Raw genomic sequence first — 70,995 nt, 5'->3', positions numbered from 1 at the left:
TTTATGTTTTTTAGGGGTACTTTATATGATGTTATACAATTGCCTTTTTTCACTCAACATATTGGTTCATAAACACTTAAGTTTCTAGGTTTAATTGCACTACTACTTAACTTAAATCCTTAAAAGTGAAAAAGAAAGTGGAGTTTCGTTTGCAATTGACAAAAGAATCATAATTCTTAACTATCCTTTTTATTTAATATATCTTTCGCTTAAAACAAACGACAAAATCATATATCTATAATCACAATACCTTGACTAATAATACTTAAATAGTTAAAATATTCAAAGTATCTACCATAAATACTTAAAGCGGATTGCTACAATAGACCACCTCATTTTATGAAGGTCTATTTTAGCAACCAACACCTTTTCCTTTGGACATAAATATCCCTATTTTTGTTTTTTGAAAAAGTTAAAACTAAAGGACATAAACATAATTGACAAAGTTTGTTTTTCATTTTGGTTTTTTTTTTTCTTCCTACAATTCCTTGTCCTCTCTCTCTCTCTCTCTCTCTCTCTCTCTCTCTCTCTCTGTTATCCTGGTTCAATTCATACAGGCTCAATTCCATTCCATCAAACCATGATTCACCCACTTGGATAATGGTAAATTATAGTTGAATCCCAAACAATCAATATTCAATAACCAGCCACTAGCAATTTTCTTTGATATCATACCACATCTGGCAAATAAAACACCTCCACCACTACCGGTTTAAATATTATCTCCACAAGCCTTGAATACACAAATCTGCACAGTTCCACTCTCTCCAGATCAAATCGAGTAAAACTCTTCTCAATTTAAAACTAGCTGCATCCAAAAAAAATTGACAGTACAAAACACTGATTGAAGAAAGTCACGTTTTTTAGGAAAAGAAGAAGGCCGCGATTCTGAGCAAAGGTGGAGTAAGGCAACGACAGCACCGACTGAAACAATGATCCAGTTTTGCAAGGTTTCAACGTGAAAGTGGTGAAAGAAGAGAGAGATCGAAGAGACAATAAAAGAAATTAAAAAAGAAAAATAAAAACTCTACTTTATGCGTAAATTACTTATATGTCCTTTAGTTTTAACTTTTTCAAAAAGAAAAAATAGGGATATTTATGTCCAAAGGAAAAGGTGCTAGTTGCTAAAATAGACCTTCATAAAATGAGGTGGGTCTATTGTAGCAAACTCCATACTTAAATAGTTCTGATACAAAATTTAAATTATTTAATTCCCAAATTTTGTTCGATTACGAAATTTTTAAGTTAAATATAAAACTAAGATGAACATTTGGTTTATAGTTAATCTCCGTCTATACATATTTTTATCTTTGAAAAGATGACTAAGGAAAGCTTTAACATAAAGTTAATTAATCCAATCAACGAATCTTGTTGTATGTTTGAACTTTAAGAAGAATGGGATAAGACTGTTTCTTTTTCCACCCTATGAGGTTCTCCCGCGTCTTATGCAGTTTAGATTTTAAAATCTGAACCGCATAAAAGCCTCATAAAACCTCCAAAAACACATTGAAATATTTTGGATTTGAAAATCCGAATAAAACGCACGAGAAACTCATGGGATGGGAAAAATAATGACCATGGATAATGCCTAAATTTGAAGTTCAAAAAATGATCCAACAATTTATGAGGTAAGGGCCTAACGGGTTGGTAGAGTTGGGTCACTCTGAAAATCAAATCTGATATAATGCCCATGTCAAGATCATTTCTTTCTCTTTATCTTCCTTTATACAGTCTCTTTTTTGACCAAAAGATGAGGATATCACACCTAACCTAAGTCCTCATGATGGAAATGAAATCTTCCATACTTGACGATGCAATAAGAGTTAGGGTGTGTTTGATATGTTAAAAGATAAATACTACACATCATAGGATTGAACAACATGTACACCATAAGGTAGAAAGTCATATGCAGGGCCGTCTTAACAAATCCGTAGGCCCGGTTTTAGTTTTTAAAGGATGTAAAAAAAAAATTAAATTTTAGGCCCCAAAAAAAAAACATTAAAGAAAATTATTACAAAAAAAATACTCAAAGCAAGACTTGAACCCATGACCGGGTGTGGTTATGGTGCATAAGGAGATCCTTATGCACCGTGCATAATTGCTTTCTACACCCAACATAATTCCTTTCTACACCTCAAGTGAAAGCTTAATTCTAATAAGTAGAGGTGTCAATAGAGCCCCAAATTTCAAAGCCCACTTAAAAAAGCTCACACCAAGCCCACTAAATTAAAGCCTCATATTATAATTTTTTTCTTAACAATTTATTTATGCAAAATAGTTTATTCGAAATAGTTTATTTATGCAAAACAACTTATTAGAATGATTTTTTAAGAACCGCTTATTCAAAACAACTTATTTATGCAAAACAGCTTATTCCAATCTCATTTTAAAAAGCAACTTATTCAAAACAGCTTATTTATGCAAAACAGCTTATTCGAAACAACTTATTAGGATCACTTTTTTTAAAACCGCTTATTCAAAACAACTTATTTATGCAAAACAACTTATTTGTGCAAAACAGCTTGTTTATACAAAACAGCTTATTCCGATTTCATTTTAAAAAACAACTTATACAAAACAACTTATTTATGCAAAACAACATATTTATGCAAAACAACTTATTCAAAACAGCTTATTTATGCAAAACAGCTTATTCGAAACAACTTATTTATACAAAACAGCTTATTTGTGCAAAACAGCTTATTTATACAAAACAGCTTATTTCGATTTCATTTTAAAAAACAACTTATTCAAAACAACTTATTTATGCAAAACAACATATTTATGCAAAACAACTTATTCAAAACAGCTTATTTATGCAAAACAGCTTTTTCGAAACAACTTATTTACACAAAATAGCTTATTTGTGCAAAACAGCTTATTCAAAACAACTTATTTATACAAAACAACTAATTTGTGCGAAACAGCTTATTCAAAACAGCTTATTTATACAAAACAACTTATTCTGATTTCATTTTAAAAAACAACTTATTCAAAACAACTTATTTATGCAAAACAACATATTTATGCAAAACAACTTATTCAAAACAGCTTATTCGAAACAACTTATTTATACAAAATAGCTTATTTGTGCAAAACAGCTTATTCAAAACAACTTATTTATACAAAACAGCTTATTCCGATTTCATTTTAAAAAACAACTTATTCAAAACAACTTATATATGCAAAACAACATATTTATGCAAAACAACTTATTCAAAACAGCTTATTTATGCAAAACAGCTTATTCGAAACAACTTATTTATACAAAATAGCTTATTTGTGCAAAACAGCTTATTCAAAACAACCTATTTATACAAAACAACTTATTTGTGCAAAACAGCTTATTCAAAACAGCTTATTTATACAAAACAACTTATTCCGATTTCATTTTAAAAAACAACTTATTTATGCAAAACAACATATTTATGCAAAAACAACTTATTCAAAACAGCTTATTTATGCAAAACAGCTTATTCGAAACAACTTATTTATACAAAATAGCTTATTTGTGCAAAACAGCTTATTCAAAACAACTTATTTATACAAAACAGCTTATTTGTGCAAAACAGCTTATTCAAAACAGCTTATTTATACAAAACAGCTTATTCGAAACAACTTATTTATATAAAATAGCTTATTTGTGCAAAATAGCTTATTCAAAACAACTTATTTATACAAAACAGCTTGTTTGTGCAAAACAGCTATTTTGCACAAAATAAGTTGTTTTGAATAAGCTTTTTATGAGTTAGAGAGAGAAATGAGTATGGATTATGAGTTTCTTTACTGGAACGTTGTTTAACATGTTATACACTGAAATTATTACTACAACCATAATTATGGTTTAATGGTTTTGATAATCATGTATGTGAAACCAAGATAAATGTGTAATGATTTTTAACGAAATTATTATTGTTAGATGGTTTTGAATAATGATTAAGATGTTATACACTGAAATTATTACTGAAACCATAATTATGGTTTAATGGTTTTGATAGTCTTCTATGAGAAACCAAAATAATTGTCTAATGGTTTTGCTATGGCTATGGTTTCTGTGAGTTGGTTTCAAAACCATTTTGCTGTGGAAATGGTTTCCGTGAGTTGTACTCCAAAACCATTTTGCAGTGAAAATGGTTTCCTTGAGTTGTACTCCAAAACCATTTTGCAGTGAAAATGGTTTCCGTGAGTTAGACTCCAAAACCATTTTGCAGTGAAAATGGTTTCCGTGAGTAATGCTAACACCAGATCCGAACCGGATTGATCATAAACAACACAATTCATCACAACATTCTCAATAATTCATCAAATCCGAATTTCAGCTTATACCAACAGATTTCACATCGAATCATTTCCCAATTCCAGTGAAAATGGTTTTGTAATAAAAAAATTGTGATAAACATTTAAATCATTATTAAGTAACCACTTAATAGTACACACTTATAACCTAATGTGAATTAATCAATAAGTAACCACTTTTTTGTAAAGCCTCGTCATCTCTCTTTTATTTCTTACGTTGTAAAACGAATTTCTGACTTTGTCTAAATATAATCGCGCTTTAATGGTTTTAATAGACTTGTATGTGAAAGAAAAATAATTGTCAAATGCTAAATAAAATAAAAGAATAGTGAAAATTATCATTGACAAATGATTTTAAATAAAAACTATTACTGAAACCATAAGTGTGGTTTAATGGTTTTGATAGTGTTCTACACGAAACCAAACTAATTGTTTAATGGTTTTGCTATGGGTATGGTTTCTGTGAGTTGTACTCCAAAACCATTTTGCTGTGGAAATGGTTTATGTGAGTTGTACTCCAAAACCATTAGATGTACTTAATGGTTTTCTTTGATCCAACATGGTGCATATCACAATCAAAAATAAAAAACATATGGAATTTTCTAACCATAACAGAACATTTTCAAAACCATCAGATTCAGGCACCAACTTTGAATTCTTAGCAACAGAATCACAATTCTCAGAAAAATTCCCAATTTGATTTCGACAATTTCTCAAACCAAGTCCATCATCAATTTTCCCAAATTCAAATCAATCCCTAATCCCTCCAACTCATTACTCCCAATTCTTCTCCTCTTCAACGTCGTCCTTTCACAATCAACGTCGTCCTTTTTCTTCCAAAAATCAAGAATGCAAAGGAACTTGAAAATCTCCAGCAAACTTCATCACCAAACCAATCAAACCCATCATCTATATGTAACCAAAATTGAAAATCATAGCAAGATTCGAATTCAAACACAAAATCATCGGTAGTAACAGTTGACAAATTCCTGAAAGGATGCGAACTGAGAATTGAACCAAAACAAGTGAATGAAATAAAAGTGAAGAAAATATGAATTTCAATCAAAACAGAACACAGTAACATACCTTTGATTTTCTCAATGCGTCTCTTGATTTCTTGTGAACAAGCTTCACAATACATGTGAACTTTCAGAATCACTATCATAACCTTAGGCTGCACCATATAATAAAATAAAAATGATAAAAATGATCCATCACAGATTCAGATAAATTTAAAAAGAAAAAAATAATTAATTAACCTCTTCAGCTTTCTTTTCTTCCTCTAGCATAGGTTTCTCTTTCTCTTCATTTTTTTTCTCTTGTTCTGAAGGTGGTTTTGGGATCGGAGAAAGAAGCTCAACTTGTCTATGACTCTTCCTTTGAACTCTTTCAAGAACCTTCAATGGATCCGCTTTTTCTCCTTTAACAACAACCTTTTGAGATTTCCAATCAGTAACCACATCTTCATAATTATAAATCTACACGATTTCACGCATAGCGTTCCGCAATTCAAAATTGAAATCTCTACAAATTCACAATCACGCAAACTTGTCACGAATTACAATACACACATACCTCAGAAGAATAGGGATGATCTGCAATTCCGTTTGGGATCGGCGACCTAGGAATCGAATAAGCTGTTTGTGCAAAATAGCTTATTTTGTGCAAAATAGCTTATTTTGTGCAAAATAGCTTATTTTGTGCAAAATAGCTTATTTTGTGCAAAATAGCTTATTTTGTGCAAAATAGCTGTTTTGCACAAATAAGCTGTTTTGTATAAATAAGTTGTTTTGAATAAGCTGTTTTGCACAAATAAGCTATTTTGTATAAATAAGTTGTTTCGAATAAGCAGTTTTGTATAAATAAGCTGTTTTGAATAAGCTGTTTTGCACAAATACACTGTTTTGTATAAATAAGTTGTTTCGAATAAGCTGTTTTGCATAAATAAACTATTTTGAATAAGTTGTTTTGCATAAATATGTTGTTTTGTATAAATAAGCTGTTTTGAATAAGCTGTTTTGTATAAATAAGCTGTTTTGAATAAGCTGTTTTGCACAAATAAGCTGTTTTGTATAAATAAGCTGTTTTGAATAAGCTGTTTTGCACAAATAAGCTGTTTTGTATAAATAAGTTGTTTTGAATAAGCTGTTTTGCACAAATAAGCTCTTTTGTATAAATAAGTTGTTTCGAATAAGCTGTTTTGCATAAATAAGCTGTTTTGAATAAGTTGTTTTGCATAAATATGTTGTTTTGCATAAATAAGTTGTTTTGAATAAGTTGTTTTTTAAAATGAAATTGGAATAAGTTGTTTTGTATAAATAAGCTGTTTTGCACAAATAAGCTGATTTGTATAAATAAGTTGTTTTGAATAAGTTGTTTTGCACAAATAAGCTATTTTGTATAAATAAGTTGTTTCGAATAAGCTGTTTTGCATAAATTAGCTGTTTTGAATAAGTTGTTTTGCATAAATAAGTTGTTTTGAATAAGTTGTTTTTTAAAATGAAATCGGAATAAGCTGTTTTGTATAAATAAGCTGTTTTGTATAAATAAGCTGTTTTGAACAAATAAGCTGTTTTGCATAAATAAGCTGTTTTGAATAAGCGATTTTAAAAAAAGTGATCCTAATAAGTTGTTTCGAATAAGCTGTTTTGCATAAATAAGCTATTTTGAATAAGTTGGTTTTTAAAATTAATCGGAATAAGCTGTTTTGTATAAATAAGTTTGTTTGAATAAGCTGTTTTGCACAAATAAGTTGTTTTGTATAAATAAGTTGTTTTGAATAAGCTGTTTAGCACAAATAAGCTTTTTGTATAAATAAGTTGTTTCAAATAAGCTGTTTTGCATAAATAAGCTGTTTTGAATAAGTTGTTTTGCATAAATATGTTGTTTTGCATAAATAAGTTGTTTTGAATAAGTTGTTTTTTAAAATGAAATCGGAATAAATTGTTTTGTATAAATAAGCTGTTTTGCACAAATAAGCTATTTTGTATAAATAAGCTGTTTTGAATAAGCTGTTTCGCACAAATTAGTTGTTTTGTATAAATAAGTTGTTTTGAATAAGCTGTTTTGCACAAATAAGCTATTTTGTGTAAATAAGTTGTTTCGAAAAAGCTGTTTTGCATAAATAAGCTGTTTTGAATAAGTTGTTTTGCATAAATATGTTGTTTTGCATAAATAAGTTGTTTTGAATAAGTTGTTTTTTAAAATGAAATTGGAATAAGTTGTTTTGTATAAATAAGCTGTTTTGAACAAATAAGCTGTTTTGCATAAATAAGTTGTTTTGAATAAGCGGTTTTAAAAAAAGTGATCCTAATAAGTTGTTTCGAATAAGCTGTTTTGCATAAATAAGCTATTTTGAATAAGTTGGTTTTTAAAATTAATCGGAATAAGCTGTTGTATAAATAAGTTGTTTTGAATAAGCTGTTTTGCACAAATAAGCTGTTTTGTATAAATAAGTTGTTTTGAATAAGCTGTTTTGTATAAATAAGTTGTTTCAAATAAGCTGTTTTGAATAAGTTGTTTTGCATAAATATGTTGTTTTGCATAAATAAGTTGTTTTGAATAAGTTGTTTTTTAAAATGAAATCGGAATAAGTTGTTTTGTATAAATAAGCTGTTTTGAATAAGCTGTTTTGCACAAATAAGCTATTTTGTATAAATAAGTTGTTTTGAATAAGTTGTTTTGCACAAATAAGCTATTTTGTATAAATAAGTTGTTTCGAATAAGCTGTTTTGCATAAATAAGCTGTTTTGAATAAGTTGTTTTGCATAAATATGTTGTTTTGCATAAATAAGTTGTTTTGAATAAGTTGTTTTTTAAAATGAAATCGGAATAAGCTGTTTCGTATAAATAAGCTGCTTTGAATAAGCTGTTTTGAACAAATAAGTTGTTTTGCATAAATAAGTTGTTTTGCATAAATAAGCTGTTTTGAATAAGCGGTTTTAAAAAAAGTGATCCTAATAAGTTGTTTCGAATAAGTTGTTTTGCATAAATAAGCTATTTTGAATAAGTTGGTTTTTAAAATTAATCGGAATAAGCTGTTTTGCATAAATAAGTTGTTTTGAATAAGCGGTTTTTAAAAAATCATTCTAATAAGTTGTTTTGCATAAATAAACTATTTCGAATAAGCTATTTTGCATAAATAAATTGTTAAGAAAAAAATTATAATATGAGGCTTTATTAGGCCCACAAATAAATAGATTTTATAGTGGACCCAAATAATTCTTTTCACTTGGGGTGTAGAAAGCAATTATGTTGGGTGTAGAAAGCAATTATGCACGGTGCATAAGGATCTCCTTATGCATAATAACTTTTGCCCCCATGACCACCCCCACTAAATCATGAATCAAAAAGGGGCCATGCCACTGATGCACTGCAATCTATTTGATAATATCACACATTAATTAGTATATAACCAATATTTTCGTGCCTTGGAAACAAAAATAATAATATTTTGGGCCCCAAAAAAATTGAGGCCCGGTGTCATAGCCCAGCCTCGACGGGCTATGGGCCGGCCCTGGTCATATGACAAACGTTTATGATGTTGGACGATTTTTTATCTTATACGATTTTTTGTGGACAAAAGACTATTTTGGTATTTTAATACGAGGATGTCTAAAATACCAAAATAGTCTTTTTTCCACAAAAAATCGTATAAGATAAAAAGTTGTCCAACACAACGTATTTGAGACAGAAAGAAGTGTTGTGGTTTAGTGAGGAATAAAAATTTCAGTTTTGTCATGTCCTTAAACTCGTAGTTTGTCAAGTCCCGAGAACAGTTTTACAATCAAACATAATATATGAGTTGTCGTGTTCAGTCCCTTATTTTTAGCATATCAAACACACCCTTTGGGTATGATTGGTTGGAGGGGAGTGAAGGGAAAGGTAGAAGAAGGGATAAAAAATTCTCCACACTAATTTTGACTTTCCTTTAAATTGAGAGATTTGGACGAGGGGAAATGTTTGTTCAAATTTAGGCTTAAACACCCTAATATTTAATGTGATCTTGAATATTATAAGGGTGAAAAATATAAATTTATATTTTCTCTCAACAAAATCCCCTTGTCCGCTGAAACATACAATATTTTAAAATCTCTCTCATCCACTTCTCTGAGGATGAAAATAGGTTAGACCTAACCAGACTTTGTAAGATTTAAGTTTGATCTAATAAAAACATTCAAAGTTTAAATTTGGCTAATTATCCATCATACTAATTCCTGGACTTGAGTTTTGCTTTTATGAAAGTTTATTTGACATGCAAGTATATTTAATCATGTATTGTCAAATACGAGATAATATATCAATGAGATTAATTTATATTTTGAGATTTATAAAGTATACCTAAATGACAACATATGTCAAAATTAATGCAAGCTAATATAGTTAAATTAACAAAAATGTTTTTTGTAAAAAAATGAGAGCATCCAAACAAAGTTCAAAGTTAATATAATAAAAACAGTTTTAAGAAAATTATTCATATTTATTTAAGTAGACCAACGTGATAGGCCTAAAAAGGTTCTTTTGTGGCCTAAAACCTGGCATTTTCAGTTACATACTTTTAAAAAGCCTTAACCTTATTTATTTGAAGAAAATTAAAATTAGTTTGACCCGAGTCTGAAATAGACAAGGCGGAGTAGAGTCCATCCAAAACATCTAAAGTTGGTTTCGCTCTCTAAAATTATGAAAAATGTAAAACTACATGTTTTTTGTTAACTCCATACAACTTAACCATTTATTTCTAAAGTGCCATGGAACAACACTAGAATTTCTAAAAGCCATAGTCACTCCCGAAGGGTCCAAAGCGTCGATCTCTAACTAAAGCGTACTCCATTTTTTTCTTGTAAGCTATCTCAATAGCATTCATTAGTCCATGAAGCTCCGCCTGATAAACAGTATTGGCATGCAAATTGTTGACAAATCCACCAAAGTTAAATAGCAGTTTTAACCATGAAGGTTCCTCCACAATATATGCAGGGTCAGAAAAACCTCTTATTAATTTTACAGGGCACTTGAAAATGTTTTCTACACAATTTTCATTAGGCTTAATAGCAGTTTTAGTACCCTAACTTTCACAAAGTTGCAATTTTGGCCCCCTAAAAAAAAACTACAAAACTGCCCCCTAAGTTTTGCACCTGTGGCAGCTTTGATCCCAAGGCCAATTTTGACTCGGTCTACGTTGACGTGGCACGCTAAGTGAGGTGCCACGTGTTATTTTTTATTATTTTTTTAGCCTTGGAGGCCAAAACTGCTACAGTTACAAAACATAGGAGGCGGTTTTGTAGTTTTTTTTTCTTCTTAAGGGGCTAAAATCACAACTTCGTAAAAGTTAGGGGGTGAAAATTGCTATTAAGCCTTATCATTAATTTCATCGGGTACTTGAAAGATATACCACTACATGAACCATATAACAAATAGAAAACCTAATAACTTGAAATATATCCCACTACATGAACCATATAAAAAATAGAAAGCCTAATAACTTACGAAAAAAGTGGAAATGAAAAGAAAAAAGAGAGGGTTAATGGACTTGGGGTTTTTGCTAGAATTTTCTTTTAGTAAAGCCAGTTGGAGCACGTATGGTACTAATCATGATTAGCACCAAGCCCCCTTGAAAGCAATGATTCCTTCCATCTTAGTTTCCCCCACATAAACATGTACTCTACTCTACTCTCACACTCATATAAACTTTTTTTAATCTTCCCCTACATAAATTTTTCTCTTTTAATTTTGCTTTTATCAACATTCATGATCAATCAATGTGCATGGGCTCTTTCATAATAAAGAAAAGAAATAGTCCAATGGTGGGCCACCCCGCTCGTGCATTGCAGCTAATGTTGGCCCATCACAGCCAACTATACTGATCATGAGGTTGAACCTTCACATTAGCTATTGGTAAGAGAGAATTATTAAGGAAAAAAGCTGAGTACATGTGAAATAAGCAAAAACCTTTCCACCATTCACACACAAAAAAGGTCATATAAGGAAAGGATCCCTATCAATTTTTTAAAATCGGAGTGGAGATCGAATCGGTGAAATATCTGGATCATAGTTCGAGGTTTAATTGACTTAACCTAAGTTGAACCAAATGATAAATACTTCCTCCGACTCGTATATAAACAATTTTTTTTAGGTTCATTGAATAATTGGTTTATTTAATCAATATTATAAACAATATACATCAATTGTTCAATGAATCTGAAAAATGAATCTTTGCTTATCTTTGGGACTGGAGGAAGTAAACAATTAATATTAAAAGGTGAAAAGAAAAATAACATTTATAAAGTTGTTTGATATGATAAGGTCCGCTTCTCAACACTTAGTGTGAGTTTCGTCACTAAATTTTTTAAAAGAAAAAAAGAGGAATCATTATCGTTGGATCGTTATAAATGTTTGACTTAATCATATAACTACATATGATTAGTTGTAATTTTTCATAGAAATGAAAATCGATTAAACCATCCACGATTGAACCGGTTCAACTCAATTCAATCAGATTCAAACAGACTGCATTATAAGTAGGATCGAATCAACCGACAAACATGCCATTCTCGGGTTCAACCGATTGAACCGATCGGTTCAATCTGGTTTTTAAAACATTGGTAGCTATATATATAATAATTTAATGTGAAAGTGTAATATAGGAGTGTGAAAAGAAGCACTTCTCCTATCTATATATATCTTTGGTCACTTAACTCTATTGTCTTTCCTTTAAAACACTTTAAGGGAGATAACAATAACAATAAAAATGACTTCTGAGAAAGTTGAAACTGTTGTTGCTGGAAATTACTTAGAAATGGAAAGGGAAGAGGAAGGTTCTAAGTCCACTACAGGGAAATTATCTAAGTTCTTCTGGCATGGTGGTTCTGTCTATGATGCTTGGTTTAGTTGTGCTTCAAATCAGGCACTTATTCATAAATCATTTTTTACTTCTTTAATTATGCAATATCTTTTTCTTTTGGAGTGACAAAATTCTCATAATTTATATGTTTGTTGGATTTAATTATGTAGGTTGCACAAGTGCTATTGACATTGCCATATTCCTTTTCACAATTGGGAATGTTATCTGGAATTCTATTTCAGATTTTTTATGGATTAATGGGAAGTTGGACTGCTTACATTATCAGTGTTCTTTATGTTGAATACAGAACTAGAAAAGAAAGAGAGAAAGTTGATTTCAGAAACCATGTTATTCAGGTGATTATATATGTATTGATTATATTTATCATCAGTTTAATTTAGATTATAAATTCTTCTAAATTCTAATTAACCTTTTATTTTTCACTGTTTGTAGTGGTTTGAAGTTCTTGATGGACTTTTAGGAAAACATTGGAGGAACCTTGGTCTATTTTTCAACTGCACTTTCCTTTTATTTGGATCAGTAATTCAGCTAATTGCTTGTGCAAGGTTGTTACTATATATGTTTTGAAATTTGAAAAAAAATAATTTTTGCATGTATATAAATTTTAAGCTAACAATTTTTATTTTTGTATACTATGAATAATTAATGTCACAGTAACATATACTACATAAATGACCATTTGGACAAGAGAACTTGGACATACATCTTTGGAGCTTGTTGTGCCACAACAGTTTTCATCCCTTCTTTCCACAATTACAGAATCTGGTCATTTTTAGGCCTAGTGATGACCACTTACACTGCATGGTATATGACCATAGCTTCCATTCTTCATGGACAGGTAAAAGATTCAAACATATACAATTCATGAGCCTCATCCTCTAAAATCATATAATAAATTCAAGTATTTAATTTATATACACCGACAATGTAAATATTTGTTACACCGTAGATCGATCATAACTGTTAAATCATAAAAATGTTTGACTTTGATTATAATTATTTCAAAAGTCACACATATAAATGGTTGTGATTTGCCGTTAGTGTAAAAAAAAAAAATCATTGACTCACAATGTATCAAAATTAAACTCTAAATTCAATACTTTTGATATATATTAATATTGCTTCATTTGTGTTATTCAATCTCTATGATTCTGAAGGCTGAGGATGTGAAGCACTCTGGCCCAACCAAATTGGTTCTATACTTCACTGGAGCTACCAACATTCTATATACCTTTGGGGGACATGCTGTTACAGTGTAAGGACTAAAAAGCTTTAAGAGATCAATTAATTTTCAATAAATTTATTTAAGCTATGTAACATGGTTTTTGAGAAATGGAAGGAATTTGTCATAACTTTGAATTTTGTATTGTGATTTCAAAATTGACTATATGTGAATGTGACAGTCTTGTAATTAATTTTATTATAATGTAGGGAAATAATGCATGCAATGTGGAAGCCACAGAAGTTTAAGATGATATATCTAATTGCAACTTTGTACGTGATGACCTTAACTTTGCCATCAGCAGCTGCAGTATATTGGGCATTTGGGGACAATCTTCTCACTCATTCCAATGCTCTCTCATTGCTCCCTAGGACAGGGTTTAGAGATACAGCTGTCATTCTCATGCTCATTCATCAGGTTAATTAATTAATTAATTATCTTCAATAAATAATCTATTAATTACTATCTATAAATCATTGACAAAATATGACATTGCTGATACACCGACACCTATACAATTCGATAAAGTAAAATATTTGATGTAACCACATATGTTAGTATGGAAGACTGACCGCACCTTCCATCAAAAGTGTCGTGCTAGATCATATATCTAAAGGGATTATTTGTTGTTTTGGTTGTACATTTTTGCAGTTTATAACATTTGGATTTGCTTGCACTCCTTTATATTTTGTGTGGGAGAAATTTCTTGGAGTGCATGAAACCAAAAGTTTGCTCAAAAGGGCATTGGTTAGACTTCCTGTTGTGATTCCAATATGGTTTCTGGCAATAATATTCCCATTCTTTGGCCCTATTAATTCAACTGTTGGATCACTCTTGGTTAGCTTCACTGTTTACATAATTCCTGCCTTGGCACACATGGTCACATTTGCTTCAGCACCAGCTAGAGAGGTAATTATTCTTATTGCTAAAACACTATCTTGAACTTATTATTTTACAAATTTATGTATATACTCTCTCTAGTCAAATATAAGCAACAAAATAGTTATATTTGATGGTTTAAAATATACATAAATTTTAACTACTTTTATCATATTTAATGTTATTATTCATGAATTACCTTCAATTAAGTTAAATTTTATTTTCATGGAACAATTTGTCAAAATAATAATAATCATGGAACAAGTTTTTGTGAGGGACAATTTCGAAAGTATAATATTTTTTATTAATTCAAAAAATTAAATGAGATTAACTTCTTAAAAGGTATGATGTTAAATTTTTATTTCTATTTTTGCTTATATATAAGATTGAAGTATGCTGCAATATTTATTTAGTATGCTTCAATTGGTGGTGATAATGTACAGCAATATATATATATATATATATATATATATATATATATATATATAGGTTATGATAGAAGACACCTTTTGTGAAAGTGTCTTTTATCAAGTTACTCTATGAGCATTTGCGAAAAGACACCAACTTACTTTTATGAAGGTGTCTTTTAGCAAAGTTATAACTAAAAAGTGAAAATCACACCTTAAGGTGTGACTTGATAAAAGACACCACCAAAGGGTGGCTTGTAACATAACCCTATATATATATTGTTACATATGTTAATTAATTTATTTATTTATTTATTGACAGAATGCTGTGGAGAGACCACCATCATTCTTAGGAGGTTGGGTAGGATTATACTCAGTGAATGTGTTTGTGGCTGTATGGGTTTTGGTGGTAGGATTTGGATTAGGAGGATGGGCAAGTATGCTTAATTTCGTACACCAAATTAAAACATTTGGGCTATTTGCTAAGTGCTATCAGTGTCCTCCTCACAAGGCCTAATTAGCTCTCTAATTTTTTTGTGACACTCTCAATTTCAGATCATACATGTGTGTAAAGAGATTATTGGCTTTTGTACTACTTTATTTTTCCTTTCATATATTCTCCCTTTATTTTATTTTTTTTCTATGTAAGAAGCCAGCCAAGTGATGTTGATTGTATCAGCTAATTAAAGGTGTGATGGCAATCAGGGCCACCCCTTATACCAACTTAATCACAATTAGAGTTTCGTGTGCTGATTAATCATGATATGCACTACCCCTTAATGATTATTTCTTTTTGTGCAATTACATTGCTATATGCTTTTCTTTTTTCATTTTTTTGCCAATAAGGACTTTCTATTTTTTGTTTGTATATTTCATCATTTTGCTTATACTTTCTTTTAATTAACCACAAAAATTAAAGGAGAATAAAACTTCATTTTCTATTTTGGTAAAGTGTATTATAATGTAAAAAATTGATGAGAAAATGTAAGAGTTGCTTTAGGGAGCTATTTTTTTCTTACCTCCACAAGTAAACTTCGGATGAATAAATAAAAGAAGAAAACATCATTTTTACGGTCTGAAAGTTATCAAAATCTTATGCTTATATACATGACAAACATTTAAAAAATAAACCATAGGGTTATCAAAATCCACCTCCTTTACAACTCGCAAGAATTTACTACCATTCAAAGTACATATATTTTGTAACTAATAAAAAATAAAAAATGGACACACCCCCACTTTGATATTTGTTGAGGATAGGAAGGTCATATAAGAATATAGACAACGACAATGGCCAAAATGGAATTAAAGTTGGTTGTATTGTATGCATGGTGTTGGAAGAGCTATCTAGCTTTAAGCTCAGATTTCATCCTCTAATCTTTGAATCTTATCTGAAACCTTTGCTTGCAAAATTGAAAAAGTCATATATATCTTTCTTGATGGGTTTCTTCAAATAGATATTGTCTAGCTTTAGTGAAGGGTGAAGTGTGATAAATCAACCAGGCAACCAGCTGTAAAATGCAAAATCTAAATATTATGGGCCACAAAGTCATGACAATCACCACACATTCATGAACTATATTAGGGCACTTACCACATAACTTAAATTGGTTGTTACCTAATTTGATGTGCCTTCTTTCTATGATATGCCAGAGGACAAACATATTGAAATTGAACAGATATTTACTTTTTCCCAAAATAATAATAGTATAACTTTCAAATTTCGTCAACTAGTAATTGTCTTTTCCTTTTGGACCCTCTTTATGTACCTAGTGATTGTTTGCATATTGGGGAATATATTTACGCCATATTTCAGATGGATTAATTGCAATTTTTGTAAAGAAAAAGTTGATATAATTTGAGTTAAATCTTTCAAAACTCTCGATATAACTTGAGTCAACTCATAGAAGTGACCAAATAGTAAAATTAAGACTACGAGTTCTTGTTTTAAGAATGTGCTAATAACATATTTTTAAGATAATAATCAAATTCTAAGTACATTTCAAACAGGAGACCTTAATTAGTTTCTTTAAAATAAGCAATGTACCTTAATTTTTTTTGCCACTATTAGAGTTTGATTCCTTAATTTAAGGTACATATCTTATATAATTTAGGGTAAAAAGTGGATTCCTTAACATTTAAAAATAATATTTCTCATGTTTTTATATTACAATATTTCTCATCTCATTCTCAAGAGAAAAATGATATTTCCCATCATATTTATGTAAAATTTTGTGTTTTCATCTTCTTCTTCTTCTTTTTGACAGAATTTTGTATTTTATATATTTTACACATTAATTAAAATTGAACTAGTAACAACGATAAAATAAAACTAATTAAAATGAATATTATTTCAAATACTTATGTTTTGAGTATGAGCTATGCTATTTAACGCGACTAAACGCATCCCGAGGAATTCACGAAGCACTTTGGCCGTTGGATCTTTTGCTGGATTGGAATTCATGGGTAATCAAATATAAAAAGTGGGGGCAAAAAGGAATACAGGTGTCATGAATTATCGGGATCAATTTTGTCGCTATAAATAGTGTTTTCCTTTGAGTATTAATTAAAATAAACGAATTAGTATTTTAATTTGAAACAAAATTGAGTATAAATATTTTTTTTAATCAAAATTGAGTATAAATAAATATTTTAATTTAATGTAAATTTAGCGTGAGCATGTCTAATTTTTCACTGTTGAAGCAAAATATGTATAAATTGCATAAAGATAGTTACTCATGTTCTATTTACTCGAATTGAGTTCCCAAGTATCTCTTTTAAGATAACGTCAAAATAAAGTATCTCTTTTAAGATAATTGATACATATAGGGGATTCTATCATCAAACTGTTCAAATGAGTTTGGGTTGGTGGTGAGTAAAGCTTAAATGAGAGAGTTTGGATCATCTTCTTCCATCCTTCCTTATCCTTCATCTCAAATAAGTGTAAGAAGAGAGAGAAAATCAATAAAAAAAATTACTAATAAAAAGAAGAGAGCGAAAATGTAAGAGAGAGATAGAGATGAATTCATGAAGAAGATATTTGAGAGGCTTATTAAAAGAAGATGATCCAATTTTGAACTCATGTTTAAAATGTTATAAAGATTTTTGCAAAAATTTATAATTTTTTAATATGGAATGAATTAAATATGAATTTTTTAAATTTCAAAAGTCGAAATTAACGAAAACTTCAACCTAAAAATCAAATTTTAAGCTTCTTTTTTTTTTAGAAATATTTTATGATGTTCTAAACATGCATGCAACAAAAATTTATTCAAAAATAGACATTAACTTAACAATAAATACTAAACTGTATGCATGAAAATTTTGTAAGGACGTTAACGTGTCACTTTTTTTTAAATGGAGACGAAAAATGAAATTTGGTATTTTTTTTAGATACAAAAACTTGTTTAATCCTTAATATATTTCTTAAATCTACAAAAATGTTCCGCGTTACTTGATGAAGAGCAGATGGAGCTTCACGGCCTATCAGCCACCTTACACTCATTGGTCAGGGTTGATAATAGCATGAATTGGCAAAAATCGCGAATGAAATGGTTAAAGGAGGGAGATGCGAATTCAAAATTCTTTCATGGTTGTATGAATGGTCGTAGACGTCAAAATGCTATCTCTATGGTGTCTGTCGACGGTGTTAACATTGATGGAGTGCACAATATTCGTGAGGCTATTTTCCAACACTTCTGTAATCATTTCAAGACCGTTGGTGCTCACCGGCCGGGAGTGGGTGCCCTTCAATTCCGAAAATTGTCTTTTGTCGAAGGGGGTCTGTTAACAAAACCTTTTTCTCTAGCGGAAGTTAAACAGGCGGTGTGGGAATGTGACAGTTTTAAAAGTCCGGGCCCGGATGGTATTAGTTTTGGTTTTATTAAGGAATTTTGGGATTTACTTCAACATGACTTTTTGAGATTTATGGTGGAGTTTCATAGAAATGGGAAACTGACAAAAGGCATTAATTCCACATTTATTGCGTTGATTCCTAAGGTAACGAGTCCTCAAAGGCTTAATGATTTTAGGCCTATATCGTTGGTTGGCTGTATATATAAGGTGCTGGCTAAAGTACTTGCAAACAGGCTCCGTGAAGTAGTGGGCAGTGTGGTGTCCGAATCTCAGTCGGCATTTGTAAAGGGGAAGTAGATTTTGGATGGCATATTGATAGCTAATGAAGTGGTAGATGAAGCAAGGCGTATGAATAAGGAGTTAATGTTGTTCAAAGTGGATTTTGAAAAGGCGTATGATTCGGAGGACTTAATGTACCTTGACTCGGTGATGGCTAATATGAACTTTCCAACAATTTGGCGGAAATGGATAATGGAATGTGTTGGATCAATCAGTGTTGGTAAATGGGTGTCCGACGGACGAATTCCCTATACAGCGGGGTCTTCATCAAGGTGACCCATTGTCTCCTTTTTTATTCCTATTGGCTGCTGAAGGTTTAAATGTGCTTATGAACGCGGTGGTGAGGGAGCATCAATTTCACGGGTATGGAGTTGGAACTGGCGGTGAGGTTAAATTGACTCATCTCCAATTTGCGGATGACACTATTATTATTGGTGAAAAGAGTTGGTTAAACGTTCGTACCATGCGGGCGGTTTTATTGTTGTTTGAGGAAGTGTCGGGTTTGAAGGTGAATTTTCACAAAAGCATGCTGACAGGTGTCAACATTCCTGATTCTTGGTTGTCAGAAGCGGCGTCGGTAATGAGTTGTCGAAGGGGTGGTATTCCGTTTATCTATTTGGGTTTGCCTATCGGTGGTGATTCAAGGAAACTTTGTTTTTGGAAACCTGTTGTCGATCGCATTGTCTCTCGCTTGTCGTCGTGGAACAATAAATTCCTTTCTTTCGGTGGCCGTCTGGTTCTTCTGAAGTCAGTTCTGTCCTCACTACCGGTTTACTTTCTTTCCTTTTTCAAAGCCCCTGCAGGTATAATTTCTTCTATTGAATCTTTATTTAAAATTTTTTTTTGGGGGGGTGGTGAGGATACTAGGAAAATAAATTGGATAAATTGGGAGTCGATATGTACTCCTAAGGAGGATGGTGGGTTGGGGGTTAGGAGGTTAGGAGCTTTTAACGTTGCTTTGGTTGGCAAATGGTGTTGGAGGATGTTGACGGAACCGGAGGGTTTGTGGTACCGAGTTTTAAAAGCTCGTTACGGAGAGTCTGGGGGGCGGTTACAGGAGGGAGGTAGGTTTAGTTCGTCTTGGTGGCGGATGTTGTGTAGGGTGCGTGAAGGGGTCGGTGAGGGTGTCGGTAGGTGGTTCGATAATAATATTCGGAGGGAGGTGGGAAATGGGAGGAATACTATGTTTTGGCACGACACTTGGGTTGGGGAAGTTCCTTTGAGTATTAAATTTCCTCGCCTATTCGATCTGGCCTTGAACAAAGAGAGTAGTGTGGAGGAGATGTGGAGGTTAGGGTGGGCGGAGGGGGGTGGGGCTTGGAGATGGCGTCGTAGGTTGTTAGCTTGGGAGGAGGAGAGTGTGAGGGAGTGTTCAAACTTATTATTTAATGTTGTTTTACAGGAAAATACCATTGATACTTGGAGGTGGCTTTTAGACCCTATTAAGGGCTATACGGTGAAGGAAGCTTATCGCTTTCTGACTACTCCAGAGGTCCCACCGGACAGGTCTCTTGTTGACAACGTTTGGCATCACTGTATCCCCTCAAAAGTGTCACTGTTTGTTTGGCGCTTACTACGCAATAGATTGCCTACTAAAGACAATTTGGTTCGAAGGCGTGTGCTTCATTCAGATGACTCGGCTTGCATTTCAGGATGTCAACAGTCGGAAACGGCTAATCATTTATTCTTGGATTGTGCTATTTTTGGCTCGCTTTGGCATCAAGTGTGGAATTGGTTGGGCATTTCTTCGGTTCAGCCAGGCGATCTAAAACTTCATTTTCATCAGTTTACTAACTTGCCAGGCTTACCTCGTGCTACTTCTGTTTTCTTTAAAATTATTTGGTTTACTTCTGTGTGGGTGATTTGGAAGGAAAGGAACAACCGAATATTCCAAAATACGGTAACAAATCCTTCTATTCTTATTGACAAAGTTAAACAACAGTCTTTTCTCTGGTTGAAAGCAAAGCAGGTGAATTTTAGTTATCGTTATTATGATTGGTGGAAACATCCGCTCCTTTGTATGGGTGTCCACATGTAACTGTTTTCTGCTTCTGTTTGTGCCTCTGTATTATGGCACTTTGACTTTGTAAATACTCTTGGTAGGTTCCCCTATTGCACTTCTCGTGCGGGGTGAATCTTGCCCGTTTATAATACATCATTTTAGCTTGTTCAAAAAAAAAAAAAAAATTCTTAAATTTATATAAATTTAAATATGTTAATATGTACTCATGAATATGAGTAACATATAACGTGCTTCTTTTATTTGTATAATATACATAATCTAAATCTCATAAGTAGAACTCAAAATGATAAAAAGTTGCATAAATCTCATAAGTAGAACTCAAAATGATAAAAAGTTGCATAAATCTTTTGAGTTCGGGTATGCTCCATTTAGGCTAAGCTCCATTTACTCCATTTAAGGTTTGGATGCAAGACATGTGACAAAAAAATATCTAACAGTTGAGATTTTAAATTAAAAAACAATAAAAGGTTGTTGTGATATGAGATAAGAAGGGAACATGATTTTGTTTGTTATTATTATGTATTTTTATTAAACAAATATTTGTTTTTTAATTTAAAATCTCAACCGTTAGATTTTTTTTTTGCCACATGTCTTGCATCCAAACCCTAAATGGAGTAAATGGAGCTTAACCTAAATTGAGCATACCTGAACTCAAATCTTTTACACACAGAACATGAGTTCGAAACACACAATTCTCCATTTCTCAACATTTAGTGTGTGTGAGTTTCACCGTCAGATTTAATCTTTAGGAAAAGAAAAAAGCTCTTATTTAGAAGGAAATATTTTGTACATTTTGATGTATATATGAAAACTGGCATTTAAAGAACCCTTACATTCACATGAAGTTAGGCCAAATGCAACTAAGAAAGTGTGGTAAATTAAAAACTACTCTAGCGATTATTGAAACTTAGTATTCATCTAATTTTTTATGTAAAAATTTAATATACTTTTTTTAGGGGGAAAATTTAATGTACTAATTTTTTATGTAAAAATTTAATATACTTTTTTTAGGGGGGAAATTTAATGTACTTATTTTAGAAAATAAGAGTGCACTAAAAATCTCATATCATCTATATAATCACGAGGTCATTCATATTTATTCAAATAATTTTAATTTTTAATAATTGTTTTCTAAAGTGAACTTTTACGAATAGAAAGAATATTTATTTCCATATCTGTCCATCACTTCCCCCTCTTCCCTCCATAATTAGACATGTTACTTTAGGAAAATTAATTTGTAAATATAACAACTCCCCCATGCAAAGTAATGAGAGATCTGATCTCCCATGATATAAAATATATATATATATATATATATATATATATATATATATATATATATATATATATATCAATCATCAAAATATTTATAATACCATCTACAGGAGGAAATGGCCCCAACTTGTGGTATCGTCCTTGGTTTTGTAGCTAAAGCTATATTTTTGAAGATGAAAAGTAAAATGAGGATACAACGTGGGTAAAAGTTTAGACTGAGACAACAACCTCATCCACATGTGATGCCCTAATTTAACATTTCAATTCATGTCTTTGACCTTACACATGGCTATGGAAGCTTAGAAAGCACACTTTTCTCAAGATATGTCTATCTAACACAAGATAAAGTGTCACGAGTATCCATTAATCTTCCAAGCATAGATCCATGGCACGAGAAAGGGAAGTGCAAGATCCAATATTATGTATTGTTTATTTCTTTTAGACTTTTAGGGCTTGTGAGATTGAAATTGCTACATGAAATTTGTGTCCCACAATACAAATGTTGCTAGTGATTGTGTTGTGTGTACTTCTAACCATGTGAGTACCCAATTGAAGGAAAATAATTACAAATTATCAGTGGTGACCACTAATACTTCACAATTTGTCAAGAACTTTCCATGTCAATGATATTGTCACGTAATTTTCATAGAATGTTTCAATTATTTTTCATGTGGCTTCACCAAAATGGATCATTGAATCTGGTGATTCTAGAGAGTTGGTGTGTTTGCTTTTGACTGGTCGTTCAACTTCAATCAACAAATTAACAAATATCAATGTATGATGGGGGGGACTCTATTCTTAAAGTGCCAGCAATGCAATAAAAGTCACTTTTATTTTACTTAAAAAGAAAAAGATGGTTCTATATACGGGATCTAGTTAGGGTCAGAAACAATAAAGCTAAGTAAGGTAAAACTACCTGTAAGTAGGAAAAAGGTTCAGAGCAAAGGTAGCATTAAAGAACTTCAAAACAAGTCAGAACCAACATTTTAATCCATGGTCACATGAACCCCCTCAACAATATACACTAATAATTGTATTTTTATTTAGTTTGAACCCTTTCATATTTAAAGTTATTTAGTTTGAACCCTTTCATATTTAAAGTTTTGCACATTTTGCACAAACTCGTGAATTATATTGTGTGAGATGTGTATGACAAAATTGATAATGAATTGATTATTTAACGATTTCAGAACATAAAACCGTGTAGATCTAAAAGACAATTTTTTAGGGAGATCTATAAAACAATCGTAGATTATGTATTTAATTTTTTTAGTACAATGTAAATTAAGTACAATCTATTTTTTTATATATATTATTATAACTAGCGAAAAGACGGGCACTCACGTGCCTGTCTTTCTGCTCTTTTTATTGCGCTAAAGTTTGAAAATTATGAACGGTATTTTTTTATTAAACTAGAACTCCGACCCGTGCATCGCACGGGTCTCACGGGCCGGAATAATTTGATACATAATAAGACGAAGAATTAATTAAGTTTTTAGTCCCTTTAAATATATCAAATTTCGTTTTTAGTCCTCATAAATTTTTTTGATAGATTTTGGTTCCTATAAAAAATTTCAGCACGTGGTTTTAGTCCCTATTAAATTAAAATTTGTTTAATTATGCTTAAAATTTTAAATTTTTTAATGATTTTTTACATACTTGTTTAAAACATTATAAAATGTTCCTTCGCTTAAACACATACTAAGCAAAGGCAAGCATACTAACTTGGTTTTGTCAATCTGTACTTTTAATTTAACCTGTGAATGCGCGGGATCTAGTTACTCAAGCCAAATCAGTATTGAGTTTTCTTCATCAATCATACCAACTTGGTTAATGACTATCTAACATTCAGAAAAATATTAACACCTTCCGGAGGTAGATCTAAAAATAAATTTCATACATTTAGAGGTCGAAGCGCTAATAAAAGACAATGATAATAAATTTTTGAAATAATACTTATGCCAATGAATAAATTTATTTAAGTGGACTGGAAAAAGTTTCCTTAGCTAAGTAAATATAGCCGACACAGCAACTTGAAGAAAATTAAAAGCCAAATTGTAAAAAAAACAAAAGGAAAAAACACAGATTATTTAATGTCTGATTTATGCTGATTGAAGGAATTCGATAACAAAGCAAACGACTCCAGCATTCGAGCAAGCTAAACATCTTTGTCGTCCTTGTGCTCAATTTTGACACGAACAACTTTGGTAGGTTTGGTGACCACGTCTGGCCAGCTTCATCATCATCAACAGCCACAGAGTCAATGCTATTAAAGGACCTCTTAGCACCTGTTTTGGTGGTTGGTGTGTCAATCACACATGTATTGCTGCATGAGTCCTCAGCCTCTGGTACATCCTCCAGACATTGGCGACAAACAATTTGATCAATTGTGTTACGGATTAAACCTTTACGGACTCATGAAAGATTAATGTAATAACCATCTGAACATTTGAATTGTTTGGCGCAACACCATCCACACTAAGCTCAACAACAGATCCATCGTCGGGTTTCTATCATGTATACATCAATAAAGGGAAGCAATTAGTAACACGATTCTTCCTTTATGTGCATTATTCAATAACAATTATAAAACCGTAATATCAGTTATGTTCTACCTTCAAATTATACTGAACCATAAACTGCTCAATGACACCAACATCATCAGATGCCTTCTTTACGGCATAATTCAGATACTTCTTTACGACATTTCCTTCACCAACCTCAACCTTGAAAAGAATTTGCTTGTCAATCAGCACATTAAAATCAGCAGGATAATCATTGCCTACTGCTCCCTGCTCAAAAATAATAAAATGTTAGTACAAATTTTCGTCGGTAGATATACCTCATATATAGACCACACATTTATACAATTATATAATACACGACTACCTCATCACGTTCATTGATCAAGTCTTGCACATTACGCCTAATAAACTGGGTCACCTGGCGATCAAAAAGAACAAAAGTAGTGGACCCTGTGTCGTCCATCACGATGACATGCAGCTTGAACATATCAAATAATCAACTATATCAATACAATTCCACGCATGATAAAAACAAAAATTATATTCGGATAAACTTTGTTTACCTTGGGACTGCACCCTTGCAAGTTTTACACTTGCGACAACGGAGCACTCCATTGTCAACGGTGGCCAATGAAGCACACTGGGTGCATGATCGAAAGTACCAATCAACCCCAGTTTCGATCTCACATATAGTGGCAAGCACCGAACCTTGACAGATCTGTAAATATTTCGTAGCGTTTTGCATAAAAATATTGAACAAAAATAACAAAGATGAATCCAAAAATACATCTAAAAATTTCATTAAACAGATAGCCACCTCAGTTGACTCAATCATGCTTTCAATTGTCATTCGGTTGGTGTTGAGCAAGTCATCTGATAAAGACGTGTAGCTGTTCGTTGAAATCTGGCTGACACTTGGTTAACTGTATTGATGCATTTTTCATTCTAATACAAGGGCACCAATGTCAATAGAAGAGTAGCGAGACTCAAGTAGCAAGATAAGGGACGACAACATATAACTCATGTAACCTATTAATAATAATTGGACAATAATATTTGACAGTGTTACTATTAATATTGTGCTGCCCTTTTCTGTGTGCACATCTTCTCAAACTTTCTTACTTATTACAAATTCTAACATGCCATCAGAAAACTATTGTTAGTGGATATCTTTAGGGTTGTATGCCAAATAAGCTACCCATAAACGATGGGAGGACCTCCAGACAACTTAATTATGACCAAAAAAACTTGCCTTTATTCTATAACATATAAAAATGTAAATGGTTACCCTGTCATGTACGCAGCGACTTCAGGCAAATCGCCATTAAGTATCAGCTTAGTTCCATTAAAGGCATTAGCAACTCCCATAGCACCTAATTTTTCAAAAATTCAACAGCAAGTGAACATAATTTCACATTTCATTCTTGATATCAGCAGAAAGCACAAACTTAAAACATGACATACCTATATACATGCGTGTCTTGCAGAACTGCAATATCAATATAGTAGGTGTGTGGTTGTCATGGTTGCCAAAAAAGGTCACAATTTTGTCAGCATGTTCACCCCAAAGTGAGCAATGCAAGTGGTTGTTTCTGTAATAAAATATTACCAAAATATCAATTCAGGAACATAAGGTATATTAAAATTATATTACATGAACCAACTACAAAGAAACAGACAAAGCTTACTCAAGATCCTCTAAAGTGAGATCAATAACCCTGCTTTTCCTTCCATCCTTTTCAGTTTCCCTTATATCACCTCTTTCAATTACATGACCAATAACATCTGAAATTACGTATACAAAAGCAAAAACAAATAACAAATGTATGAAATTCCTAAAGGAATGCTTATAGGTAGTAATAATGTACAACGCACATTCAGAATTGAAGTCTTTGAAGTCTTACCCGTAAACACTTCCTCGACAGTTGAAGAGAGAATTTCATTGAATGGCTTGAACTCAAAAACGTTCATAGGGATAGCAGGCGAGTGTACTTTGGTAAAAGTTGAATTGTGCATCATACTAAGCTTATGTTTGTGTGAAGTTACCTTATAAGGACCTTCATTAAAACCTACAATTGCATTTTCAAGCTGATATGTACCCCCTTCTTCAACCATGGACCTGAACTTTGCCACCAAATCTTTTCTAGCTGTGGCGTGAATACATCCATCCTATTGACGACAACAACATCAGTAAACAGCTGGTTAAATTACATACCTAAAAAATAACGATGACATTAGTTTAATTTTAAAGCTAAGAGTGCAAACATGTAAAAACCTTTTCATCGACCAGTAACATGTTCATGAAAATGATGCTAGTGGGGACCTTCTTCTCTCGAATCAACCAAATGTGAGCAACTCGCACACACATTTTGAGGTTCTTTCTTCCTCCAGAAACAGCTGAGATTGGAGTGTATTTGGCAGACATCATTGGCTGGTTTTTTCCTTTCCAAGAAAGAGAATGCTTGCTTAGATTGAGAAGGTCTGGCTAATAGGTTATGATGTATTTATAGAAAAAGGTGCAATACGTGTGAGTAGGATATGATGGTTGAGCGATAAAGAGTATTACTTATCACGTTAAGCACAAAATAGTGGAACAAAATTAGGAAATGGCCAATATTGTAAGATAAGGATTAATATTGACATACTTTGTTTACTAAGGATTGGCATCTTGATAAGCATGAAAGATTGAAATACTCGCTATTTTTAGGAAATAGCATAATTTGTTATGCACATTGTGTTGACTTCTCTGCATAAAAAATAGGCGATTTTGTTTACTAAAGATTGACATACTGATAAGCATGGAAAAATAGGACATTCTGTTAACTAAAGATTGACACATTGATAAGGATGAAACACATGACACAAATTAATATGAAAGAGTTTTTGCGTAAAACAGAAGAGATAATAGGGCCAATTTGTTTAGGAAGTAGAGATAAATATGAAATAGTTGTTTCGAAAAACATAAGAGATAAATATGAAATAGTTGTTTCGGAAAAATAGGGCTATAGATAAATATGAAATAGTTGTTTCGGAAAACAGAAGAGATAAATATGAAATAGTTGTTTCGGAAAAATAGGGCTATAGATAAATATGAAATAGTTGTAGGACCAATTTGTTTCGGAAGCTAGTAGAGATAAATATGAAATAGTTGTTTCGGAAAATAGAAGAGATAAATATGAAATAGTTGTTTTGGAAAAGAGAAGAGATAAATATGAAATAGTTGTTTCGGAAAATAGAAGAGATAAATATGAAATAGTTGTTTCGAAAAATAGAAGAGATAAATATGAAATATGATCAATGGCTAAAATTGAATGGCGCCTAAATGTGCAAGATCCGATGATTTAGAAAAGTGGAGGGAAAAATGGGGGGAAAATATTAGGGTTAGGGTTAGCTTTAGTTGTTTCGGAAAAATAGGGCTATAGATAAATATGAAATAGTTGTAGGGCCAATTTGTTTCGGAAGTAAAGATAAATATGAAATAGTTGTTTCGGAAAATAGAAGAGATAAATATGAAATAGTTGTTTCGGAAAATAGAAGAGATAAATATGAAATATGATCAATGGCTAAAATTGAATGGCGCCTAAATGCGCAAGATCCAATGGCTTAGAAATGTGGAGGGAAAAATGGGGGGAAAATATTAGGGTTAGGTTAGCTTTAGGGGTTAAGCTTTAGTAAGTAAGATTTTAATTTTGATTAAAAGCAAAAATATAAATGTTTGTTGTTTTCAAATTATAGAAAATCAAACTAATTATGATTATGTATTTAAATGAAACTAACAATATAACAAAAAAAAATCTAAATTCTTATTTTTTTTTAATGACACCAACAACAATCTTTATTATAGAAAAAGTTGTTGTTTAAGGATATAATTGGGATAATGAAAATGTAATTATAGATACATTCATCTAGTTTGTTACACTTTTTAAATGGTAAAGGAAAAAACGGAACATTTTTGTTTGTTACATTTTTATTTTAATATTTAAATTTATTCTTATTTATTTGTTACATGTGATATTTGCATTGAAAATTGAGGGCATTCTTGAAAATAAAAATCCAACTCAAAAATGCTGAAAGGGGTAGTTTTCTTTATATATAGTATAAATTATTAATTAAAGTTAAAAAATTTGAACACTTAACTCAGGTTATTGGCAACGTCATTGATCGCGTCGTGATAGATAATATTGCGAACAATAAAATGAAATGTGATCGATATAATCTTAATCATGGTCATGTTATTGTTGGGAAGACAACATCGATCACAATTCATTTTGATTGTTTACCTTTTTATTAGGTTAATGCGTATAAATTATGAACAATAGTTTTTATGAAATTTTAATTTTGATTTTGGTTAAAATTATAGGTTTAGATACTTTGCACTTTCATATTGTAACAAAGTATACTTATCTTTTCAATGACATCAACAATAGTAAATATAATATAAAATTTTATTTTGTTGTTAAAAAAAATCTTATCTTTTTTAATAACACCAACAGTTTATCATTCTTGCAGGCAGATTAGTTTTAAAGGTGCAATTGAAAGTGAAAAAATCACTCAAAAACCATATATTTCTTTTATATATAGCATAGAATATGGTCGTCAAATTTGTCTATAAGACCTTGGTTATGATGCGAAGTTGGCTCGACCCACTAACAATATTTTCTATTAAGCAAATCAGAACGTGACATATAAGACAATGAAATTGGAGTATAATTTACTATAAAAATTTAATTCAACAAAAAAAGCCATTTCTTTTTTTACTACCTTTACTCAAGTATATGCATAAAAGGCTAAAGCAATTTTATGTATAGGAGCTATATTCAATTTTCATTCACCTAAAAATCACTTATATATGTGAGTCAAGTATTATTTATTTATTTTTATTAGTGGAAATTGAAATTGGAACTCTGAAACAACAACACTCACACCATGCACGTCAAACGTTATATATGATTGCATGTTGATCCCTACATTGGTCGGATGACGATAAATACAAATGTCCAGAAACTACAATCTAGACCTTTGATACATTTTATATTGATTCGAGTTGTTTGATTGAAAAACAGACAGGGATCAAAATGTTATTAATCAAAGCCAAACATATCGAACAACACTGCATGATAAGACACACATGTGTGGGTGGCGGGTCCAAAATTGTCACCTAACCCATAACTGCAAAGTCGACGCAAATTGCAATATTAGAATATACATTTGTCATGAATTAATAGGTAAATATAAAATATAAATGCATGTCTATACTGTATATGATGTTAAGATAAGAAGCTCTTAACTTTCATATATAACCCATGCAATCGTCTTTTTTTTTTTATTAGTTTATTTTCTTTTATATTTTATGTTTTAATACCAAGTAAATTAGACAAAGTTTATGTAAACGCATTTATGTATAAGCAAGACTTTTTTATTAAAAAAAAAATGTATAAGCAAGACTTTTAAATATTTGTAAATAAGTATATTCTCTTTGTACTACAAACAAAAGCATAGTACCAAAATATTTCTAAATTTATTTGTCATAAAACATGGACACGACACAAGAAGACACAAATTTTAGAAATATCCTTCTTCCAACGCACAGGTACTCAGATTTACCAACACTCTTCCCCTTTGTTTTCTCTAGAAAGTGGTGTTAGAATAGATATTAACAATCCACTCAGCTCAAGAATGCAAGTGAGATTGATCCATGTATAAGTTTAATCATTCATTGCATGTGAAAGTGACATTACTATACGTTACAAGCTACATGCTAAACTCAATAATGATTTTGTGGATTGCACTATGTCGGAATCATGCATGAAATTGACCATAGAGCTCCCGGCAAGAAGAATAAGATGGGACTTGTATTTGGTTTATAATAGTAATAACAAGTTTTCAATATTCATCATTGTATTATTATTGTATAATATATCTTCACAATGATTTGATACGTGGGAACAATACATAATGTGGACACAAACAAGAATTTTTTAAGGAACTTCCAAGAGACTATTGGCCCTCAACCAGTGAACTTTGAATAGAAGACAAACAGACCAATTGAAAGATATAGTGATGATGTTTTGTGAGTCAAATGGTCAAAATGCCATTCATATGGTTGTTGTCCATGGAAATTTTATCTACATGGCTACAACTTGAGTGTGTGAGATGAGAATTGTTCCAAGTTGATATTTGGTTCTATAGGAATTTGTCCCTGTCAATGAAACCCTTGCACACTCCAAATTTCCATCCTCCATCCTTGTAGTTGCTGCGGTCGTTACAATACTAATCAAGTTGGTTAAAATTGTCGTGACCAAAAGTAACATGTTATGAACTTCTCAAAGCAAATGAAAAACTTTGGAAACTCGTGATAATAGAGTAATGTCATAAGTGTGAGTACTATAAGCACAAATCTAATCTAATATGAAGAAAAAAATAATATAGTGAATCAAAACATGGAAATTTTACCCTATACCTCTTACATATGTACCTTCACCCTTACAAATTATAAAAATTTCAATATTACCCTTTTTGTTTTTTAACTTTTAATATATTTATCTTTAATCCTAAAATATATTTCTATATCAAGATGAGTTCACCCCGACAGTAAAATCCAGATACGTATTTTCCATAAACATTTAGGGTCCGTTTGGGGTACATGATATATAGAAAGACATGATATGATAAAATTATCATATCCTGATTCAATTTGTTGTTTGGTGCACTAATAGAAATTGATAATTTAAACTTATTTCTAACTTGTTCCTACTCATTCTTTGTTATTTTTATTGTTAGTTTTTGATGGGTTAACAACTTGATAGCATAAAAATTATTAGATGCGCGCTTCTTTTGTTCCTCAAAATGCCTCCTTTTACTCCCACCCTCTCCAACGACTCTATTCCAATACCGTGTTTCAATTCTTTCTTGCTTTCTCCTAATTTTTACGTGCTTATTTCTTTCTTTAGGTTTTTTCTTTTTTCGTATTTTTAATTATCTACCCGATCGACTTTCAATTGACTTCTTATTTTGTGCTTATGTTTCATTTTTTTGTTTCTATTCCAATCAATTAGCTATATAACTATTTCTTTATTTTATGCTTTCTCGTAGTTTTTCAATCGATGTTTCATTTTTTGTTGCTATTCCAATCACTTTTTATGTTGAGCTTCTTATTTTGTGAGATTTTAAACAATTTCGCATCGGTTTTAATTTTCGATAGATTCAAATCCCCACGTCATCGTGAGCTTAACTCAACAAGTAAGGACAATGCATTATATATGTAAGGTTCGAGGTTCAAATCCCGGCCACCACCAAAAAAAGATTCAAATCCCCACAAAGTGGTATAGTGGCCTGGGGTGGAACTCTTGAAGGCTGGGTGTGGTTATTGCCACACCAGCCCAACCCAAACTTTTTTTTTTATATTGAAGCTCAAATTTGATATCATATATTCAAGCACATATAATGCATTGGTGTAGTGGTAAATTGCACGTTTTCCTAACTCATTCTCTTAGGTTCAAGTCTTGCATTTTGTTTTTGTCATAATTTTTTGTCTTGGATTCAAGTCTTGCCTACTGTTTTTGTCATTTTTTTTTTAAAGAATTCATTAATATAACATAAATACAAAAAAGAACATGACAGAATCAACACCGCATAAACTTTAAAAATAACTCATCAACCATTAGACTATAGTGTTTATATGTTGCATTAGTTTCAACATCAACATGTATTAAAAGTTTGTAACTTACTCATAGGTAATCAATGTGTATATATATATATATATATATATATATATATATATATATATATATATATATATATATATATATATATATATATATATATATATATATATATATATATATAAGGGATACTCTTTTTGGGTGGATTTTTTACTTCCAATAGACCATTCATTTAAAATATTTTATTTTTTTATAATATTATTTAAGTTACAATTAAAAAAGGTTAAATTCCACTAAAATATGAACAATATTTTTTATTTTTAGAGTAATTAACTTCGCTAAAATAATTCGCCACACTGATAATTTCATCCCAGATCCACCCTTGATGTAGCCCACCCAAAAAAAAATTATAAGTCTATTTTGTGATATTTTAAACAATTTTTCAACGGTTTTAGTCTTCATCGGTTCCAAAAGTGGCATACATGATTTTTATCATAATTATACTTGGTTGATTATCGAAGGTTTAGAGACCTTCTAATTTGCAGGGTTTCAAACCTCCCTTATATCATCATGTCAACTGAAAATTCATCGAGTTAATAGTTGTATTATAAAAAAACAGTTTTCGAATTTATAGCAGTAGAAGGAAAATTTCACCACTTCAACTTCGGGTTTAACGCTTATTACAACTTTAATTTTGTGTTTATACATTATAATTTATTTTAGTGGCCCACCCGAGTTTTTTTCTGGCTCTGCCACTGCCCACATTAAAGTCCAAGTGTATTTTCCATAAACCTTTTTTAAACTTTTATGATATGTATTTTTATTCGTTCGAAAATCACTAAAACACTTTTAGCACACGATTCATATTGGGTTGTAAACTTTTTTAAGACTTTTTTTTTGTATGTATTTTCCATAAACTTTTTTAAACCTTTATGGTATGTATATTTTAATGTTTCATAAACATTTATAGTTTGTATTTTCCATAAACCTTTTTTAATCCTTTATGGTTTGAGTTCATCCCACATCAAAGTCAGGTACGTAGCTCATGTAATGATCACATCGATTAGTTTGTTATGTACTGGAGTTTTGATTCCAATAATCTAATTAAGCTCGTTGCGGAATATATTTGCCAAATATATCAACAAATAAGAAAGAGTTTAGGGTGTAGGATGTAGGGTGAACTGACAACTAAGTATCTGACTTTGATGTGGGATGAACTCATATCATAGAAGATTAAAAAAGACTTATTGAAAATACCTCATATATATCATAAATGTTTAAAAAAGGTTTATGGAAAATACATAGCACTTTGATGTGGGGGTAAACTCATCTTGATTTATAAAATTTTTTTTTACGATGAAAGATAAAGAGTGGCCATTGAATCGGTATAGAAGAATATATAGTTTGAAGTTGTATATTATCCTAGGGTTGATTAGTTTCCTTTTGTCGTGAATGTTGGAATTGTGGATGAGATTGGTTAGTTGTGGACTGAAGAATCTTTAAGTTGCGCATTGTTTCAACCTCGTGAGACAATCTCTCATGTATCTAATGTTCCTTATAATGTTTCTTGGTTCATTTTTAAGGTTTTTTTGGTCTTACAATATTTCAAGTGCTTAATGTTATCTATATTTTTGTTTCATGAAATATAGTAATTTACTAGTGTTTGGAACGTAGGCTACTTTGTATTTTAAGTTCGTATTTTATTCATATAAATATTACAATTGAATTTTTAACTTATAATTAGAATGTTCTTTAAAGGTAATTCTAAAACTTTTGGAAGATATTGTTTGGAATGTAATGTTGTGTGTATTAATGTGTCATATGGATTGGTTTCAATGTTAGGCAATTAGACCCAACTCATATTTATTTATTTACTAGACTCTTGACCCGCGGTATCGCGCGGGTCTGTCATACAATATTGGCCATTACATTTTGATAGATATGAACTAAAACATTTTTCCAAACATATATCAATACAGGATGGCATACATCATTGATAAAAGCCTCTTTTCTAGATTTCATGGAAAAAACGCATCAAATGTTCAAGAGAAGCAATATATCAATTCAATTGAAAAATGTCCACTAAGTACATGATCATCTAGCAAGATCATATGCATGCTACAAATTTCATTTGCACTGAAACGTTCAGGAGTAGTCCATAGGTTAACGACTCTTGCCTGGAATCTGAATTCAATCTTTCCACCATCAATGTCTGCAAGTTTTGTGATCTTGGGTGTCTTTCCTATTTCGCAAAAGGACATAAAAAGTTTAGAATAAATCATATATTTCAAAATAAACAACTAAAGGCAACAACATAAGTTCAGCCAGTGCAATTCCATACCTTTGTTTGCCATGGTAAAGATTTCGACAGAAGAAAGTTGCTTAAGTGTGTTCTATTGAACTTTGTTAATCTCTCAAACAATCTTTGATGGTATGACCAAACAAACAAACATTGGACATGTATTTATAGAAATGGCTTGCCTCTTAAGAATTTTGTGTGTAGAAGAGAAACGCAAGACATAAAGAAACATCGTAGTAAATGATGCTTCATATCTGTAAGTCTATTCTCCCTGCAATTAATTCGCATGCCTATGCCATCCTAGTACACTACCACATCGAGCAAACCAACAGGAGAGGGAGTATTGTCTGCGCATTAATGAATGCAGGTGAGCATACCATCCTATATGTAGTTGACTTATCACCTTGAGCACATAAATTTAATTAATGCAGGTGTTTCTTAAGCAACTAAACTAATGAATGTGATTGGTTGAAAAATTTACAATTAGTAAGGCATTTATTATAAGGATTTACTAATGGAACCTTATAGTATGTTAATTTATTCAAAAAAAAAAAAAACTTACATATGCATGGAAGACGCATAAGGACATAGTTTTTTCGATGTTTCATTTTCTCACAAATTTTTATTCAATATACGTTCTAACCAATCTTGGCATATGCGCAGTAACACACCTTTTGATTTTCTAAATCAAACCATCTTGTATATGGCTTGATAAAGTAATGGTTCAACACAGTGATTAATTGAAACTATTTGTAAATCAAAACTAACAAAATTCATTATAAGAGATTGAATAAAAGGTGGAAAAAGTAGCTATGTTTTCAATTGAATAAATCGAGAATGATGCAGTATCCTAGGGTATATTGGCAAGAATTGATGGAACCTTATAAGAGCTAAATTGTTTTAAAATAGGGATGTGATATATATAATTATTGTCATTTGTCAAATATATACATATAAGATAAGAAATTAGTCCTACTATATGGTAATGGAAATCAAAATGAAATATAGCAAATTTTGATTACGTGAGTATGAAAATATTCCAAGAGCATACACTTTTTGACAATGGTATATGAGTTACCAAGAGCCATTTAATTTCTTGGTTGACAATAACATATTATATTAATTATGGTATGAAGGCTGATGTGAATTTATAAATGAATATGAATATGCCAAAAATGTCAATACGACAAACAACTTCAATTGCATTGTTGTATAAAATATAAGTCTAAATAAAACATTCATTATTTGATAGACTGTTCCAATGAAACTTGGAGACAAAATCGCATAAGAACACAGTGGGTGTAAAAATTCTTCAACATCCAGCCATCAGTAAAATAAAGCCTAGTGTTTTTCTTCACAACCTCCACTTCAAATTCATTATTACCCGGGTCACGGAGAATGACATAAGGAGCAAACCTACAGCCCATAAGTCCTTGAAAGTATCCAGGCAACCTCCCCTTATTCTAAAACAGACGAATAACAAACTCAATATCAATTTTAGAGTTTAGATTTCTACATCTAAACAACAGAAACATTTTCAAGATGAAACTTAGCACAACAAACATTCCAGTGCAAATATTAAGAACAGATAAGAACAAAACAGAAACATCACATAATTAAATAGAATCAAACAAAACAACAACACTCAATAATTAAAGTTCTTAACTGACAAACTAAAGTTCTAAAAACTGTCAAACTTTCGAGAAAACAGTCCTTAACTGACAAACTAAATTTCTAAAAAACTAAAGATTAAGTGAAACTGTCAAACTTGCAATCTAAAATTTACATAAATGAGTATGTAAATACTATTCTCAGTTTACATACTATTATCATTAGCAATCTAAAAACTGTCAAACTTGCGCGAAAACAATGCCTAAATGAGTTTGTAAATGCATTCAGTTTGCATCTATACGTGAAAACAACACATGAAAACGTGAAAATATATTATGAAGCCGTGACAGCAGTTTGCATCAGTTTACATCAGCTATTAAAAAAAAGAACTTATTGTGTTGTATATGGAAACATAAGTGCAACCATAAAATGAACAAGAAGAACTTACCGTGCCAATGTCGTATTCCATACGGAATGTCCTAAGCTTTGTCAAATCATGTCTCACAGCCTGGTATATCCCTGGAGCTGACTTGTCCCGAACTGGCAATCGAAATCAATATCCAAACAGAAGGCGTTAGATAACATGTTACAGGAAAATCATAAGTTTTAAATCAAACAAAACGATATGAAATCCAAACTTTTCAATTGAATGAGGGCATCAACTGCTTCTTGAAAGTGTTATGATCTAAATCCATATCCAACCAAAAGCTTCAAGGCAAACCGAATTCTCAAGGGTTTTCAATGGCAAAGCATGGTTATTCCACCAAATTTTGGCCATTTATATAGTGGATCAATGGTTCTTGGAACAAAACAGATGCCTATTAATGAAGCTGCGCAGAGAACGAAGTTAGAAGGATGGTTCAAGCATTGAGCACCGTGAATTTGGATTGCTTCCATGCAAGATTAATTAGTTGGAGTGTATTTAATTGACATAGGGTTTCGAAATATTTGAGGGAAAAGATGGTAATATGACGGCTGAGGTAATTATGTGGCCCAGGAAGCGATGCCCGTAAAGGGTTAATGGGGTCACAGTTAATTAATTCAGTTAGTTGGGTGATTAAGATTTACCTAAGGCGCCAAAAACAGACTTAAGAATGCATTAAAGGGGTTTGGGCTGAAATTAGGGTTAGGGTTTAACACTAATCAGACCACCTTAGATTAATAATAAGTAAGATAAGATGCATGTATGCATCTATTTATTGTTCTACAAGTTTCAATTTCACTAGACTTCCCACCCGTGCTGCCGCACGGGTCATATACGTTGTAAATGTAGTAGGCAAAAGCAAAATTTAATAACGCAATCCCAACTTATAACTTCAATGTCATAATTTTGGATACAACTATAATCGAAGTTTCTAATGTCTACACATTTCAGAAAATTTCTTTAAACACTGCATTTGAAATACTATCAACGCAAAGACTATCTTCATCTATTAGCAAAATTTTCATATCATTCTTTGAAGTATCTCATGATATTGCTGATTGTTTAAAAAAAAAAAACTCATGATATTGTTATATAAACTTGACCATTTAAGAACACTCGTTGCACAAGACATGTCAACTTGTTTGAGTGACTACCTTTGAATTTTGTTCATAGTCGTTGCAAAACATACTTCTATAAGAAACTGTCTACGTAGAAATTTAAAAGGAATTCTTGTATAATATGGTGTCAAAGATAGTCTAGATCGTTGACACGCACTTTTGCACAGGTTAACGATCAGCACAATATATTTGCAATTTAAGACTCCCACAACATATGAAAGACGGTAAATTAAAAGATTGTCGATTAAGACATGCATTGTCTAGAATTGGTATCTTTAAAAATTATTGTCATGAATTAAGACAAAAACAATGTGCATAAAATGAACCAAATAAACCCCAAAATTCTTTTTTAATAACTACTAACAGGTTTACACCTGAGTCATAACATCCAACCTAATGATTTCAACGTTTGCTAGCCGAGCTATGACATGCATAAGCTTATCCCCTCAAATATTATTTACTTTGGGTACAAATCACTGCAAATATTTACAATATAAAAACGAAAGAAATTAAGAAAAGCAATACAAAGTAGCTAAAACAATTAAAACCCAAATCTCCCATTTATTTGACAGAGAAGTCTCAGAGGACATACATAAAACAAATTTTAATTTTATATCCATTAGTCAATGCGCTCGGTTCATTTAGCTGTCATTTTTATGCATATTCATTTCTGCATTTTTTTTGGGGTACTGTTTGTAGTGCTTTCTAGACCTGGCCGTGTGGTACTGATGTAGTGACTTTCTTGAATGATTAGCTTCCAAGCAAATGTGCTTCTTGACTCGCTATACATCTTGTGCACTGGTTTGAAAGAGCAATTCTTCATAACTCATGACTAATATACTTTGAAATTACAATTGTTCAAATTTTCAGCAGAACAAAAATAACACACTCCAATAAGAGACATCTCCATTGTGTTCTTGAGGAGAAATGACAGACTTTGTTCACAATTTGGGTATTATTGACAATTGTAGCCCACTATATGAAATAAAACATGAAAAGTGAATGGCCAAATTAATCGTCATCATCTGAATTACAAACATTGGGAATCACTATCAAACAAACCTTTATTTTGTTGAAAAACATAAAGGTCCACCAAATCTTTACAATTATGAAGGAAATATTTTGTCTTCCTTTCCATGCTATATGGATAGGATCTTGTCAAGCAAGATTGTAAAATCCTTCCCCTAAAATGAGAGCCCACAAATCGTGACTCTAATTTTGATTCAAACTTAATCAATCCTATGACATAAATAGTTCAAAATTAATCATTCCATATCTCCAATAGGTGCAAGAACTATAACAAACACAACATGAGTTATTGTAGCAGCTAATACTATAGTGAGTTCATTGTCTCAACTTGAACAATCAACAAAATTGATCAATTGCCTCTAGATTTGAAAATGAGACAGCCCATTTATGAGACAAAGAAATCATGTGACTTGTATTAACTACACAAATAGTCATCAACTCACCTATAGTCAAATTCCAAGCAAAATGAAGTTTGCTACATTTAAACTCAAAAATCAAACCAAGGTTAGCCTTTTTGGAAATCTTGCCATTGTAGTAACTCACCTATACTCTAAAGGCTGCTGTAACTGTTTTTCCTGCTGGCTACTGTCATCTATTTTCACGTTTTCTGCCTCAAGTGTGGTGTTGTTTTGGCCCTGTGTGCTGATGTTTTTTGCCTCATATGTGCCAGGAATTGGTTGAACAATTTTAGGTGGTGCTGAGGTTGTTAGGTGCTTATCTGTTGGGTGTTTTTTCCCTCATTGTTCTTTGGTTTTGCGGCTTTGTTTGTGCTGTACAGCAGTGCAAGGTTATCAAAATCGGGACTTTACTTCAAGTCGAAAGAGAGTAGCAAAATCGGGACTCTTAAAATCGCAATCAAAATCGAAGGATTTTACTCAAGGACTTTTGTAGAATCGATATAGGATAGCAAAGTCGGGACTCGTAAAATCGCAATCAAAATCGAGGATTCTACCAAAACAAAAATAATGTTAAATATATGTTATATATTGCATATAGTCATAAATGACTAAAGTTCAAAGTCCACAAAATACATATACATAAATGTGGGGGGAAGTGAAAGAATGAAAAAAATTTGCCTTTTGGGTATTTATAGAACGGGTCATTGATTCAAATCGGGTCAATTTACGAACCGGGTCAAAAATTGACCCTTATCAAAAAAATGAACAAAATCCTTCAAAATCCATCAAAATCCTGCGATTTTGAATGGATTTCACGATTTTGTGCAATTTTGTGCGACTTTGATAGGATTTTGCCTGTTTTTGGGACTTTGCTATGGATTTGAGTCGTTGAAGCTACGCAAAGTCGCAAAAACCAGGATTTTGGGACTTAAGTCGCGTTTTTGATAACAATGCAGCAGTGACGTAAAATTCCTTTTATGTATTCCATGTTGTCCCGTTTCAGCACTAATTGTGTCGGGATTATTATCAATATATATGCTGATTCAAAAAAAAAAAAAAATCAACAAAGAAGCCTAACGATTATTTTCATTATTAGAATAAAAAAACTTAATACCATACCATCCCCAATAAAGAGAAATATAAATAAAAAAAGTTAACTTGCAGCTAGTATATTATGATTAGGATTTAGGACTACTGATGTGAGCCATTACTAAATGAGACAAATGGCTTGTTAATTGCTCTCCTCATCTTAAACATGATATTTTTTCGCTATAAAAAGTTTTGAAAACATCATTTATCAATTTAACAACTATAGGTGACTAACAAAATATTATACTGATGCAGATCCTATGATGTGTTCTTAACCTTTATGAAGAAATTTGTTCAGTACAACTGGATACATCAAATCTCATTTAAACAAAAAAAAATCGAAATTTATAAAACCCAATAGTAGCTACAAAATTAACATATCGAGAAGCTGTAAGGGAATACCAAGTATACAAACCAATCAAAGCAACAAACAAACATGCTTTGCTGATTGGCAAAAATAACGTCTTATTTTATATAGAACCTGAACATACGTGGATCTCTTCCAAGCAAATTATAGCTTGAACAAAGTAACATCTTGTGGGATGGAGGCTACCTACTTGATCCAAAAAAAATGAGAATCCAGCATCCGGGAAAACCTATAATTAATATTGGAAAACAAATATTAAAAAATGCTTATTTAGTGATGATTGATCGATCTACGTAAAAACAAAAAATGTTATAGCTAGCTATCCAATTGTTATATGAATCCATATATGTCAACAACATGTAGGTTTTATACCAAGCACCAACAAACGATGTGCTTAATGAATTTGTGCAAGGAACATGAAAAGGAATAAAATACTTTGTAATTCATCCCTTTGTTCTTCAACATTTTTCTATGAACTATCTGTGGTTAACTTTAACGGTGAATCAAAACAATGAATGCGAAAAATAGTGTACAAAACATAATGCGAATTAAATATGAATGAAACTAAGTATTTTCATTTACCTTTTTATAAGAAAGGAGGTGTACAAAATAGAGGAAGAATAATCTCAACCAGCTGAAACAAAACATTCAAAACGTGATTACCAAGATCGAGAACGAAAATGAAGAAGCTTTCAAAGTTAGGGATTTACCATGGATCTGCGAAAAAAATGTTAACACTGCGTCAAACTTACAAATGAAAGTGATGCAACTAAAAACGTTACTTTTAAAAAATGAAGATGAACATAAAATAGGTGTTGAGGAAGGTATATGCACAAAGGAGAGGAACACCAACAAATGGAGAATGACAGAATAAGAAATGTCACGATGGGAAGAAAATGGGAAAATAGAAGCATGTAATGGAATCAATGCACACAAAACTAAGAGGCGCCTCTTGAAGAACCCATTTTTCATGCATGTGAACTTAATGCATCAATTTCAATTCCCACGTAATGCATTAGAAGATGCAAAGATGAGTACACATTTGTAATTAATTCACATTGGAAACTATCAGTGCATTCAAGACACAAAATGTGGTTGAAAAAGTATGGTTAGTTTAATTTGGAGCACCGCACACATAATTAATGTAGCATTGGAAAAAGTAAGCATGTACGTTAAATCACTAAAGCTTTAGGTCTGCACTTATGGTTTATAAGTTAAGAGATTTGAATTTTGAAAATAGCATTAAATGAGTTTGTAAGCAAAATTTTCCCGCTCATATTCTAGGATTAGGGTTTTGCATTAGTTATTTACATTGTACATTAGGATTAGATAATAAGGATACTCTCAAAAAAGTTCCAAATCCATTCTCATTAGTCTTTATAAATAATTCGTTTTATTATTATGTTTGCATGTGCTTGGCCATGTCTCCGCCTACTTCACACCATGTCCTCTGCAAAATAAGACAGATATGCGTCGAAACCTTCACGAAGATACCAAAGATTCATTCTAAAATCTACTAATACCAACAAAGACACTTGGAACATGCACGCTTTCTAGCATAATAATTACGGATGAACAATGATAGGTAAAATCCTCTTTATCAATTGTTTGATCTAAATCTATCTCTAGATGAATAGTTATGACAACATGTTCTTTTTTCATTATCTCATCTTCCATAGAGCATACTGCATAGGCCAGGAGTGCGACGACCTAGGGCCCTACCGGTAGGGGGCCTAAAAACAATGTATATCATTTATTATTGTTGTTATGGGTATAATATTGGAGAATTTTGCATCCAAAAGTTTAATTGCGTATTGATATACTTTTACTTTTTTGGTGTTATTATTCTTAGGTGCTAAAATTTCAATCTACTCTGCATGTGCTATTGTTTTATACTTCTACAATATTTTGTTTCGGTGTCTATTGAGTATTTGATTTATTTTCAGATGTTACCTAAAAAAATATTTATTTAGTAGTGAAAAGCAGGAAAAAAAATTAAATGAAGAGTTAATAAAATCACAACAATTAGTTAACAAATTTTATGCCTAAGACCTCTAAAACTCTAGAAACGGCCCTGCAAACTAGTACATAGCTCGCGTCTTGGATGCAAAGTTTAACCTTAAAAAAAATTATAACTCCAAATAATAAAATAATTACATGTGTGATGATGATGTACAACTTATGGAGCAGTTACGTGTAAATGAAGGCTTAAGAGTATGGGGAATGGGATGCCTACAACAAGGAGTAAATGTGAAAGAATGACTAAAATAAGTAATTGGGTCTGAAGTTAGTTTGATCTAAGACCATTTACAATGGTATGTTGAATCTCAGTTTCAACAAGAAAAAGCCATGCAGTGGTCTGTTTAATATGCAGTTGAAAGTGACATGGATGAGAGAGGTGTTTAACGGGTTCAACACAATTGAATGTTGGAGACCTGCCACGCGTTGCCTTCTGGTTCGTCCATTTTTGGAGCGTGTAGTACAAACGCCGACATGGCGCGTTTATAGCAGAGGAAGGAGAGAGAAGCAGAAAGTTGGAATGATGGGGGACGCGTGTTGGCTTTTCATTGGACGGCCGGTTTTTAATTTTTTTAATAATTGTACATCAATTATTTCGTTGAAAAATAATTAAAAAAAAAAAAAAAATTATATCAAAATTCATGATTTTTTTTCTCTATAAATAGATACTTGGTTCATTTCATTTGGACACAGAAAAAAATACCAAGTTTTTCACTATCTTCTTATTATATCTTCTCTATTAATTTTTTGTATTGCATTTGAAGTTAAGAAAAATAAAAATAAATTTTTTAAATAAATTTTTTTTTCAATTTTTTCAGTTTTTCTTTATTTTAATTTAATTATAATCGATAATTGTAATTTTATGTAATTATAAAAACAAAAATATAAAATTAAATAAGAATAAGAATAAGAAATAAAAGGTAGTGGGGTAGAGTGTTGAATGAAAAAAACCATTGGAGAGGTTAAAGTTGAATGAGTGTTGAATTAAGAGAGAGAAAATGATGTGGAGTGTTGGAAATTGAAAAAGTGGGTGTTGAAGGGTGTTGAATGTGGTTAACCATTGTAAATGGTCAATGGGTTTGGTTCAGTCCCAATTCAAAAACAACTGTGGGAAAAGAAAGAGCAATGTTTTGAAAGACAAAATCATTATAAAAAAGATTGAGCACTTGCCATTCAAGCTCACACGAGTGGGATGAATATGATAATGATTAAATGTCTTTCAAACAAAGGTCACATACGAGACATGCATACAACTTAATGCCTTTCTACCCAATCAGATTCTATTCTACTACTAAAATCTCTTATCTCCTCAGTCGATTATGTCCCCACAAGAACACAGTATAATTATGCATACTATATAAATGTTAAGGTATATTAGGAAATAATTGCCTATATTTTACTTTAATGAAAACACTATAGTTTATAGTTATATGTATCCATTGTCATCATATGTTTTCTTAAACACCTTGCACATAGACGTGCAACGAGGTTATAGACTTAGCGTGTTCTTTGTTATATTGATTTCAAATAACATAAACAATTTAAAATTATAAATTAAAAAATAATTAGAAAAAATAAGAGTAAAAAGAATTTGTGTTATAAAAAGAATGAGGAACAAAGAGATAGAGGGAGTTAACCCGTGCGTTTTATAATATCAATATTATATATCAATTAGAAGTTTGTAAGAAAAATCTAATATGTCATCTCATACACTGGTGCTTGGGGCATAATCATTCTCGTAAACTAGCAACTTTCGTCCAAGACACATTTGTTTGTTGCAATGCAAGAATATGCTTCAAGGATGGTCCTCCCTTTCCTGGGCTCCTCTACATCCTCGTCAAGTGGTTAAAGACATTTTGGGGTGAAAGTATCACCTTTTGCTTGCCATTTTTTATTTTGGAAAATAAATACTCAATAGCGGCACACGCGGGGATTTTTTTTTTTTTTGATGTGGAACTTGTTAATCATAATCATATTATATATAATATTGATTGATACCAATTTCTAAGGTCAAATTCTGAAATTGGTACAAACGAGACACAAACTAGGGATTTGTTTGTGCATCTCAGTAATTAGTAACTAACTTCAATCACTTTTTAAGTTCTCAAATACATACAAAGTAATTAATTATTTAAAATAGAAACTAAAATACTACTACTTGTCTGTTCATCTCCCTCTTTTAAGTGAAAACCTAAAACCAAGCTACATAATTCATTCAACATCAACATGATGAACGGTGACATTGTTCTCCATCATTTTGGCAGTAGTGTTAACAATGTCACAATGCTTCACTTTCAATGTGATTATTCCTGAGAACTGATTGAGATCGGGAAGAGCATTCTTAATGGTGAGCGTGATGTGATCAACAATAACATCAATCTCCTCCTTCTGAACATTGTCGGTGAACAAATTCAACTGCAAAATGTGAGAGTCCTCTGTATCTCTGACTTCGACGAATCGATCCATCAACAAAACCCAGAGACAGATTCATATCCTCTCTGAATGGACAAGATCCGCCACACGAAAAGGACGACGAGGATCATCGGCGTCGATTTCATCATCGTCGGCGAAAGTGCGAATGAGTGGAGGGGCGGTGTAGGAGATGGCAACGAGAGACATGACAGAACTAGTGAAGGGGCGGCGCAAATGAGTGAAGTCACGACGGCCATGAAAGAGTGGTAGGAGGAAGAGAGAAGGGGTCAAAATGTCATTCAGTTCTATGCGACGAATGTTTAACAGTAACTGAAATCCAAAATAACTAAATACTCACCTTCATGAATAATAACTATTATACACACACATGAATAATAACTAAATACTCACCTGGTATAGTAACTCAGGTTTAGTTTATCATGTGAACTCAAAAAATGTCTTATTCAAGAAGTAATCAATCAAAATCCATAACGTCAGTGTGTCAGAGAAGAAAGAAGCTGACAGGAAAGAGCGAAATTAACTCAAAGAGAAAAGGAAAGAACTAACGAAAAAGACGGTGTAGTACTGGTTTCTTACTCAAAGCAATATTTTGAATTTAAAATAATATTCGTTTTACTCTTCTTTATCAATTACCATACACACAGATGAATAATAACTAAATATCCACCCAACTGGTTCCTTACTGGGTTTTGAAAACCCGTGAGCCTAAGATCAACATTACCATTTTGATTAATCATGCCTACAAAATATAGAATTTTAAAATTACAAAGTAAATACTTAATAATTATCAAAACACATAAACAAAACACATCACATATGATTATAGATGCAAAATATGTAGTTATTATGAAACTCAAATCTTGATAATATTTTGTTATTGATAAATTGTTTATAAATATTGGATTTCATATTGTTATTATGTAACCATCGGGTTTTTTTTAGTAACCAACTGTATGAATGATTATGTTTTATTCTATGTGTAAATATATGGATGAGTCAGTGAAATTCATAAATAGTATAACCACTTATGTTGATAATTTGCACTAGCAATTAAGTATCCCACAATTAAAAATTATATGATTAGAATATTTATCAACATAAGTGGTTATACAATTTATGAATTTCACTAACTTAACCACATATTTACACATAGAATAAAACATAATTATTCATACAAGTGGTTACTCATATAAAAAAAACACATGTGGTTACATAATAACGATATAAAATCCGATATTTATAAACAATTTATCAATGACAAAATATTATCAAGATTTAAGTTTCATAGTTAACCACATATTTTGCATCTATAATTATATGTGATGTGTTTTATTTATGTGTTTTCATAACTATTATGTATTTTAATTTACTATCAATATGCAGAGAGTTGTCTCAAGTTTTGTGTATTATTATCATTGTTAACGTTTCTATAATGAACAATTTATTATGTCAAATGTTTATGTTCATATTGATGTCAAGGTTTTGATAAATATCCGAATACACATATTCAATTAGATGACGCAAAAGATTGGTACCATTCAATGCGCAAAGATCTTCTGAAATTTCAATTTCTAACTCACCATCCTAATAATCTCATCATTTTCTAAAACACCATCACCAATATCCAAAATTCATTTTACAAAACTTTTTATTATCATCCTGCGTATTATTTGTTGTATTTTACACAAGTCTCGTGTTTTTTTTATCAACATTAGATTCTTGATTGTCCTCCAGATTTTGGAAGAACTAACAGTTGTCTTGATAATGTCCTCTCTTGTTCCTTTTCTAACCACATGTGTCTAAAGTCTCCACCTAAAATCTTTGATGGTAATTTAAAAAAAAAAACTTGTATATAGTTGTATACAAACAAGATAAAAAAACTTTTTTTAACCCAATTTTTTATCGTGGTAAACAAATACAAAGTAACTATTTTTTATTTTTATAAAATCTCTAAATTATTGAAATGATAAAATCACTTATACATATAATGTGATAAGGAGTTTAATTTCTGTCTTATTCGTATGAAAAAGAATTGAATGACTAGATCAAAATTTGGTAACCATATATATTAAAAAATTTAATTTTAATATTAATTAATAAAAGCTAAAAAATTTGCACCCCTTGACTCCGGATCCTGGATCCGCCACTGATAATCCTAATATATATATATATTATAAATTCGGATTATATAACCTAAAATGCGTCAACATTGACTACAAATGTACTCATAAACTTGTCCGAGCGGGGGTTTGACACAATTCAGATTCTAATTGAAGAAAATTGCTTTCCTCCTTATCAAAATTGCTCATTCCCTAAACTCAAATAGAGTTACTCTTCCGTCCTAAATTATAAACAAAAAAAATTCATTTTCTTTGTCCCAAATTATAAGCAAAAAAAACTAACTTTTATCATATTTAATTATGCTTTTCAAAAAATTATCTTTTCCAAAGGAAAATTAAATGCAAAGTGCATTCAATTTAATCTTTTTTTTCATTTTCTCTATAATCAACTATCAATGAAAATTGTTTTTACATTTTCTTATAAAACTTATTTCAAAGATAACACAAAAGACTATGTTACAAACTAATGTATGTTTTAGTTTTCTTATGATTTTTTTTTTCTTCTTGTAATATTATGGGATGGAGGGAGTAGCATTTTTCACCAAAAGTTAACTTGACACTTTATCGGTTGAACCTATCTTTTTTTTTTTGGTAGAAGAACCTATCTTAAAAGTGCCGACGGATTAACTCTATGAATGAACAATTTTGAAAGGGCTTAATGAAAAGACCAATCAACTTTCTTTTGAAGATGCCCATATCATTCATTCCCCAAAGACAAAAAGAGATCAAATTTCAGAGAGTGTTGCAAATGACAGAGTATCGCAAAACAACATTGTCTGCCTTCACAAAATAATTTGAATTTGAACACCCAAAAATGGAATACGTCAGCCCAGAAGGACTTCGCTTGGATGGTCGCATTCCCATGGACGTAGGTACTGTACTACACTTTTTTCTACAATTCATTTTCTTTCTACTTTTCAATTTCACAAGTTATTTTTTTTTCTCCTTATACAATCCTAGATACGTCAAAATCGAGCTGAAATTGTGCTGTATCCAAAGCGATGGGTACATACATATATGTTTCTTATATGCATTCTACTGAAAATTTAACAGCCTTTCATATGCTTTCGTTATCTAGGTTCCATGCGAATACAGCATGGCTAATTTTAGCACTGGCGATCGCATGAGGAAACCGAAGGGCGACAGGTTATTTCTTATTTACCTGTTTAATTTTCCACTCTTTTTGCATGATTTTAATATACTTTGCTGGTATAGGCCATGTTTGGATAAAAAAACTTAATTAAGTGTTCATGTTCTATTACAAAAAGAGAAAATAAAGTCAAACTATTTTCAAGTTATAAGCTATTTTTATAATCTATCATGTAGAGCTTATGGAAATAAACTGAAAACAGCTTGTGGATGTGTCATAAGTTGTTTCCATAAGCTTTCTCAAACAGTCTCACAAATAGTATCACGGTTGTAACTCTGTTGATTGATAAGGTAAATCCTGATTTTGTTCACGGATAAAGTCGACAAAACTTTGGTAATCAAAGTGCTGCTAAACTTGCTTGTATGGTGGGTTATGGTGGTTTAGCAGCTTATCTTTCAGACAAGTCTCTAGTTGAGCAGCTTGGCTGGAAATATCAACTTAGTGGAAACAGGCACGGCTGATCATTGAATTATGATAATCTTACCAGGGACCAGCTGATTCTGAAGGAAACTTTAGCAGAAACATGGCGTGGAGATTATGTGTAGGAATTGTTAGGATCTACCATTATAGTTATTTAGTTAATGAGAGAAGTTTAGTTAGAACTTAGAAGGGATATAGATTAGTTAGCTAGAAAGAGAAGTTAAGAAGTTTACAGGATATCATGTATACAATATAAATAGGATAAATAAGGACGAGCGAAGGATGTGGTACATTTGTTTGTTGTATTTTGAATGGATAAAGTAGCAGTCCTTTGTGAATTGAATGGATACCATTAGAGGAGAGTCTCCTCTCCTATTTTCATTCTTTAAATAAAACTTTTTCTTTTCTTTTCATTTCTTTCTATTGATTTTCCATCTCTTGTCCTTTGTTCGTAACAGACCTGGTGCTCAATGTTTTAGACATAGATTGTCCCTGATTTTGTGTTTCAGAGTTTGTTAAATTGGTTCCTCTTGCAAGGTTCCCTAACCCTTGAATGATGGGACGACCTTTACTTCTATATTTAATTGAAATTTGCCCATGCTACAGGAGATCAACCGAGATTTCTCTAGTTATCAGACAAACCATGGAAGAATGCATACTGACACATTTAATGCCCCGTTCCCAGGTTTTATTAGTCTTTGGAACTTTTTTTTAATCAGTATAAATTGAGTATTTTCTTTTTGTAATGATTTGGTTATTTAATTTTCAGATAGATATTTATGTCCAAGTTCTCCAAGCAGATGGAGGTAATTCATGCCTGATAATAGGATCTTGTGATAATTTTCTCCTCTTATCGTCATTATTTTTCATGGTGCTCTTTTAAAAAACCATGCTCCTGTTAATTGTTGGCAATATTTAAAACGGGTCTCTGTACTTTTATATAACTTTTGTTCGTAACATGCCTTTTGTAGGAACTAGATCTGCGTGTATAAATGCAGCAACTTTGGCCCTAGCCGATGCTGGGATCCCTATGCTTGGTCTTGTAACTTCCTGTAGTGCCGGATACCTCAATAGCACCGCTCTACTTGTTATATATCTGCTTCACTGAAAATTTTAATTGGGTATTTGACAAGGGTGGCATGTCTTTTTTTGTTTCTGTCAACTTTTGATATAGCACTGCATGGTTTCTCATAGTTATTGAAAGTTTCTGAATGAATATGGACAGATTTGAACTATGTAGAAGACAGTGCTGGGGGTCCTGATGTAACTGTAGGAATTTTGCTGAAGTTGGATAAAGTGACGCTTCTTCAGGTAAATTTTTATTTATGATTTTATCTATATTTCTTTTGTAGCCAGCGAAGTAAATTAACTCAGGAAAAAAGAATTTATTTATGTTTGTACCCGGCCCTAATGGATTGTGTTGTTTTTTTTCTTAAATGTGAAAGTTTATAATGTTCTTAGTTTGCCTTTTGTTAGAGGCCTTGGGATCCTTGGGGACCCATCTCTCTTTCAATTCTTCATCTTGATCCGTGTCATTGGCAATTGACACAGTCACTTAGAGGCTGATGCTCTCCTTCCAAAACTGTTCTCATCATTAGGCCTAGGTTATGGTTTTGACTCCTTTAAAGCAAGACCTGCACTTTAGAGGCAAACATATGAGTTATAATCCTGTTGAAAAATCAAGTTATACTTTGTGATACATGTGCATGTTATAACTTCAAACTTTACCATCTGAAGCGCATCCCACACTTCAGGAGACAAATTCAAAGATTCTGCACCATTTGTTTTACTTTTTTAACTTCCTAGATCTCCCTTTTGCTTTTGATGAAGATTATTGATAGAGTGACTTGAACCTTTACTCTCTGGTGGATGTTTTGTAATTCTTTTGTGTAGTATCAGTTAATGCTCTGTCAACTATAGCTTTATTTTCCCTCATTGAATCATTCTTGCCTATTAACACTTAATTTGGGGATTTGGAACAACATGTTTTATTTTCTTCATTGCATATTTTTCATTAGTTCTCCAAATTTAGGCTGATATTATATAGTACTATTCATTTCATGGATGCTATGCAGTCAATGGCAGATAGCGACCGACCCCCAAAGTGCTATAACAGCATACCACTGTCATGTCAAAGTTTAGGGAAGCAATAAATGAAATTATATCATAGTACCATACACAAAAACTCAAAAATAGAAGAATGCACAAAATTAAAGACATCCATAACTAACAATGAAAATTCATTGTTACCAATTTTAGGCCTGTTCATAGTTCTGAAAAAACCATACGGAACTGTAAACCAAAGTGAACCAAACTGGAAAAAAGCCGAACTATTAGTAAGGTTCAGCAAATCAAACTGCATTGTTAAACACAGTTCGGTAACTGCACACTTCAAGTTCATTTCGATGAACTTTCAACAAACTATTGACAAACTGTATATGCTGAACTCAAACACAAACCCACCAAAACTTGCTACTTTTAGCTGTGCCATATCCTCAGTCTTTGAGTTGCAGGAATCAAAGTTCCATGTCATTAGATGTTAGTGTCATATCAGTAAGTCCCTAAAACATCGTTTCTCGTTATTACTAAATCCCTAAATCTTAAATTAGTCATGCTGTAAAGCTTAGAAACAAATAAAATTATTTAGCTTAAGCGGTGCAATGCTACTTGTGGTTTTCGATTTGTTTGTGCATTTGATGCAAGCTCCATGGAAGAGGAAAAACGATCAAACCTAAACTAATTAAGTCTCACAGATCCTAAAATACCAAATCGATAGTCGTCGGTATGAATAATTAATTAGAAAAGTAATACAATATGAGCCTTTTCAGTGCTCGTCTAAATTACCTCAGTTATTGAATCAAGTCATTGGCATCCCATGAAGAAGAGCTAGGACTGTTCAGTTTGATTCTGCATACACAGAAAATTAAATTCTGTCATTGTAAAATTGGTTCAGATCAAAACCATAGAAAGAATCATGATATGTACAGTTTGCTTTGAGTGAATTGATATTCTAGTTCAGTTTGATTTTCTCAGAAAACTGAGCCATGCGCAGGCCTACCAATATTTCAACCCAATATAAAACAAAAAATTTGCAGGATCAAATGACCAAAACTCTTAAAAACCAAGAAAATGACTACAGCATCAACTAAAAAAGTTGAAGGCTTTTTTAGATTTTAACAAAAAATTCACTGTAGCAGCTGCTATTTGGCTGTTACAGCATCTACTACAAAATGCAATACAACAGAGTTTTGCGTAGTGCCTAGGGGCAGCTACAATATGCTACACAACACCACTATGGTGGCCAGTATTGAGTCTTCAGAGCATGCACGGGTTATCATAAAGGCTGACTGAGATTGAGAGGCTGAACATTTTAACAGAAATGGATCACTGACATTTGTTTGTAGAGAGAGATGCTTTTATTTATTTCACCCGTTTCTTTAATTGGATGGTGTTGGGTTGAGTATGGCTTTACTTGATTTTTGGACTACGAGATATCAACTTTTGTTTGAACTAATAATTTATTTTGTTCCTTGCTGTAGAGATTCTAAACTTCCAATTGACATTTTGGAAAATGTTATGCAACTGGACACGGAAGGCTGCAAAGCAATTGCAAACTACATACGTGAAGTAAGAACCTGTCTTATTTATTTGATATAGGAGTAAAAACATGGTTCACATTCATTTCATATTGATAACCAAGGTCCATTAGGCTAGCTGAGTGCTGACCCAATCATTGGCCCTACTTTACATGAGCACACTTTCTAGAAGTTGTAGAAGTGTGAGTAGGAGTCAGTTGGAATATTTCCTGAAATTTAAGGAACCATTCTGTTATAAAAGGGAGGGAAGGGGTAAGAGTCATTAATTTTGTTAAGTTGTCATAGTCAGCTAGGAGATAAATTCTCTCTGGGTATTGATCTGGTCTAGGAGTTCTTGAACTCTGGTGAAGTTTTCAGCTTTCTTTTTTCAGTTCCCACCATTGTTAGAGCTCTAAGTTCAACCGTTTACAGATATAATACAGTGTTTACCTTCAGATTTCCGGTTTCTACCGCATAGCTTAATTCCCAATTTCTTTATTGGTTGACAGATTTTACTGGAGAACTCAAAGCAACTTGAGTATAGACGGGGCACATAACTTTATAGAAGTAATGTTTCCATTTTATGTTGGTTGATTTCGTGTTATACATGTAACATCATACTATGGTGGTTGTTGCTGATGGTCGTGTTTTTCCTGAACTGCAGGTTCATTCTTTCATCAGTTATGCGTTTGTTTTTTGTTTTTCATTTTTAGATTAGCATTCTATAGTATTTATGGGGAATTTTTTTGGCACACGGTACTGAATGAAGCAGAAAAAGTAGAGGTGAATGTGCTTAATTAACACTAGTGTTTTGCAGTTGCCCAATTTTTCTTCTATTTATTAGGTTGTAAGTCTTTGGAGTTCAATTTGTTTTTATATCATAAAATTTCAATAGGGCGTTTCATTTATCAGTTGACGAACATGATAGAAGTAGTTTTTGTGTTATCGTGGTGTGTTGGAAATACTCAAATAACTGCGTCTAATGGAAACTAACACTTTCAAAGAGTGTTAACAATAAAGATCTACACTTTTCTTAACTAGCTCTCTCATATTAGTTGAAATTCGAGCAGGTCGTACTAAATTCTGTGTAATTTTGTGGAATTCATTAGAAGAGTGTGTAGTAGATACAGTGTGTTTGTAGCATAACATTCTTATTTTAATTGTAATACCACAACCATCATTTTACATAATACTACCCCCATAAGTAAGGTGCAACTTTAAACTATCCTAAAAGGCGAATTCATAGAAGACATGTATGTTGAATATTTCACTTTCCTAACTTCAAAAGTAAATTCATTTGTATTCATTCTTCAGCGATGAGATTTTGATTCTCCAAATCAGACCTCATCTCCAATAACTTTTTTGCTTTGTTGGTTCAACCTCAAATGCTGCTTTGCTTTCGCTACTTTCAATTTTTTGTCCAATTGTTATTTGAACAGTGAAATATGTTGCTAGAAAAAGGAGTCTGTTTGTTGTTTTAAAGTGTTCTTTAATCATGTATAGATGTAAATTTTAAGTATTTTTTTGACTCAATTTAATTAAAGTTGGAAGGAAATGTGTTGTTAACGAAAAATCGGTATAGAAAAATGTTCGACAAAAAATTGGTTGTTAATTGAGGGGCTAGATAGTACTAAGAAGATAAGGAATGGGAGCCGTGGTTGGGTGGGGAGGTAGTAAATGAGGTTTTAACAGGTTGTTTGATTGGAACTTGTTCTTGGTGCCACAAAAGCAAAGTAATTTGTAACATCCAATTTTGGTGTAAGTCACGAAATTTGGACATTCACTCGGATGAACATAGTATTATGATAATTTTTTTAGGGTTTTTTTTTTTGTTGCAAAAGATCAGAGATATTATGTGCCATGAAAGCTTCATTTGAAGATCAAGAAATTGAGGAAATTCGAGAAAAAGCAAGAAATTGTAGAGACAACTCAAGAAATTGTAAGAAAACGAAAGCTTGAGCCAATTCACGACAAGCTCATGATACCTTATTATGAGATCAAGATTAGAGAGAATTGAGAGTAGAAACCTCATAGATTGACTCAATGAGAAATGTGAAGTAGTTGCAATCCATATATACAAGTGATGTAAACTAAGCAATTTGAGTAGCAAGTTACGGGTTGTAACTAACTTCTAACCAACTAAACTTAGTTCAAATAACATTTTATCAAGTTTTTAAGTCTGCTAAGTGACTTCCTAAAAAAAAAAAAAAACTTGTTAAGTGACATGCTGCAGTTGGTGGAGATTGCGATGATGAAGGAATGTGAGGCAATGTATCCTCTAATAATATTCTAATTAATTTAAAGTTCTTTTTTCTTCTTAAAAACTACCTAAGTGTAAGTGTAACTACTTGACGGTGTGAGGTGTTTTAAAGAGTACTTTTTTCCTAATTTCAAAAGATGGGGCGGGTAGTGGGGACGTTGATCCCACCTCGAAACTGTCTCGTTTGTATAAAATTACATTTTTACCTTTCTTAAATTAGAAACCCTTAAACAAGCTTTTAAATTACATTCATATTTTTATTTTGATTTTTAAGGCGAGCCTTAAACAAATTGTTTCCACTATTTATTATTATATTTAATGAGATTGTTGAAACGACGCAATTTTGGATATTATACTGTTTTTAATAATAAAAAAAGCACAAAATGCAATCTAAGTTCATGGGGATGAGACTCGATGGGAAACCCGAACCCCATTATCCAAGGTTTTATTTTTCATCTTTCTTGAAATTGGAGACAGGGATAACCAACTCCATCAAATTTAGGAATGGGGTAGACAAAACTCATCCCCTCCCCGTTGCCATGTCTATATGGACTATTCCTAGAAATGAGAGCAATGCCGCTGAAGTATTTATTTTTATTTGATTTTTTGCATGGCCTAAGCTCCAAGAAACAGAAGAGCTCAATCAAAACGGTTGGGAAACAATCCAAACATTATCAATTTTTACAACCGAAAAGAAGGAATAACTAATGCTAATGCTAGTACATGTGCTTTTGGAGGTTGTAAAAGCGTTTGCAGAAATTCACTTTTAACACATCTATGGAATTACCAATCTCAACAGGGAAAAATGTTTTTTATCATGTCCAGATGAATGAAGATGCATAAACCTCCGACTCCGATAGTAATTTTTAAGAATCATGAAATGAGAAAATATGCTTGCAAAAACAGGTTATTCATCACTTTTTTTTTAGGTTGTTGCATTGCATCAAAGTAGCTCTTATACTCATTAATTAGTGCTTCTTTCATTTCAGCGCTGGCACTACTTATTTGAGTTAAATAGTAGTTGCCACTTCTAAGTTCTAACCACTTAACCTGTATCCTTCGATGAGAAACCACATGCACAACTTGCTTTTGTATTTACTTCATATAATAACTCAACTGTGCACACGATTCCAATAAAATAACCATAAATATGTAGTTAATTCTAACTAAATCACAGTGCTGACATTTTTAGTACTAGTACATTGATGTCATTTACATCCTTTTGTATGATACATCATTTTGTAGGCATGATAATTGCTTCATCTCTGTCACATTAACTTGCAGCTTAAGTTAGGTATAACAGGTGCAATAAATTTTCGAGTTATTTTTCGGAAGGTCACAATGATCTGTTATTTAATCTAATCTTTAGGTAAGATGTTTAGAATGTTATATTCATGTTTCCTATAGAAAGAAACATAGTGATAGTAGAATTTGTTAATCTTTGCTCTTTTTTATTTTAGAAGGAAATAAGTTCTTATATATCTTTTGAGGATCGCCATGGAGCGAACGAGCAGTTGGGGTTCTGCAGTTAGCAGGCTTTCAGTGTGTCAAAATGTAGATGTTGGTGATGATGAAGCTGAGAATCGTGAGTGTGGTTCAGCTGCAAGAGATATAGCTTTTCAAGGAGGAAGGAAAAGTGAGAGTGGTGGCTTTGACCTGTCTTTATATATCAAACCAGAAAATGGAACATTTGTGTACAATCCTGCAATGGAACATGAATTGCCGCCATCTAATAATAACTATATTGTAAATCCACAAGAACACCTCCCCATCTTTGTTTCAACAAATGGAAAGGTTAATTGTGAAGACATAAAACAAGTAGGTTCATTTAGAAATTCTCCTTTTTTGTTGTTAATGATATATTTAAACTTAATTAATTCAAATTGTACTAGTTTCCTCACGGTTGAGGCATGCTTTTACTTTGTTTTTTAGGTTCTGGAACTTGACATGAAGTTACCCAAGCTACTGGAATTTGTTTCGTGTCTAACTCATTTGGCTGTTTTTGGCATTCTTGGGGTAATATGCTAACTTCTGTCCTGTGACCTTGAGTTTTTTTTCTCTATTTTTTACACATTTCTTGATGTTAAAGAGTATGGTAGATGCTAGGAAATATGTTAAATGAGTTTGGTAATTTTGACACACAAATTTGACTTCAAATTTCAACAACAAATTAGACGGTTAACACAATTTGAATGTGTTAAATTATGTTTAGTGGATGATTAATGAATATAACTAGTGGATGGTTACTGAATATAATTAGATGTCACACCATTAATCATCTACTCGACGCAATTAAATTAGGAGAGGAAAATCTTAAAATGATCATGATACTAATGCACCAATTGTCATAATAAATATGCAGGTCTTAACGAGGTACTTATTGCAAAAGTCATTTGGACCAAGTGGTTTTGGCGTGACCAGTGATCATACCGTTTTTTACCTTGATCTGCCATCAAATATGGTTCGCCTCTGCATTCACTGATTCTTAGATTTATTTCTTTGAATTCTAAAGGAGAATAAAAGGAGAAAAATAACCATGGTAGTTATAAGGTTATGTTAGTAAATTTAGAGTATGGTTATCATGATGACTAAATCTTGGACAAAGAATCATTTGCCTGATTGAAAAGCAATTCAAGTCTTTATTGGAGTTGCTGCATTAACTAACATGTTTGGACACAATATTCTTGAATCATAAGCACTAGAAATACTCTGTCTTTTAAATTCTTTATTATAATTCCTAAGATTAAAAATGGAACTATCTGTTCCAGGTTTTGAGCTTGAAGCATTCATGTCATAACTAATCGATGCATATGATACAGCAGAATTAACTCATCTAAACTTCTATTTTTGCTTTCTTAGGATTAATATGGAAACTTGAATATTCCTATCAAATGCATTTTATTAAAGTTCATCGATTAGAAAGCTAATTTTGACAGTGTTGTCATTGATATTTTTCTTTTACACATTTTCCAGATTGGTTCCTTTTTTATGGGATGGTTTGGTTTTGTTTTTAAAGGAGATATATCCTACGTATCTGAACATCTAGCCATTGGTCTAACAACCGGCTACTTAGGGAGCCTAACAACTTTCAGCGGCTGGAATCAGAAAATGCTCGAGCTCAGTGTCGCTGGACACTGGATCCTGTCTTTGCTCGGCTTTGTACTAGGTAATAAGTGCGATTTAAAGACTAGGTACTAACAAAACAAAATAGTTTTGCACACGCGTTTAGTTATATGTCATTACGATGTCACTTAACTATATTACTTTCTAAAATATCTGTGCAATTATCCATGCTGTAAAATGAGATTAGATGTGTATATATAGAGAATTTTATACTATTACTACATATTAAGAAGAGTTTGTAAGGAAATGGAATTTTGTAGGCATGTTTCTTGTAGCATTGTCGATCATCATTGGTTTCTGGACGGCGAAGGGATTCAAATGGTTACTCAAAAGACTAAACATGAGACATGAAAGTGACTCTTTTATATCAAAACTAAACTGGAAGGTTGACAGCTTCCCTCGTCAATTGGTAGTGACGATAGTGTTGTTGGTGATATTAGCTTTGTTATGGGGCGTGAGTAGTGCTTTGGAAATAAATGAGTTCAAAAATGGTGGTGGTGAAGCTCAGTTGTGGTTAGCTTGCATTGTTGGACCTCTTGGTGTATGGCTTAGGTTTTTCTTAGCTACTAGACTTAACGAGTGCGAAATTGGAGGAGGGTTTTTGAAATGGCTTCGATTTGGGACTCTTATTGCCAATGTTTCTGCTGCTTGTATCACGGCTGCACTTGCCACCCTCAAGAAATCAGTAAGTTTTTTTGTACAATTGAATTATCAATCAAGTCTTCACTAGTGAATTTAGTATATGTTATTATTAATATTTCAAAATAGTCTATGGATTTAAAAATATTTTGATTATATTAGTTATTCTGAATGAATTTTTGACACATGATTTTGGAGGTTGTGATGAGTATTGCTATAAACCTGATTTTTGGTGCAGGTGAATACTACAAATTGTGATACTGTGATAACAGGACTTCAATTTGGTCTATTGGGATGTCTGAGTACTGTTTCAACATTTGTTGCTGAATTGTATGAACTGATAGAAAACAAGCATCTTTGGAGAGCATTTGTCTATGCTATGGTTACCATTTGCGTTTCATTTTCTTTTGGGATCTTATTATACTATATCCCTGTTTCAAGAATGTGAGTGAGCATAGGGATTATGTACCTATTTGTTTGGGTGTTTGGCTACATTTGTGTGTTTGAAGTTTTATCATGTGTGCTCTGGTTGTACAATAGTGAATTTGTTGGGTCTGAGTTAGGAAGTTGGAAGAGATATTATATTAGGATCTTCGTTTTTTTTTTTTTGGACACATATTAGGATCTTCGTGGGATTTGGATTTCGTGCATTTAAAAAATATCACATCAGCTGCATTTGTGAAGCAGTTCAACATCAGGTGACTCACATTTTGACTTTAATTAGAGTTTCGATGTGTGATTGAAACTACACTCGTCAAATTTCGATCAATTGTTTTGCATTGCGCGGCCGTGTCAAATGCGAAATATTTGAACTGCAAGATTCTTATTCGGTGGGACTATTGTTGAAAGAAGTGAAAATTTCAATACATTTTTCGCTTAGGAAAAAAGGTTATGAACGTTGGCAAGTGCATGAAATAAAATTATTTATATCTTTGTAAATGTTAAAAGAAACATTGTTCTTTTTTTTTGAAGAAGAAAAAGAAACATTGTTCTTGTTTGGTCTTGTTTGATCTCTTTTAACTCTTTCTCTAGCTTTTTGATGAGGGTGGGAATCAAATTGTCAAAAAAAATCTGATATGAAATTGACATTTAAATTTGCTCCGGATTGAGTCGAGTCAACTTCAAATCAAAATAATTTGATCTTATTCTCTTGAATATTCAAGAGTATTGTTTTTAGTCCTTCTAAGAGGGATTAATTTTAGTTTTGGTCTATGTAAAATTATTTTCTTTAGTTTCATCTCTTTAAAATCTAAAATGATCGTTCACATGATAGCATTTCATCCCATGATATAACCATAAAACCTTCCAAAACGAAATAGCGAACGCCACCAACAAAAACTGTAATTGTTGAATCTTAGAATTGACGGGAATGCGTAGAAGAGGAACAATACACGTGCAAGTCCATCCCATTCAAACGTTGGCCAAAATTGTTGACTACAATAGTTATTCCAAACTCAAGCCTCTCATGTCTCATCTCTTCACATTTTTTTTTTCCATGTGAAAACGACATCTGGGTTTATTCTTTCTTAGATGATATATATAAAACGATAATGCTACGTATAGCGAAATGGGGTTCACGAATGCCTTCACAATTGCGGTGGCATTTTATTGTCAGTTGAATTTTGTATGAATTTGACGCACTTAAAAAAAATAAAAAATATTAACAACGGATCGGCTGTGTTTGCCGGCCAGGAACAACTTTGTAGGGGTGTTTGTGTGTTTGTGGGTGAGTTTGGGTTGGGTTTGGCCAAACCCAAAACCAAACTAAATAGGATAAGGTAAAATAACCATTCGTTATACTATTGGGTGGGTTTGGACAAACCCACTAATTTTTGGGTTGGGTTGAATTTGGTAATGGATTACCCAACTTATTTTTCTATTTTTTAATATTAAATGACCAAATGACAAGTCATCGTAATTTTGTTTTAAAATAATACTCTACTTTTTAATTTTCTTTAAAAAAAATGTTTAACTTATTTTACAATAATTTTATACATCATAGAATATCAAATAATAAACTTCATCATAAAATGTACCAAAAAAAAAAACTTCATCATAAAATGTACTAAAGTTTTTTTTTTTTTTTTTTATGTCATGCAACAAACTAAAGTTGTATAACATAAAATTGCATTAGTATCAAAATAACAAAAAAATGCAACATATTAATTTGTAACTCTAGTATGTTTTAATTTTCAATATATAGGGTACTTTCTTCTACGCTATGAAAGTTTGAACTCTTTTTTTTTTTGTTCAAATAAGTATCTGTTAAACTCTTCTATATGATAGCTTTTTATGTTTTTTTATTTAAAAAATAATTTTTTTTTGTTTAATAGTTTTTAAGTTCTATTTTTTTATTTCGTGTTTAATGATCCTTATCTTATTACTTCTTTCTATGCAGGATATATTATAGTATATTAATTTGTTGTGAACGAAAGCGAACATACACAAAATTAATTCCTCTAAAGAAAAAGATACAAAATTAATGGATTTGGTTTAATTGTTAATTTTTAAATATCTAGAAAATGGGAAAAAATATTATTTATTTTTAATTTCGTGTGTATTTTTTGCCGATGATTCCTGCGTTCCATGTTTTGATTCGGTTTCGTCACTAAATTCTTTTAACACAAAATCAATTTTTTACCTCTTAAAATAAAACAAAATCATCCTTAATCATAGTCTCGTGATGAGTAATTTAATACACACTCCTGTCACTAATATAAGCAAAAATTCAATTTCTAGATTCATTCAATTAATGATGTATGTAGTCTTTATTATAGGCTAAATACATCATTTATTGAATGAACCTAAAAAGTGGATTTGAGGGTGTAAGCTGGTGGGGAAAGAAAATGCGGCTAACAGCTTAACCAGAATCACTTATAATCTATGCCCATCGTTTGCATGTGAGTCCTGAGCTGTGATGTCTTCCGTTAAAATATAATCACCAAATAACATGGGGAAAGAAATCTCACCTGTCTTCTCTTGCCATTATTTTCAACGAACGAGGAAAAAAAAAAAACTCGTTTCTTCCACGACGAGATTTCCACGACATCGGAGCTACCGTTGCTCGCCGCCGGAGCAGTCGTGCCGGACTTATTCGCCGCCGCCCCCTCATTCAAAAGGGTAACTGGTGATTCAAACATTTCTTTTCTTTTTGAAAATGACATCTTGCGTTTCAGCCTCCTTTGTTAGGCACATCAAGTTTACGTCATCTTTTGTTTTTTTTATAATATATATAATAGATAGTTATTTATACATTCATAATTCAATGGCTGTATGAATTTCCAGCTACTTTATCCTGAGAGACTGACGACAGAAAATTCAAATAAGAAAAAAAAGATGCCTTTAAAATCAGAACCATACAATATAGTTGACATCATTGATTCTTATTTATCCTCGTGATTTATGCATAAAGTCAACATTGGTTGCGTAAGAGAATTAGTTTTTTGTATTTTCACACACCCCATTTTATAATTAACCATAATGTGTTTGTAGAAATTATAACTCAAACTTGTCCAAGTTGCAGGGTGGTTGGAGGAGGAGTCAAAGTTGCATCTAGTTTGGTGTTGGAATTGTTGACATGGAGAGAATGAGCAGTGATGGTGGTTCTTCAATTAAAAGGCGTTCATTGAGCATGTCAAGTCATAGAAGCCATCACACAGATAATGATATTGATTGCGAGAGTGTTTCAGAAGCCGGTGACATTGGAGATCGAGCACTTCCGAGCAGAAGGTTCAGCGAAAGCAACAGTTTTCGCTCAGAAAATGGAGGTGGTGGTGGTGTTGTTTCCATTCCACATGAGTTGCATAGATTGCATCCAAACTCCTCTGTTAGACCTTTGCCACATCAACTCTCATCCACCCTTCCTCTTTCTACTGATGCAAGAGTTGGTTCTCAAGACTCAAAATTTGTAAGAACTCTTCAATAATCAACATTACTTGCCATGTGATTGTGATATCAGTTTCTTAATGTTTGTTAATTAATCATTTATGGATAGTTGATTTTGTATATTTTCAGGAACCTTCTAAAGGTTTGCCAGAGTTTCTAGACTATGTTTCGTGTATGGCTCAGTTAGCTGTTTTTGGAATTCTTGGGGTAATATGCTAACCTTTTCAGTTTTCATTTAGCTTGAATTGTTCGATATACTAATACTGATATTGATGATGGTACTTGTAAGCTAATACACAAATTGTCATAATAACTATGCAGGTCATCACAAGATATTTATTGCAAAAATTATTTGGACCTGGGGTTGCTAATGTGACAAGCAACCATACTATTCTTTACCTTGACCTTCCTTCTAATATGGTATGTCCCCTTTTCCATCATTATTTTTCTTCTGTCTCTTGTTTATGTATTGTGGTTTGTTCACAAAGACTAGCAATTCAGAGTTATTTGGCCAGGACTATAACTTTTGGACAATATGTACTTAATTCATCATATTTATTGCTTTTCTAACAATAGACAAATTTGTTACCGCTCTCTGAAGTTGGGTCCAAATCGTCATGTTCTGGAATTTGAGTTAGAACTTAGTAGTAATTATTCCTTTCTAATGAGCCATAAAATCCTTGATCAACAGGATACAAAACAGAAAAAAAAAAAGTATTGAATCTTTCTAGAATGCAGTTTTAATTAGAGTGAAAACCTGACCGATGCTTTAAATTTGCTATAAAATGAAACTTATCTAGTTATCCTTGATATATAGAGCACAGTTGCAAATTAGTACTGAATATTGCTTTAATACAATCAATTTAGAATTTTTAACTACCATTTTGAGGTGAACACAAACGGAACCTGATTTAGATAAATGATGCGAATGCACTTTTTTATTGACATTTTATTTCAGATTGGTTCATTTTTTATGGGATGGTTTGGTGTTGTATACAAAAAAGACATATCTAATGTGTCCGAGCATCTAGCCGTAGCTATAACAACTGGTTACTTGGGGAGCCTTACAACCTTCAGTGGTTGGAATCAAAAAATGCTTGAACTCAGTGCTTCCGGCCACTGGGTCATCTCTTCACTTGGCTTTCTAATAGGTAAGTAAGTTCATTTCATGATGGTGTAACATTATTTTAAGCTTATATCTGTCAAACACATTTTTTTTACACTTTTGATACTTATCCTAAGTAGTTAAATTGATCTTTTGTTTTTCCCATCGGTATGACTCAATTGATAAGATGTTGTTTTACAATTGGAAATTTTCAGGTTTAGCTCTTGTTGCCGTTTCCATCGCATTTGGGATTGAAACTGCAAAGGGTTTCAGATTGCTTCTCAACAGGCATAATATTACAAAACCAGAAAACGGTACCTCTATGATCTACTTCAAAGTAGACAGCTACCGTCGCCAATTGACAGTTATGGTGATCTTCTTGGTGATATTGGGCATATTATGGGGTGTCAGTGGTGCATTAGTAAAGGCTAAGTTCAAGCGTGGTGGCAGTGCTGCTGAGTTGTGGTTTGCTTGCATGGTTGGACCTATAGGTGTGTGGATTAGATGGTTCTTAGCGAGGCTTAATGGACGTGGGTTAGGAACAAATGGTTTAAGATTTAAATGGATACCATTTGGGACTCTAATTGCCAATGTATCAGCTGCTTGTGTTATGGCTGCACTTTCTACTATAAAGAATGCAGTAAGTTTCTTTGCCATCATTCATATTCTAGTAGTGCCCCATGCCTGACTTGCATTGTCTAATCTCTAAATTGTTAGTCTATGAAGCACTGACACAATGACACTGTGTCACTGGCACATAGACACTGATAATAATTTGGAAAAATAGCAGTGATTGAATATAACCATGTGTCTTAGTTTCGGACAGACATTTAATCTGAAGTATCACGGTGTCAGTGCTACATAGTAAGCGGTAGCCTACTATATTTATCTTCTTATTGCCACTGTATCAGTTTCTTTATCATCATTTACGGCTTCATATAGTATACAAAGATAGCGGAATTCTTCAATACAAATAACAAAAATCTTCAATACAAAGATAACGGCATCCTTTACCAGCGTTTATTTGTTTGATGCAGGTGAACACAAGGAATTGTGATACTGTTGTAGCAGGAATACAGTTTGGTGTGATGGGGTGCCTTAGTACTGTCTCTACTTTTGCTGCTGAGTTTAATGCAATGAGAAAAAGCAGTGACCCTTGGAGAGCATATGCCTATGCTGCTATTACAATATGTGTCTCGTTCTCTTTTGGAATCCTAATATATTGCGTTCCTTATTGGACAAAGGGATTTGACATTGACACGTAGCAATTGGAAATGCAATCATGTTTTTAACTCTTGATCTGGTGTGGTCGAAACATCAAACTGTGGTAGCATCCTCCCTCATTATTCCAAAGATAACAATATTTTTACTTTGGGACCGAGCGATTAGGAGAAACGGAGTAATGTATTTACCACTATTGAAAAGAAGGTGGTGGTTTTGAGTTTGAATCCCATTCAACCCGCGGCACCAAGCAGCACACTTTTTTGAGTGGTTGAAGATGCAGTTTTGTGTTACGCTTTAACTATTTAATTGGAACATGCGATTGTTCCGTTTAATGCTTATTTTGGTTCTTACTTGGTTATGTTCCTTTGTAAGTTTTAACAAGATTTAAATCAAATGAAGTAATCTTTTCTGGTGAACTATTATTCTAGTTTATGTTTTTCTTTTGCTTCTTTTACAATTTTTAATCATATAGCAGAATCATTTAATATTATTGGTTTTGTTACAAAACTTTTGTAAATGTGGTTCATAAGTTAAGGAGAAAGATGCAGCTGATTATTGATCCTTTTGTTAAGTTTCTTATTGTGGCAGTGTTATATCCAAATTTTGTCAGTGTTTGGTAGAGATGATTCTAGACATTGAGCTCGTGCACTTCTTTTATCCAAATTTTATCAGTTTTCTGTGCATACTGAATTTTACATGTGCACTATTGAGATTAATGTCATTTTGATATATTGCCTGTTTGCAACAAACTGTGAATATTGTTGATGTAGTATGTAATCCTGTAATTTTAATAGTTATACTTATATATAGCAATAGAGGGAGAAATTAGAAGGTGCGTATAAGTTCCTTTCTGCCATATATGCTCTATGCTCTCCATTTGATAGAGTTCTTAGAAATTGTTTTACTTTTTCAGCAACAATATAAAGCAGAGTTCTTAGAGTTCTTATCTTTGATTATGCATAAATACATTGATTTTGGTTGTATTATTTTCAGAACTTTGTATACCTCCCAGTCTATATGAAAATACGAGACTAAATAATAAGATGATTGTACTACAGTTTTATGTGAGGAAAGCTTGATGTGTTTCAGTTGTATTTGTTGCATGGATTGGTTAATAATTTTTTTTTTAATGATAAATGTTTCAGTTGTATTTGTTGCATGGATTGGTTAATAATTTTTTTTTTAATGATAAATGTTATTAGTAAATTGTTAGATTAATATTTACTCCTTCGTTCGGATTTGAACCTGAAACCTCCAATTCTTTATCCCTTAACTCAAACCAGTTAAGCTAGCCAACCCCACAATAATATTGTATTTCGACTCCTCTTCTTAAAATAAATAAAATATATTGTACTTCAACTTGTGCTTGATCTGGTTTCTAAACACAGCATCAATTGTAAACATATCAAAAACTCAAAATCATGCTTACGAGAATTGCATTTGGTATCTAAATTCTACACCTAAGCCTCTTCACATATCCCTCACAACTCAAAATAACACCTTGGGACTGAATAATTCGAATGATGATTGCTAGATAGATGTAAAGCAAAATTCAGTTTTCGCAACCGAAGTAGCGTTTTTCGCAACCGAAGTAGCGTTAGTGATGAAACCCATCACCACATTTGACACAAATTTCATGAAAAAAAAAAAACAAAAAAGGAAAGCTCAGATGTGCCAGTTTTCGCAACCGAAGTAGCGTTAGTGATGAAACCCATCACCACATTTGACACAAATTTCATAAAATTCAGTTTTCGCAACCGAAGTAGCGTTTTTCGCAACCGAAGTAGCGTTAGTGATGAAACCCATCACCACATTTGACACAAATTTCATGAAAAAAAAAAAAAACAAAAAAGGAAAGCTCAGATGTGCCAGTTTTCGCAACCGAAGTAGCGTTAGTGATGAAACCCATCACCACAAAAAAAAAAAACAAAAAAGGAAAGCTCAGATGTGCCAGTTTTCGCAACCGAAGTAGCGTTAGTGATGAAACCCATCACCACATTTGACACAAATTTCATCATAGCTACCATTTTTGCACCAGCCAGGAATCGAACCCGGGTCTGTACCGTGGCAGGGTACTATTCTACCACTAGACCACTGGTGCTTTGATGTTAACTGAATCAACGTATAGATAGATATAGTGAAATTTTCCCATAAAAAGTTATACAACAAAATAATGAATTTCAAAACGGGGGTACAATTTTCACAATTTTTTTTAGAAAGATAACTGGTATAGAAGGTCTAGAAATAGAAGGAATGGATAATTTCAGGAAGGAGAGAGTATAGAGTTTCCACAATTTATGTAGAAAATTAGAATGATATATTTCAATAATAAAAATGATGCAAAAGTTGAGTTTAAATAGATAATAATCTAAACCTAAGAGACATACTTAACGTGCCTGCATATGAAAAATAAAAGGAACTAAATATGTTATTATTTGAGAAAGATCGATGCTATGTACAGCGAAGGAAAACATCACGATGGCATCCCAAAATTGAAATAGACCAATAAAAATTCAAGGAATCTGGAATTCATGGGATGTGGTTGAAATAATGTGGGGTCAATGAAAAAGTGGAAGTGATGGAATAAACATCACGAGCAATTCGCGAGATACTCTCTCGCCAGATACATCATTTCCCTTTGAGAAATGTTTTTTCTAGCAAATCATTAATTTGCGGAACATCACGACTCGGTTATAACAAAAATCCTTTATTTTTTGTCACCGCATGATTGCCAAGTGGGAGCTGTTTTTTTGTGTTTTTGTAACAAGGCATTTTAGCATTCGGGATACATTCATGATACTTTTCTCGCGATGCATAGCACTACTGTTACTATTTACACTATTATTTACATCAATTTCTTTCCTCTTTTACACATCATTCCTCATTTCGTATTAATTATTGGATCAAGCGACACATGTCCATTTTCACTAACCAATTTGTCTACCCCACTTTGATGACTTAGCTTTTTCTCTGTTGATATTATAACAGCCTGCAATATGTCTGAATTGGTACAAGTAGCTTCACTTACTGAGGGATCTTATTGAGCTTACAGTATGCATAATCTTTGTATTTCTTAGTCTTGAATTTTGGTGGGTTGTCTTGGTTAACCAGTTTTGGGTGAGGCCCAACTTCTTGCTCCGGTTGTGGCTCTATGAACACTGGCCAAGAAATTCTTGTCACATCTTTGCTCACTGTTGTCCTGTGTAATACAGCCTTGTATTTTCCATTGCTCATTATCTGATGTCACCATATATAAATCAGTTACACTATTTCTAATTTCAAATTTTTGAAGAACCTATCCTCTATACATACATGTAAATTTTCTATAGAAAATTGATGCAAAAAATTCAACTTATCTCTTTATGTCACAAAAACAATAATCAAACATTAAGGTGCAATGCAAGACATGTACATGTACCTCCATTTGGTCGCCAATGTGAATTACAAAAGCCGAGGGGACATACTTAACATCGTACCAACATCCATCTCTATAAGCTTGAAGACCCTGAACATCATTTGGGACAAGAAGGGTGATACAACACATGTCTGAATGAGGTGGAACACCAAGAACAAGATCAGGACGGGGGCAAGGTGGGTAATAGTTGATCTTTAACAAGTGAACCATGTTATCACCCCCTGCATACTCCTTTAGTTCGTAACCTTCAAGCCCTAACCCTATTGACAAGTTTTTGAACAACTTGTCTACAACCCCATGTAGATGTTTGCCGTATTCCTCGTTGATCTCTCTGCAGCGAACATATCAAAATTAATCAACCATATGTATCATGGCTCACGAGTTTTATAAGACCTACCACTCATTAGTAATAATTCATGATTTAACTAGTGATTTACCGATCAAATTATTTTGGTCTTTGTCATACGATTTATTGACTAAATTTTGTAATTGATTGCTAATTCGGTCTATAAATGAGTGTGACCAATTTAGGAAATGTCGTTAAATCACTAGTTGCTAATGTTAGCGATCATTTTAGTCATTGGTCTATGTACATAAATATATTTTTAGAACATGCATAAATAAGTAACCTGTAAGAAGGAGGGTTTTTAGGCCAAAATCGATAGTTAATATCCGAAGGTGGCCATATCTTATGAAACAAATGATCAACCCAACCTCTCTTATTATCAATATCTTTACCAAGCTTAGATCCATAACCTTCAATAGATTTAGAATCAGGAGGTTTAGCATATTGCTCCTTTTCTTCTTGTGGTAACTCAAAAAACGTTTTTCCAACACTTTGAAGTTTGGTTATAAGTTCTGTAGGTATTTCATGATTAACAATTTGGAACATTCCCCATTTACAACTTGCATCTATAATTTCACGTAACACTTTTTCCTCATCTGGGTTACTAAAATCAATTATAGGAACCTCTAATTGGGTCCCTCTAACAGTTGAGTTTCCAGGTTGTTCTTTTTCTGACCTAACAAACTCTGCTGGAATTGTTTCATTCGACAATGAAGCTACATTTTGCACGGTTTGTGTCTTTGACATTATTCCTTTTTTTTTTTTTTTGTTAAACTAATCAAATATGTAAACTTTTCAAATCTATAAATACCTCTAATAATTAATTAAAGAAGTTGCTTATATAGTTTTAACTAAAAAAAAGAAGTTGCTTATATAGTATTTTATTAAAGGTCTCAAATATGTAGATTTCTAATTAGTTAGTGGGTAAAATTAATCATGGCAGAATGACGGTGTGCTTACTTGCATGAAGCGGAAGATTTTTCTCCGTGAAAACGGGTGAATACATCTCATATGATATGATATGTGACTATTTACTTGAAGTTAGTTTATGGTTCAAATTGTAAAAACTTTTAATTCGGATGTAACATATAAAGCTGGTACAATATTTAACTTTGGTTACGGAAAATATCATTGCTGTACAAACCAACAGAACCGTCCCTGGGAGGTGCAAACAGCTCAATAGAGCTGGGCCTCCAAAATTTGGGGGCCCAAAATATTTTTTTTTTCTTTTTTAATATAATACATTGAACATTTTAATATGGGATTTACTTTTCCCACCCTACTGCCTTCTTGCGCGCCCTGCAAAAATTTCAAAAATACCCCTGCTCCGGATTTTGTTTTCCGAACCAGATTGTTAGTTACTTTCGAAAAATAAAATCTGGAACAGATGTTGTGCGCTTTTTTGTGTCTTTCTTTGATGTCAAGGGTCTCTGTTGACCGTTATATGAACCCCACACAAGTTGAAATGCTATTGCAGGGTTCATATGAACGGTCAACAATGACCATGACACCACCGACACCCCTAAAAAACTAAAAACGTTTGAAGAAAATTGAAGAAAAGAGGTGAAGTGAAGAATGGAGGTATTTGTTGAAGATGGAAGCCTATTTATAGCCTTAAACAAGTCTTAGGTCATTAATACAGTCAATGAAAACGTGTTAGTGGTTGTAACCGTCCAAACCCAAATTAATGGCTCTCTTTCAAAAGAATCCAATGCTGAAGCGTTCCGGATTTTACATTCCGGAATGTCCTTAGCCCTACAGGAAGTGCCAACTTTCCCCTCGTTCACCATTATCGCATTAATTCGGAAAGTATATTCCGGAAACCAAAGGTGCATTCCGAATTGTATATTCCGGAACGCATCAGTGTCATGGCCGGTGGTCTGCCCCACACGTTTTTGACAGTGGTCAAGTCAAAAAAACGTGTTTTACCATGTTTTTTGACTGCATTTATGGCTTCCCAACCATTTTTCACCCATCCCTCCCTATAAATACCCTTCCAAACCCCACCATTTCTCACGCCATCCCTCTCCTCCTCTTCTTCCTTCTACAACCATGGTTTTCCATCGTTGGCCTTTCATAAATAAGGGTCTCATTGAAAACTTTCAGGGTTTGTATGAACGGTCAATGAGGATGGAACCGCGCTGCAACGAAGGGCGGTTCATCTGAGGGTCAGTGGGTCAGTGTGGTTCTTAGCTTCGCCTGTCTGGGCGTAAGTCTGAGCACCCCCCACCTCCCTCAGGGGCATTTGTTTCTTCTTCCTGCCCTCCTCTTCCCTCCTCCTCCGGTTTTCCTCCAATAGCCAAGCTACTGCTATGTCCTATCACATAGCAGTGGTTAGACTCTTAGGAGATTAGAATTAGGCTCTTAGGAGATTAGAAATAGATTTAGGATCTTATGTAATAAGCTTAAAAAGCTCGAAAATTATTGTAATGTATTGTTCATATATTAATAAAATGAGTTGTTTTTATGTTTGTGTCTTTTTATTTCTGTTTTTTATTTTATTCGGATTTTATTTTACGAATTGTAGAGCTTAAAATTGCAAAAGTTCTGCTAAAATACTATTCCGGATTTTTAAATCCGGAAATATCTGAAGAATACTAACAATACGTTCCGGAATACGAAATCCGAACCAGGGGTAAAATTGGAAGAAAAAAAAATAGGGCACG

General features: G+C 32.3%; 5 protein-coding genes, 4 long non-coding RNA genes and 2 other non-coding genes across 18 annotated transcripts; 4 read left to right on the top strand and 7 right to left on the bottom strand.

Moving 5' to 3' along the window:
• Window positions 1-4,652: 4,652 nt before the first annotated feature.
• Window positions 4,653-6,124, bottom strand: LOC146940063 (uncharacterized). Of its 2 annotated transcripts, none has more exons than XR_015031881.1 (4): window positions 5,872-6,124; window positions 5,556-5,729; window positions 5,383-5,470; window positions 4,653-5,175 (listed from the first exon to the last, which is right to left on the bottom strand). It is a non-coding gene; the product is annotated as an uncharacterized LOC146940063 (long non-coding RNA). The 2 variants fall into 2 exon arrangements; XR_015031880.1 differs by having other exon boundaries at window positions 4,653-5,205; window positions 5,872-6,116.
• Window positions 6,125-11,932: 5,808 nt separating this feature from the next.
• Window positions 11,933-15,463, top strand: LOC146940062 (auxin transporter-like protein 3). The gene is made up of 8 exons (XM_085753642.1): window positions 11,933-12,196; window positions 12,304-12,489; window positions 12,587-12,699; window positions 12,809-12,992; window positions 13,312-13,409; window positions 13,586-13,793; window positions 14,028-14,285; window positions 14,985-15,463. Exons 1-8 carry the CDS (start codon window positions 12,041-12,043, stop codon window positions 15,177-15,179), a joined length of 1,398 nt encoding a protein of 465 aa, XP_085609768.1. The 5' UTR covers window positions 11,933-12,040; the 3' UTR covers window positions 15,180-15,463.
• Window positions 15,464-24,709: 9,246 nt separating this feature from the next.
• Window positions 24,710-25,992, bottom strand: LOC146940061 (uncharacterized). The gene is made up of 3 exons (XR_015031879.1): window positions 25,437-25,992; window positions 24,984-25,337; window positions 24,710-24,886 (listed from the first exon to the last, which is right to left on the bottom strand). It is a non-coding gene; the product is annotated as an uncharacterized LOC146940061 (long non-coding RNA).
• An 8,281-nt stretch (window positions 25,993-34,273) lies between these two features.
• LOC146940060 (uncharacterized) lies at window positions 34,274-37,280 on the bottom strand. Its single transcript, XR_015033474.1, has 4 exons — window positions 36,829-37,280; window positions 36,639-36,730; window positions 34,622-36,042; window positions 34,274-34,522 (listed from the first exon to the last, which is right to left on the bottom strand). It is a non-coding gene; the product is annotated as an uncharacterized LOC146940060 (long non-coding RNA).
• A 2,852-nt stretch (window positions 37,281-40,132) lies between these two features.
• LOC146940059 (uncharacterized) lies at window positions 40,133-41,687 on the bottom strand. The gene is made up of 3 exons (XR_015031878.1): window positions 41,326-41,687; window positions 41,198-41,249; window positions 40,133-40,844 (listed from the first exon to the last, which is right to left on the bottom strand). It is a non-coding gene; the product is annotated as an uncharacterized LOC146940059 (long non-coding RNA).
• Window positions 41,688-47,837: 6,150 nt separating this feature from the next.
• LOC146940058 (exosome complex component RRP41 homolog) lies at window positions 47,838-54,501 on the top strand. Of its 4 annotated transcripts, none has more exons than XM_085753650.1 (9): window positions 47,838-48,055; window positions 48,266-48,333; window positions 49,364-49,442; window positions 49,527-49,563; window positions 49,729-49,878; window positions 49,983-50,068; window positions 52,297-52,384; window positions 52,842-52,899; window positions 52,997-54,501. In XM_085753650.1, exons 1-5 carry the CDS (start codon window positions 48,002-48,004, stop codon window positions 49,863-49,865), a joined length of 375 nt encoding a protein of 124 aa, XP_085609776.1. In that variant the 5' UTR covers window positions 47,838-48,001; the 3' UTR covers window positions 49,866-49,878; window positions 49,983-50,068; window positions 52,297-52,384; window positions 52,842-52,899; window positions 52,997-54,501. The 4 variants fall into 4 exon arrangements, with proteins under 4 accessions (XP_085609776.1, XP_085609774.1, XP_085609777.1 ...); XM_085753648.1 differs by having other exon boundaries at window positions 49,729-49,845; window positions 52,997-53,243; XM_085753649.1 differs by lacking the exons at window positions 49,729-49,878; window positions 49,983-50,068 and having other exon boundaries at window positions 47,855-48,055; window positions 52,997-53,243.
• Window positions 54,502-55,871: 1,370 nt separating this feature from the next.
• Window positions 55,872-59,305, top strand: LOC146940057 (uncharacterized). Its single transcript, XM_085753647.1, has 7 exons — window positions 55,872-55,961; window positions 56,053-56,410; window positions 56,525-56,608; window positions 56,955-57,053; window positions 57,566-57,758; window positions 57,976-58,400; window positions 58,593-59,305. The coding sequence occupies exons 2-7, from the start codon at window positions 56,090-56,092 to the stop codon at window positions 58,800-58,802; spliced, it is 1,332 nt and encodes a 443-aa protein (XP_085609773.1). The 5' UTR covers window positions 55,872-55,961; window positions 56,053-56,089; the 3' UTR covers window positions 58,803-59,305.
• Window positions 59,306-59,923: 618 nt separating this feature from the next.
• On the top strand, window positions 59,924-64,984 carry LOC146940056 (fluoride export protein 1-like). Of its 4 annotated transcripts, none has more exons than XM_085753643.1 (7): window positions 59,924-61,474; window positions 61,878-62,261; window positions 62,369-62,446; window positions 62,561-62,659; window positions 63,198-63,390; window positions 63,560-63,984; window positions 64,382-64,984. In XM_085753643.1, exons 2-7 carry the CDS (start codon window positions 61,932-61,934, stop codon window positions 64,607-64,609), a joined length of 1,353 nt encoding a protein of 450 aa, XP_085609769.1. In that variant the 5' UTR covers window positions 59,924-61,474; window positions 61,878-61,931; the 3' UTR covers window positions 64,610-64,984. The 4 variants fall into 4 exon arrangements, with proteins under 4 accessions (XP_085609769.1, XP_085609772.1, XP_085609771.1 ...); XM_085753646.1 differs by having other exon boundaries at window positions 61,153-61,481; XM_085753645.1 differs by lacking the exon at window positions 59,924-61,474 and adding an exon at window positions 61,612-61,780.
• Window positions 64,985-66,505: 1,521 nt separating this feature from the next.
• LOC146940055 (small nucleolar RNA snoR114) lies at window positions 66,506-66,591 on the bottom strand. The gene has a single exon (XR_015033863.1). It is a non-coding gene; the product is annotated as a small nucleolar RNA snoR114 (small nucleolar RNA).
• Window positions 66,592-66,598: 7 nt separating this feature from the next.
• Window positions 66,599-66,669, bottom strand: TRNAG-GCC (transfer RNA glycine (anticodon GCC)). The gene has a single exon. It is a non-coding gene; the product is annotated as a tRNA-Gly (tRNA).
• An 820-nt stretch (window positions 66,670-67,489) lies between these two features.
• On the bottom strand, window positions 67,490-69,110 carry LOC146940053 (flavonol synthase/flavanone 3-hydroxylase-like). The gene is made up of 3 exons (XM_085753641.1): window positions 68,613-69,110; window positions 67,987-68,314; window positions 67,490-67,805 (listed from the first exon to the last, which is right to left on the bottom strand). The coding sequence occupies exons 1-3, from the start codon at window positions 69,074-69,076 to the stop codon at window positions 67,593-67,595; spliced, it is 1,005 nt and encodes a 334-aa protein (XP_085609767.1). The 5' UTR covers window positions 69,077-69,110; the 3' UTR covers window positions 67,490-67,592.
• Window positions 69,111-70,995: the final 1,885 nt, after the last annotated feature.

Source organism: Medicago sativa, chromosome 3 (genome assembly GCF_051527215.1).
Source record: "Medicago sativa cultivar Bolivia chromosome 3, Bolivia_mono, whole genome shotgun sequence".
Taxonomy (NCBI): Eukaryota; Viridiplantae; Streptophyta; class Magnoliopsida; order Fabales; family Fabaceae; genus Medicago; species Medicago sativa.
This window is presented reverse-complemented; position numbering and strand designations above follow the sequence as displayed.

Coding starts and splice junctions, on each gene's coding strand:
- LOC146940062 (XM_085753642.1), top strand. CDS start 12,041: ATGACTTCTGAGAAAGTTGAAACTGTTGTTGCTGGAAATTACTTAGAA. Junction 12,197..12,303: donor TTAGTTGTGCTTCAAATCAG/GCACTTATTCAT, acceptor TTAATTATGTAG/GTTGCACAAGTGCTATTGAC. Junction 14,286..14,984: donor CTTCAGCACCAGCTAGAGAG/GTAATTATTCTT, acceptor ATTTATTGACAG/AATGCTGTGGAGAGACCACC.
- LOC146940058 (XM_085753648.1), top strand. CDS start 48,002: ATGGAATACGTCAGCCCAGAAGGACTTCGCTTGGATGGTCGCATTCCC. Junction 48,056..48,265: donor ATGGTCGCATTCCCATGGAC/GTAGGTACTGTA, acceptor TTCGTTATCTAG/GTTCCATGCGAATACAGCAT. Junction 49,443..49,526: donor ATTTAATGCCCCGTTCCCAG/GTTTTATTAGTC, acceptor TTTAATTTTCAG/ATAGATATTTATGTCCAAGT.
- LOC146940057 (XM_085753647.1), top strand. CDS start 56,090: ATGGAGCGAACGAGCAGTTGGGGTTCTGCAGTTAGCAGGCTTTCAGTG. Junction 57,759..57,975: donor TTTGCTCGGCTTTGTACTAG/GTAATAAGTGCG, acceptor GGAATTTTGTAG/GCATGTTTCTTGTAGCATTG. Junction 58,401..58,592: donor TTGCCACCCTCAAGAAATCA/GTAAGTTTTTTT, acceptor TTTTTGGTGCAG/GTGAATACTACAAATTGTGA.
- LOC146940056 (XM_085753643.1), top strand. CDS start 61,932: ATGGAGAGAATGAGCAGTGATGGTGGTTCTTCAATTAAAAGGCGTTCA. Junction 62,447..62,560: donor CTGTTTTTGGAATTCTTGGG/GTAATATGCTAA, acceptor ATAACTATGCAG/GTCATCACAAGATATTTATT. Junction 63,985..64,381: donor TTTCTACTATAAAGAATGCA/GTAAGTTTCTTT, acceptor TGTTTGATGCAG/GTGAACACAAGGAATTGTGA.
- LOC146940053 (XM_085753641.1), bottom strand. CDS start 69,076: ATGTCAAAGACACAAACCGTGCAAAATGTAGCTTCATTGTCGAATGAA. Junction 68,315..68,612: donor AAAAACCCTCCTTCTTACAG/GTTACTTATTTA, acceptor TGTTCGCTGCAG/AGAGATCAACGAGGAATACG. Junction 67,806..67,986: donor ACATTGGCGACCAAATGGAG/GTACATGTACAT, acceptor TGGTGACATCAG/ATAATGAGCAATGGAAAATA.